This window comes from Chiloscyllium plagiosum, chromosome 9, assembly GCF_004010195.1.
Source record: "Chiloscyllium plagiosum isolate BGI_BamShark_2017 chromosome 9, ASM401019v2, whole genome shotgun sequence".
Classification (NCBI taxonomy): Eukaryota; Metazoa; Chordata; class Chondrichthyes; order Orectolobiformes; family Hemiscylliidae; genus Chiloscyllium; species Chiloscyllium plagiosum.
In genome coordinates this window covers 48,255,551-48,327,639 of record NC_057718.1, presented here as the reverse complement: position 1 = coordinate 48,327,639, position 72,089 = coordinate 48,255,551, and the positions used below count along the sequence as shown (strand labels likewise).

Below are 72,089 nucleotides of genomic sequence, written 5' to 3'. Positions count from 1 at the left end.
CTCCAGACTCTGGCCTACACTCAGAGCATTTCCATTCTGTCAATGGATTGGTGTCCACTTGGGTTGGATATCCTGAGGCACTTTCCAGGAAGCACAACAATATTTTCCAGATCTTCAGTTAAGTTCTCAACACCATAGTATAAACTTCAAAACTATCCCAGTGCATATTAAAACCATTCTAAAATAAAAGCAAATGAAAACCAAGAAAGTAATCATAATCATGCTTTTGAAATACTAGCAGAAGTCCTTCAAAGATTCTTAACTGAGATGAACAATTCAGGCTCCTGTGTAAATCAGCTCAGTATGCTGCTTAATCAGCCATTGTGAAATATAATTGTATTCATGCTTAATGTACTCACTGGAATTATTTTGATCTGTTCTAGGCCTTTTTTTGTTAGTAAAATCTGTGATTGTCTGGTTTATTATGGAGAGAAGGATAGACAGTGACAGAAGGAAAATTAAGAATCCCAGCACATCTTCAGAAGAACACAAAACAAGAGACAGAGGTACTGATTGTTTTTAATAATTCTGCTATCTGCCATTACTCTCGAACATCAAAATTACAACAGCCCTCTGCCACGAGCCACTACTGGCACTTCCTCAATGCTCTGAAGTTGTGTTTTTGAAGCATTGTCTCTATTTTAGTCACAGGAACCTCTCTGTTTCATTTGTTCTACAATCTGGCATGCATAACTATTGCTCCTAAGTCGGCCTTCAGATTAGAAACATCTCCAGTTGCCCTACCTGTTTTATCATTCAAATGCCTCTAATTTGTTAATTAATTCTAAGTTAATTCTAAATGCCTCTGTGAAATGGGGGTTCTGGTTAGTGAGTGAAAGACAAAAAAAAATTGCTTTCAGTTATAAATTGATTTATGTTTGTTGGGGTCAAGACTGTGGGGTTCAAGTAAGCAAAGATTTTTATTCAAGCATATATACAAGTGAACAGGTCTCTTAAGTCTGAGACCCTGTCTCAACTATACAGTGGAGAAAGTGAGGACTGCAGATGCTGGAGATCAGAGCTTAAAAATGTGTTGCTGGAAAAGCGCAGCAGGTCAGGCAGCATCCAAGGAGAAGGAGAATTCAGGAATTCCTGAAGAAGGGCTTATGCCCGAAACGTCAATTCTCCTCCTTGGATGCTGCCTGACCTGCTGCGCTTTTCCAGCAAAACATTTTTAAGCTCAACTATACGGTGTGTGACACATATTAAAAGCACTCAAGTCCCTGTTTCCTCCGTAACATATTTTCACAATTTCAGGACACATCAACTATCTGGTCACCTATTCTGGGAAATTCTGTTCTGTAAAATACCACTGAACAGACTTGTGAGGAAAGTTATGGATCATGGAAAGGACAGTAACAATGTGGATACAAAATTAGCTGAGTAGTAGGAAACAGAGAGTAATCATCAATGGGTATTTTTGGGCAGGAGTAGGGTTTGTAATCAAGTTCCCCAGGAGTCTGGATTGGGACCTTTGCTTTTCCTGTTCATGATTATGAATTGCTATTAATTATCTAGATCTTGGTGAGCAGGGGACAATTTGCAGATGACACAAAACTTGAAAGAATTGTAAATTGTGAGGAAAAATGTCGGAAACTCCAAATGACATTGGCAAGTTGGTGTGGAGGGCGGATAGGTGACATGTGAAGTTCAGTGCAGAGAAGTATGAGGTAGTACACTTTGGTATGAAGAACATTGAAAGACAATGTAAAGTAGGAGGGAGAATTCTAACATGATACAGGCACAGAGGAACCTCTGTGTATTTGTGCACAGATCATTGAAGATGGCAGGACAAATCTGCAGTTAATAAAACATGCAGTATCCATGGTTTTATTAAGAGTGGAGAGTACAAGAGCAAGATGATGTTGAACTTGTTCAAGACATTTGCTATTCCTCAGCTGGACCATTGTACACAGTTTTAGGTGCCACTTTATAGAACAGACGTGAATGTGTTGGAGAGAGCACAGAAGTGACTTAGAAGAATGGTTTCCAGGAATGAGAAGCTTCAGTTATGCAGATAGATTGAAGAAGTTGGGCCTGTTCCCCACAGACAGAACAAAGCTGAGATGAGATTTGATAGAGGTTTTCAAAATCATGAATGGACTGGCTAGAATAAATAGAGAGAAGTTGTTCGCGCTCATAAAAGGAACAAGGATGAGAGTGCATGGATTTAAAGTGATGTGCAGAAGAAGCAAGAAAAGCTTCTTCACACAGCGAGTAATTAGATTGTGGAATTCACTGCCTGGAAATGTGGTAGAGAAAAATTCGATTGAGACAATCAAGAGGGCATTGGATGATTATTTGGATAGAAATCATGTGCAATGGTGTGTGAGAGAAGATGTTCATGATGCTCATTTGAGGCGCTGATGCAGCACAATGGGCTGAGTGACCTCCTGCTGAACTGTAACAATTCTGTGATTCAGTATGACCTAACAAACAAACATGACCTAATTTTACCTTCCCCCGTTGTCCCCTGACGTTTCTGCGTTTGGATCCCTTTTCCAACCAACCTATTTTAGGTAGAACGTTTGCTGAAATCCTTCATCCACCATTACCCCTCTGGAATCCTACTGGAGGTTGGCTGACTTCGCATCTGATACAAATTTGGAGTTCACTTATGGCCTTACCGCAGTCATAATCACCTCGTCTAAGACTGCAATCTTTTCTCATTCCAATCTTAAACACTAATATGAATTTGCCCCTGTTTTTTTTCTGGGAATACTTTAACCACAATGGATACATATACCCCCCTTATTGGCTATTAGCACCATCTGCATTATCTGAGATATCATCAGCCTTTAGTTAAGGGCTGCTGCCATTCTTCCAACATCCCACTGGTTATACTGCTTTCTTGCCAATTTGCTTTAGTCACTAGCAGTGCCCCGTTACACCTTGCCATGTCTTTGGCCAAGTTTGCTTCTTCAAAAACCTTTTATAGTTGCAACAGCCCTTTCCACTGCCTCCCAGAACGATACCATTTCTGTGTTTAACATACCATTCCATGGGCTGAATGCATAACCAGCAAGGGCTCTGCCCACAGAGGTTAGTCTCCTACAGTAAAATGAGTAAGTGCTGTGTAAGCAGAAGGTGTGGTTGTGGCTGTGTTCCAATCCTGCATAAAGGAATCTCACCTTGTGGAATAAAAGGGACAGTAGAAACTTGGATATGACATTAGTTGAGCAACATGAAACCGACAAGTGAATTTTGTTTTGGATAGGCGGAAGACACTAGAACTGCTTTTTTTTATCTATGTTAATGACTTGGACTTAGTTGGAACAAAGTATTGTTTCAGAATTTGCAAATAATGCAACATTTCAAAATGCCGTGAATATGGAGGGGTCATGAGAGACTTCAAGTGGACATGGACTTGTGGAATGGGCAGGCATTCAGCAGATGAAATTTAATTCAGAGAGATGTGATACATTCAGAGAGATTCCAGATGTGATACATTTTGATATGAAGAATGAGGATAGGCAACATAAAATAAAGTTTACAGTTTTAAAGGGGTGTGGGACAGAGATATTTTACAACTTTGCATGTATCCACAAGTTGTTAGAAGATGGCAGGACTGATTCAGAAAGCAGGTAGCAAAGCATAACCTGGGTAAAGTAAATAGACATAGAGTTATGGCATTACCTAATCGAATTGTACAGCACGATTCAATTCATCCATGCTGACCAGGCATCTCAGTCTGTTTTAGTCCCTCTTGTCAGCATTTGGCCCATATCCCTCTAAACCCTTTCTATTTATATACCCATCCAGATACCTTTTAAATGTTGTAATTGTATCTGCCTCCACCACTCCCTTTGGCAGCTCATTCCATACACTGACCACCCTCTGCATGAAAAAGTTACCCCTCAGGTCCTTTTTAAATCAGTCCCCCTCATCTTAAATCTAAGTCCTCTGGTTTTGAACTACCCTGTCCGAGAAGAAAGCCATTCACCCTATTCATGTCTCTAATGATTTTATAAAATGGGATAGATTTTGAATAAATGTAGCAACTCAAGACCAGATACTGTGTGTCATAAACGGCAGCAGAAGTGATTTCAGCCAGAATCTATCACCTCATGGTTTGGCAAAACCATTCTCTATCTTTGCCATCAAGCTAGGATCAATCCTCGTTCAGTGAACAGTGCAGGGGGGCATGCCAGGCATAGCTAAAATTGAGGTGTCAACACAGGACTGCTTACTTACCAAACAGCATAATCAGCAAGTTGTTCAGAGCTAAGTGATCCCACTATTCATGCTGTTCAGACCCACCACGTTCAGTTGTGCATGATTGTGGACAATTAAATAGCTGATGGACAGGAAGGCTCCAGAAGTTTTCCATCCCTCAGTGATGAGGGTGCCCAGCACATCAGTGCAAAAAATAAGGGTGAAGCATTTGTAAGCATCTTGGATGGATGATCATTTCGAGGGCTTATGCTTAAAACGTTGATTCTCCTGCTCCTTGGATGCTGGTTGACTAGCTGTGCTTTTTCAGCACCACACTTTTCAACTCTGATCTCCAGCATCTGCATTCCTTACTTTCTCCTGGATGATTATTTCAGCCTCCTTCAGAGATCCCCAGCCAGTCTTCAGACATTTGAATTCAAACCACCTGACATCAAGACAGGTCTGCAGGCATTGGATACTGCAAAGGCAATGAGACCTGACAATATTCTGGAAATAGTACTGAAGACTTGTGCTCCAGAACTTGCTGCACCCCAAGTCAAGCAGATCCAGTACAACTAACACTGACGTCTACCTGACAATGTGGAAATTTGCCCAGGTATGTCCTGTGCACAAAAAGCAGGGCAAATCCAACTCAGCCAGTTACCACCCTATCAGTGTATCCTTGATCATCAAGTTAGTAATGAAAGATGTCATTAACAATACTATCAAGAGACACTTGGTTAGCAATAAACTGTTCACTGATGCTTAGTTTGGCTTATGCCAGGCCCACTCAACAGCTGAGCTCGTTACATTCTTGGCTTGCAAGTAGTCATAAGAGTTGAACTCCAGAGATGAGGTACAAGTGACTGCTCTTGATGTCAAAGTCATACTTTACAGTATGTGGCATCAAGCAGCCCTAGGAAACCTAGAGTCAACATGAATCAGGGGAAGAACTCTCTGCTGATTGGAGTTATACCGAGTGCAAATGACAATCGTAATTGTTGGAGGACAATCATCACAGCACCAGGGCATTCAGCAGGTGTTTCTCAGTGTGATGTTCTGGGCCCAGCTAACTTCAGCTGCTTCATCCCTCCATCATAATATCAGAAGTTAGGATGTTCGCTGATGATGACACTACATTCAGCACTATTCGCAAATACTGAAGCAGTCTGTGTCCAAATGTAGCAAGACCTAGACAATATTCAAGCTTGGGTAAAAAGTGGGAATTAACATTCACACCACACAGTGCCAGGCAATGACAATCTCCAACATGAGAAAAGGTAAGCACCACCCCTTAATATTCAGTGGCGTTATCTGGCATTTTGCCATTGACCAGAAACTAAATAGAGTAAACATTATAAATATCATGGCTACAAGAGCAGATCAGAGGCTAGCAATCTAGCAGTGACTGTCCACACCTACAAGGCATAAGTCAGGTGTGTGAGGGAATACTCCCTTCTTACCTAGTTGAGTCCTGCTCTAACAACATCCAAGAAACTTGGGACCATCCAGCACAAAGCAGTCCATTTGAATGGCACACCTTCATTCCTTCCACCACAGGCAGACAGTGACAGCACTGTGTGTGATCTACAGGTTGCACTGCAGAAATTTAAACACCTTTGAAACCCACAATCACTATCATCTAGAAGGACAAGGGCAGTGGGTACAATAGAACACCATCACTTCCAAGTCCCCCTCTAAACCACACACCAATCTGATTTGGAAATATTTCACTGTTCCCTCACTTGCTGAGTCAAAATCCTGCAACTCCCTTCCCAATCACATAATGGGTGTCCTTGCACCCCATGGATTGCAGCAGTTCACAAAGGCAGTTTGCCATCACCTTCTCCAAGGCAACTAGGGGTGGATAATAAATATTGGCCTAATTAGTGGAAACCACATCCCATGACCAAATTTAAAACAAAATGTGCGACAGCAAGGAAATTTGGTGGACCTGTACAAAACCTGATTAGTCCTCAATGGGAGTACTGTATCCAATTCTAGGTACCACAACCTCGTAATTGACTTTTTAAATTTTTAGCTGGGAAATTGTGTTTAATGAAAATGTGAGGAAGCTGTGTGCTGAAAAGAATTAGACATTGTTGTTTTGGTTAAGCAAGAGGGTTAAAACGAAGGGAGCTGATTCACTCCTGCTCGTCTCGTCATAACACATTATCAGAATTAATTGTTTGAGAAACATAAAGTGCAAACTAAATGGTGTTACAAGTAGATCCCCAGAATTGTTCCATATTGGAGGATAGCGTATGCCTGTCTTGCATATGTATCAGCTGTGACTCAATACTGGCACTCTTCCCTTCAACTCTGAAGGGTTGAATGGGTTTGCATCCCACTCCAGAGATTTGACACAACCAGGCTGGCACTGAGGGCTGTGCATACTGAGTAGTTGTTATGTTTCCTACAATACAACAGTAACTGCAATTCAGAAGTACTTAAACTGCTGTAAAGTACATTGGGATGTTCTCCAATTGTGAGTGGTGCAACATGAATGCAAATATTTGTTTTCTAACTGGTCAATGTAAGTTTCTGCTTGTTTTCAGCCTGTCTTCTCACATGCTTCTGTGTCTCTCTCCCTTTCTCATTTCTGAATGTCACTTCTTTCTTGTTTCTTCCTCTGCTATTTTTTTCCTCATGGGTGCTGGGAAAGAGTTAGTAAGAACTGCAGGTTACATTTCATGGTGGTAGAATACAGCACTATAAGAATGTTAAAAATCAATTTGTTAAATTGATTCTAGGCTTGTGAGGGGAGGCTACAAAGTGTGGCAATTAAATGGACAGAGATGGACATTGGTGCTTGAAACGCAATATGGATGAACGTCAGGTAGATGTAGGACGATCAGGGAGAACCTGGCAAAATACCATGAAACAAGACTGGTGTTGTTGAGAATGGATGTGAAAATCAAAATTGACACTAAGTCAGATAATGGAACAAGTGTGGGAGATTAACCATCCAGAATCATGAGGCAATGCAACGCTATTAACCTGTGAAGACAACTGACACATGAATCACAACAAGCAATGTAAAAATAATTTTCAAATCATATAATTTTACAGCATTAAAAAGGCTGTTCAGGCTTGTGTGCCTGTGTGGAATCTCTGAAGGAATGATTTCTGCTGCTTCATGCCTATTGAAAGAAAGATTGTGCAATAATAATAATAATGGCAAAACACATTTGCTGTTATCACTCCTCTGAAACTGACAGCAACATTCAATGTTTGTAAATGTGTACTTATACGCAGAAAACCAGAAGTTACTATTAGTGATTTTAGACTTCTCCATTGGGTTCCTATCCCAGACTTACAGCAATTGAGAATCATTGAACTGACGAGAGCTTGTCCTTTACAGTGTGGGTCTGACTGTTAAAAGCCTTGCAAAGGTTGTTGAATTAATTTTAATTGCTGTTGAAAAACCACTCTGACCTTGAAAAGCTGATTTTATATTTGTGGAATGTCTGATTTCCCCCTTTTAAAATAGCATTTTCGTATTTTTAAAATTATGAAATGTTTGACATTTCAGTTTCTACTTTAATCACCTGTATATGGCCAGTGACTTAATTCATACTCAATAAGGTGTAATTAAGTGTAACTAGTTGCTTATGATGAAATAACTGGAAGCCCCATGACTTTGCAGAAGATTCAAAATGGGAAACCTATGCTACAGCGGTTGTTAAATCTTTGTGGGCAATGACAAGCATCATCATTTCATCGCTAATCGTAAAATACGGACATTAATCAGTAAACTTAAATAAATGTACTTAACTGTTGGAAAACAAAACTACAGTAAGAAGACGAAACTTGGAAGAGCAAAGTAACAGCAAACCTAGGAGTTGTGGTAAAGACAGCATGGAAGCTTAGACGTGCCTTAAAATTCAAAACTGTTCTTATTTTTAAACAACTGTAAGTATTGCATAGTGTGGGTCTCAGATACTACTTTAAAAAATCTTACAAATAGGAATGTAAACGATAAAGGTAAAGTTGCCATTGTTCTAGTGGATCGTAGGGTTGCTCTCTCATTAGTGAGTGACGATTTAACCTCGGGATTAACCGTATTTCAGGCAAGGGGCAAGGTTGATGAGGAGGGTCCTTCATAGTAACCTCAACTGGTGCAGGAATTGAAAATGCACTGTTGGTGTCACTCTCCACTAACCCTAAACCTAACCCTTTTGTAAAGCAGAACTCCAGCCAACAAAGCTAACCAAGCCTCAGATAAGGATATAGTGTATGTAACTTAGAAATGTTAATAAACTAGCCAGTCTCTTGTGGAGTTGCGTGCAAGGAATTGAGATCAAACAGAATATTTAGGGATGAACGTAAGACCAAATGAATAATAATGGCTACAAAATGGCAGCAGTGATGTAGGAGCATCTTTTGTGCATACAACAAAGTGTATTTAGTGAACAAAATAGTACATTGTTAGATATTTGCATTTGAGCCAACTAGAGAGCAAAGGTTAACCATTAAATGAACAGAGATTGCTGCTTGGGATACAATATGCTAGACCTAGTATTGTACAATGAGATAAGATTAACTAAAACTTCATGTGAAGGTACCCCTCGGTAGCAATGATCATAATATGATTAAAGTTTACATTCACTTTAATGGAGAGAAGAGTGAGTTCAAGATTTGTATTTTAAAATTGAATGAGGGCAATTATGAGGGCATAAAAGCAGAGCTAGCAAAAGTGAACTGGCAAATTAATAGAGATAGAGAGTTCAAGAGAGATGCAGTGGCAGACATTTTAAGATGTTATTTCAGAAAACACAGAATACATTTCAACAGGATGAAAAATTCCAAGGAGATCTGTGACTAGCTATGAAAGTTAAAGATCATTTTAAACTTATAACCAAAGCATATCATTGTATTAAGGTGGTTGGTGGATCAGAAAATTTGACAGATTATAAAACACAGCTAAGAAATGGTAAAATTACTAGACTGAAAAGTAGCTGGAAACGTTAGATATTTTTTACAGAAGTTAACCAAGTGAGCATTGGTCCTAAGAATATGATTCTGGAGAAATAATGATGGAAAATAAGAAGACTGATAAATGGAACAGGTACTTTGCATCAGTCTTCACTTACAGAAGATACAGGTAACATCCCAGAAATAACTAAAACAGAAAATGAAAAGGGGTCTCAAAATTACAAGCATTGGGGAAGTGATACTGAGCATATTGTTTGAGCTATGGGCTGATAATTGCCCAGATTCTGACGGACTTCAATGCAAGATCTTAAAATAAATTGCTAGTTGGCTTATTGGTTTTACTTTTTCAAACTCCCGAGATTCAGGAAAAGTTCTATTCGATTGGAAGATTGTGCATGTGACTCTTTTATTCAAAAAGCGATGGAAATGGGAAGCAGGAAGTTGCAGGCTAGTTAGTTTAACATCTGTCACAGGGAAGATTTAGAACTTATTTTTAAAGTATTATAGCAAGACAATCATGTAGAGTCACTCGATTTTGTGAAAAGGAAATTATGATTAACCAATAGTTATTTGAGGAAGTAATGTGCAATGGACAAAGGAATCAGTGGATGTACTATGCTTAGATTTTCAGAGTCATTTGGTAATGTTATTGTGAAAAAAGAAGCATATCATGCAGGGGGTAACATGTTGACATGGTTAGAAGATGTTCTAGGTAAGCGGGTATTGATAGGGTGGATGTAGAAAGTATGTTTTCTCTTATGGTAGAATCTAGAACTGGTTTTATCATTTAAAAATAAGGGGTCAACCATTTAAGACAGAGGTGATGAGAATTTTTTCTCATAGAGGGTCATGCACCTTTGAAACTATTTTCCTTATGAGATGGTGGAAGAACTTGACTATTTTTGAGGCAGATGTAGATAAATTCTTGATAAAAAAGGAATGATTATCAGGGCAGCCATGAAAGTGGACTAATCAGACCAGCCTTGACCTTATAAAACTGATTGGCTTACTCCTGCCCTTAATTCATATGTTGGCATTGCAAAGTAGGTAGGGAACAGTTTCATTAGGAGAAAGTGAGGACTGCGGAAGATTCCTGAAGAAGGGCTTATGCCCGAAACGTCAATTCTCCTGCTTCTCGGATGCTGCCTGGCCTGCTGTATTTTTCCAGCACCACATTTTTCAAACCAGGGAGCAGTTTCATCCCAAATTTCGTGGTGCTGTGGACAGGGAAGAATGTTTCTTCACAGTACAACAGGATCTTGATCATATGGTCAAATTGGCCAAGGAGTGATATATAGAATTTAAATAAATGTGAGATGCTGCATTTTGGAAAGGCAAATCAAGGCAGGACTGATACACTTAATGGTAAGGTCCTGGGTAGTGTTGCCGAAAAAAAGAGACCTTGGGGTGTAGGTTTATAGTTCATTGAAAGTGGAGTCACAGATTGACGGGGTAGTGAAGAAGGCATTTGATACGCTTGCCTTTATTGGTCGGTGCATTTAGTATAGGTGATTGTGTTGCCGCTGTATAGGACATTGGCTAGGCCACTTTTAGAATATTGCATTCAGTGCTGGTCACCTAGCTATAGGAAGGATGTTGTGAAAGCTGAAAGGGTTCAGAAAAGACTTACAAGGATGTTGCTGGGATTGGAAGATTTGAGCTATAGGGAGAGGCTGAATAAGCTGGGTCTATTTTCCTTGGACCATCAGAGGCTGTCAAGTGACCTTACAGAGATTTATAAAATCATGAGGAGCCTGGATAAGATGAATAGCCAACGTCTTTTCCTTAGAGTAGGGGAGTCCAAAAGTAGAGGGCGTAGGTTAAGTTGAGAGGGGTGTGGGATCATGTTCAAATAATGACCGAAATCAGTGAGTGGCAAAAATAGCCTCTTTATTCAGCAATCACAGCACAAGTTTGAGGTGGCAATAGAATTCCGAAACACAGTTCTTATAAGAGCCCCTTTAGACACAGTTCTTACATATATTAAAAATTCCATTTCTCTGGTGTTACATTTTTATCTATAGTACACAAAGGTTTGAAGGGCTTCTGTCCTGGGAGACAGGAGATGGGTTAAAACATGCTAATTGCTGGCTGCTACTTCTGACGGGATGTCTGTCTGGTCTGGTTGCGTAATTAAGAGGTGTTAGCCCTTTTGTCTTTTAAATTAATAAATGTTAGCAAAAATACTAGGCCTATAAACTCTAAATAGAAATTGTAATAAAAGAATAAAGGATATTAAACTAATTACTGTAGCCGGCTTGTGAGATTTACTTACTATTTGCCGGTATGAGTTTCATTCATTCATGCAATTTCATGCAAGCGCAGTTTTGTTAGTTAGTTTCTTAAAGGGATAATGCCCAATTAAAAGGTATTTAATAGGTACTTAATCTATTTAGGTCCAGAAGATGGTTAATATGGACTGATTAATATAATATTGTTTCTTGGAGATTTGATATGCATGTTATTGTTCTGTATACTGATAAGGTGTGAAAATGCAGTAATGGGTTTGAAACGATTGTTTTTAAATTTGGCTACCTCAGAACCATTAGGAGAAAGTGAGGGCTGCAGATGCTGGAGATCAGAGTCGAGATTGTGGTGCTTGAAAAGCACAGCAAGTCAGGCAGCATCCGAGGAGCAGGAGAATCAACGGTTCGGGCATAAGCCCTTCATCAGGAATGAATGACGGTTTTATGAATGAATGGATGAAACCATGTTATCGTAAATAACAGGTTAGTAAAGGGTTAAGGATGAACGAACGGGAACCTGGTATAAATAAATATAGTGAGCTGGTAGGTAAGTTAATAAAGATAGCCTGTAACACAATATTTCATGGATAGATTTAGATTAGATTAGATTAGATTCCCTTCAGTGCAAAAACAAGCCCTTAGGCCCAACCAGTCCACACTAAGGGACTGAGACCCGGGTTCAACTCCCGCCTCAGGCGACTCTCTGTGTGGAGTTTGCACATTCTCCCCGTGGCTGTGTGGGTTTCCTCCGGGTGCTCCGGTTTCCTCCCACAATCCAAAAATGTGCAGGTTAGGTGAATTGGCCATGCTAAATTGCTCGTAGTTTTAGGTGAAGGGGTAAACGTAGGAGTATGGGTCTGGGTGGTATACGCTTCGGCGGGTCGGTGTGGACTTGTTGGGCCGAAGGGCCTGTTTCCACACTGTAAGTAATCTAATCTAATCTAATGTTGCCAGGGTTGGAGGATTTGAGCTGCAGGGAGAGGTTGAACAGGCTGGGGCTGTTTTCCCTGGAGTGTCGGAGCCTGAGGGCTGACCTTATAGAGGTTCATAAAATCATGAGGGGCATGGATAGGGTAAATAGACAAGATCTTTTCACTGGGGTGGGAGAACTAGAGGGCATAGGTTTAGGGTGAGAAGGGAAAGATATTAAAGAGACCTAAGAGGCAACCTTTTTATGCAGGGTGTTGTGCGTGTGTGGAATGAGCTGCCAGAGGCTTGGTGGAGGCTAGTACAATTGCAACATTTAAAAGGCATCTGGATGGGTATATGAATAGGGAGGGGTTTGGAGGCTGGGCTGGGTGCTGGCAGGTGGGACTAGATTGTGATGGGATATCTGGTCGGCATGGATGAGTTGGACGGAAGGGTCTGTTTCCGTGCTGTGCATCTCTATGACTAATACAATGCATAAATCTGTAAAGTTTCACACTGAGGGTAGTTCTTGCCTATATTAGAACTTTCTTGGCTGATCATTCAATTTGCTCCCATTGTAAACTTGAGCTCACCCAAAGCTTCACTGCCCATATCTTAACTCGAACCAAGTTTTATTTATCCATCAGACTTGTGCTTACTGATGTACACTGGGCTCTGGTCAAACAACAACTCAGCCATGTTTCAGTCCCTCCATGGCCTTTCTCCAACCTTCTTCTCCAGCTCTATAACTGATTGAGTTCATTACTCTTCAATTGGGCGGCACGGTGGCACAGTGGTTAGCACTGCTGCCTCACAGCGCTAGAGACCCGGGTTCAATTCCCGCCTCAGGCGACTGACTGACTGTGTGGAGTTTGCACATTCTCCCTGTGTCTGCGTGGGTTTCCTCCGGGTGCTCCGGTTTCCTCCCACAGTCCAAAGATGTGCAGGTCAGGTGAATTGGCCATGCTAAATTGCCCGTAGTGTTAGGTAAGGGGCATGGGTGGGTTGCGCTTCGGCGGGTTAGTGTGGACTTGTTTGGCCGAAGGGCCTGTTTCCACGCTGTAATGTAATCTAAAAAAAAAATTCTGGCCTCTTGTGCGTTTCTGATTTTTTTTAAGCATTTCGCCATTAACAGTTGTGCTTTCAGTCATACCAGCCTAAAGCTCTTTAATTTTCTTTGTTTCACTGTCGTCTTTTTTTTAGGGCATTCTTTAAAACATATCTTTTTTCCCCAAATTTTCAATCACCTACTGTAATGCATCTTGAGGTGGCTCACACAGCTGATAGTTTTCCAATGCTTTAGAAAGTTTTATGACTTTAAAGGTGCTATATAAATGCAAATGATATTTCAGAAATAAGAGCAATATAAAAAATTGACTTTGATCATGCAGCGGCTAATTGGGCAACTGTAATCTGTATGGTGTGAAATTGAACCAAAGATAAAGGCATGTCCTGAGTTAGCTGGTCCCAAGTAGTCAGGTGTTGTGCTAAGAGCTAACTTTGCAGTTGGTGTCACTATCCACTTTAGAATTTGTGGAAGTTTAAATATAAAACCTGTAACTGCACTGGAAAAGAATTTTAATAGTTCAGTTTCGGTTTACTTACTGGAGAAGTATAATGATTTGTGTAAGAAACTTTGCAGGTTGGTGGTAATGAGGACTGCAGATGCTGGAAAGTCAGTTGATAAAATATGGAGCTGGAAAAAGCAGGACTGATGAAGGGTCCTGCCCGAAATGTCGACTCTCCTGCTGTTGTGATGCTGCTTAACCTGCTGTGCTTTTTCCAGCTCCACATTTTACCGACTAACTTTATCGATAAACTATTAATACATTGTTCCAAATGTGCAAATATTCTTTTATATAGGAAAAACAAAAAGAGAAAGAAAACGAAGCAGAAGTAGGTCCTCCTCCACGACATCATCATCATCAAGTTCATCCTCTTCAAGTTTGTCGTCATCCTCAAGAAGCAGAAGCAGGTCTAGTAGTAGAGGTAAGTGCATAAAGCACGGAGTAGCTGAAACTCACTTTGAATTTGAAGAGTGAAGTACTTAAAACATGTCATGTTACTTATCTGTTGATTTACAAGATTTGTTTTATCTGTGAAAGGTGGGGAGCTGGAGTACCATTTTTACCACAAGTTAAAGGCTTTCATTGTTTTACCAAATAATTCTGAACTTTTCATGGGAATTGAGATGGTGAATATTATAGCTGTCCCTATCGTTGGAATTAGAACTTCAGGTTGAGGGCTGCTTATATTACAATTTCATGATATTTCTGAAGCAAATTGTTTGACAATGTGGGCTTCTTACACTAATATTACAATCAGAGAATGGAATTTTGATGGTATATAACAAATACCATTTCATCTTGGGCCAGAGTTTATATTCCTTTCTGTTTCGGAGCATTGTAGGAATCTTTTTCCTGTGTGATGTAGAATAATCCAAAACTGTTGGGAATGATTGATTAATGCCACGGGGTGACAGTTCAGGTATTGTCAATTGATCAATAGTTAAGAGCAACAGATACATGGGAATACAACTACCTGCAAGTTCTTCTCCAAGTCACACCCCACCCTGACCTGGAAGTATATTACTGTTCCATTGCTGTTAATGGGTCGCAATCCTGGAACTCCCTTCCTAACAGCATTATAGCTTTACTTGTATCACAGGGACTGCAGCTGTTCAAAAACATGTCTCACCACTACTTTCACAAGGATAATTAGGAATGGACAATAAGTACTGACCTTGCCAACAAGGTCCACATCCCATGAATAACCTCGAACATGGAATAGTACAGCACAGGAACGGGCCCTTCAGTCCATGATGTTGTGATAACATGATACCAGATTAAACTAAGCCCTTCTGCATGCCCTTGGTCTATATCCCTCCATTCTTTGCATATTCATGTGCTTATCTAAAAGTCCCTAAAATGCCCCTCTCATATCTACGTCCACCATTTGCCCTAGCAATGCATTGCAGCCTCCTACCACTCTGTTAAAAAAAAACTTGCACCCCCCCACATCTTCTTTGAACACCCCCACCCCCCCTTACCTTAAATGCATGCCCCCCACCCTCTCAATATTAAACACTTCAACTCTGGGAAAAGGTTCTGACCATCAATCCTATCTGTGCATCTCATAATATTTCTATCAAATTTCTCCTCCGTCTCTGCTGCTGCAGATAAACAACCCAAGTCTTTAAAAATTTCCTCTTGTATCTCATACCCTCTAATCCAGGTAGCGTCCTGGTAAACCTCTTCTTCACCCTCTCCGAAGCCTCCACATACTTCCTCTAATGTGGCAAACAGAATTGATTGCAATACTCTATGGTTTAGATTAGATTAGATTAGATTAGATTAGATTACTTACAGTGTAGAAACAGGCCCTTCGGCCCAATAAGTTCACACCGACCCTCCGAAGAGCAACACACCCAGACCCATTCCCCTACATTTACCCCTTCACCTAACACTACGGGCAATTTGGCATGGCCAATTCACCTAACCTGCACATTTTTGGACTGTGGGAGGAAACCGGAACACCCGGAGAAAACCCACGCAGACACGGGGAGAATGTGCAAACTCCACACAGGCAGTTGCCTGAGGTGGGAATTGAAGCTGGGTCTCTGGCTCTGTGAGGCAACAGGGCTAACCACTGTGCCACCGTGCTGCTAAACATAAACTAAACATTTAACTAAAGTCTAATGTCCTGACTCTTGTACTCAATGCCCTGACCAATAAAGGCAAGCAAGCCGTATGCGACCTTTACCACCCCATCTACTTGTGTGGCCATTTTGATGGAGTTATGGACCTGAATCCCAAGGTCCCTCTGTACATTAACACTGTTCAGGATCCTGCTGTTAACTGTTAATAAGTCTTCAAAAAAAATTCTTAAACCAGAGGGCATGAACACTGTCCTGGAGTGCAGGGATTGGCATAGGAAATGATCTAAATCATATTTATTTTCTTTAGTTTGCCTGAATTATATTAGCACTTTAGTGACAATTGCAATGATTCCTGCCAAATGGTCCCATTGTCTCACATCAATCTTACGGTTTCATGGCCCACTCTTATTCCACTTGCTCAGCCCTCTCACCATTACTGTTGTTCCATAATAGGATAGTAGATGACACAGTGTTGTAAAGCTAACAGAAGCTGTGTAAATGAAGGATAAAATCTAAGTGAAAAAGAGAGATGCAAGTGAAGAAGCATAAAGTACAAGAGAGGAAAATGAGGGAAAGTTGAGCAAATTTGAAGGAGTGGAGAATTTTTGTGCACTCCTTGGAAAGAAGAAAGCAAGAACTGAAATTACTTTGGAAATTATTACAACAACTTTGAAATGTTGAATCTAGCCTGAAGAAAAGCTTTGAAAACCACTGTAGCAGATTATCTCTATCATAAAATAATATGGAAAAGAAGAACTCCTCAAACTGTCTTTCACAGAAAATGCATACCTAATCACTTAATTAAAATCCTGAGAGAATCCAGTAAAATGAAACAAAGAATCTCCAAATATAATTTTTTACAAGACATCTCACCATCATTCTGCAATTACAGCTGGATGTTTGTTTTCCACACCTTCAGCAAGTACGTGTAAATGTTCTAAGGTGCTTTTGATCAGAAGCAAGTATGTTCTGTGCAGAATTTTATAATGTGTGTCCATTTTTATACCAGTAATGTACTCTTGAGAAGAATCGAGGTTGTGTTATGGATCAATATTTTTCTTGGTTACTATATAGGTGAAAAATAAAGCAACATAGGAAATCAATTGAAAATGAATGAACATTCTTTAGCAATAACTAGGCAACTGATCTTTTATGATTATATTTTCTTTAAGTATGGCATGTTAAAATATTTAGGGAATCCTACTGGGGATTTCATGCACAAGGCTGATTTTGTAGTTGTTTTGGCAGATTCCCAGAAACGATCAAAAATAAAGAAAAGGAAGAAAGAAAAACAACACAAAAAGGTAAGAATTTCTGCATACTTGGGATACTTATTTTAAAGTTTCTTCTCATGTTACAGTATTTTTAGAATAAATGTATTATGTGCAAAATCATTTTGAAACAGAACTGATGCCCATTTCCTATTCAATCCAGGGAAAGACTTTCTTCTGGTGTTTAAACAATTTGCTTCCTTTTAGGGGGGGAAGAAAGAGAAAATAAAGAAGCACAAGAAGAAAAAGAGTGTGTGTTCTGGGCCTGTTCAGATTTCTAAGGTAATTTAACCTTCAGTTGCTCATTTAAAAACAAAAAATTAAAAGAAACCAGAAAATTAGTTTACTTTTATTTTTATTTCATAAGGAAATGCTGATAATCTGAATTAACAATCACAAGTTAACCACATCGCATCTGATCTTAAAAATTATCTATATTTTGAAAACAACCCCACCTTATTGTTTCTCCTAATATATTGCCTGCAATGTGTCAGAGAACACTTTGCTTTGTAGCCATAGGGATGTTTGTGCTGTTTTGGCATCGCATCTGTGCTGCAGATTTACAGTGACTGAATATTTTAAGTTCAATTTGCATTAAATGCTCCTCTGACCTTTTTGCTGGTATTTTGTGGATTAAATTTGATATCTCTGATCCCTTTTCTGTACAAACTGTAAATGAATGAACATTATTTTTAAATAAATAATACTTTTGTTTCCTGAGGCATCGGAGAGTTAAAATAAAGTTTAATTTTAAGAGACTAGAGGTTAATTGGAATGGGATGTGCTATCCTCATTTTAAAATCAAGTGTTCTGTCCTTAGTTTTATGTTACGAATTTCTAAGTATTTATATTAGATGCTGTGTTTATAATAAAACCCATCGCACTCTAATTGCACACTCCTGTGGTATGGTTGTAGGTAACAGGATTGAGGTAGATTCACAACCTTCTATTATTGGGATGGCCAGTGGATACAGTAGGACTAGTGAGAAATGGAAACTATAAAACAACATTATAGTTATAAATCTGAAGAGCTGGTGCTTTTTTTCATTTTATTTATGGAAGATAAAAATATTATCAAACTAAATCTTTTCATGTATGTTTTCAACACCTGAGATTTCTTGTTCACAAGTTCTCGTTTTGAGATCTTGCAGCGTTGAAGTTCACACTATAGAGGCAAGTGCATCTTTTTCAGCTATGTTTTACAATTATCATTGCCTACACTATATATTTTTGGAATTTCTGTTTAAAGCAGCTATTGCAACCAATAGCAATAACTAGCTTTAGAATGCCAAATATATTTTCTTAATGCAAGGGTCTCAGTAAAATATTGGCCTGTTCTGCATTATTGACTGATCACACTTCCTTATCCTGATCCCAGCCAGATCCTTCAATGTCTACGTTTAATGAATCATCCAAATGAAATTGATGTTAGTTGTGCCAAACTTGTAAAAAAGCATTGTGGTGTGGTTATGCTGGCAACTTGAACTGAGACTGTCTTCTTTTTCCGGGCTCTTAGAAATTAGCAAAAAGGAGACTTGTGTTTTCTTTGTGTGCGTTAAGTGTGAGCTTGGGTCCTAGAGGGATTTTCAGAAGATATATTATTCATTATAAATATCACTCAGATGAATATTATTGCAGTTCTTCTCGATCTTGCTGCCTAATATGCTGATATCATACATTGCTACAGTATTGTAAACATGCTCCTCCATCCTGCCTTTCAGAAAACAAGGCAAAAACTGTAGCCGCCTTCACATCCAATGTTAATATACCTTGACTTTTGATCATGTGACATTTACAAATCTCACAGTGATTATAATGGTGATTTCCTTATTAGTTGAGTACCTTGTTAGTGGTTTCAGTTCAGCAATTATTCAGGAGAACCATGAAGCCAACCACAAACAGGTGCAGACAGGCAATTGAAAACCCAGAAACATGGAGTTATTGTAAGAGAGGAAAATCAGAGATGGAGAAAGTTTGATTCCACCAATAAATCATTCCAAGCGTGATTCAATGAAATTGCAGCAAATACTCATAGTAAAAATGGCAACCTTCAGGTGATCTTTTTATGCTGAATTTTAACACCCAGAAATATGTGAGTTAGGACTGGTTCGCATGTTAAAATTTTTAAAAATCTGCATTTTAACCTAATCCACTTATTGCTAAGTTTAAGGATGGGGGAATTAGTGGCAGTGACAAGGAGTGGGCAACCAACCTGCTTCCATAAGAGAGGTTGGCAATATAAATATTTAAATGAAACAGAAACCTTTCACTTAAACAATATTGCAGTTTACAGCGTTTCACTTGATTTCCTCAACTTTGGGCAAACCTGCAGCAAAAAGGAAATGAGAACAGTTTCTTGGAGCAGGTCAGAGTCATTACAGCATTGCTTGTAGCCATCAGCACCTCCCTGCCCCCATGCTTCCTCATCCTCATACAAAGACCCCAGGACAAGGGGACTTTAGACAAGGTACTGGATATTTATTACTGCAATGAGGAGAATTTGTTCAGTCAGAGGGTTATAAATATTTGGAATTCTCTACACTGGGGACTATAGACATGCAGACATTGAGTATATTCAAGATTAACATTGATAGATTTTTTTAGATGCTAAAGAAATCTAGGGATGGAGGAATGGAAATTGGAACAGAAGGTCAGCCATGAAAGTATTGCATGATGTTCAGACTGGTCCCCTCTTTTATTTCATATTTTTTTCCAATCAATATACATTGCATATAGCAGACAATTATACCTATAGGCTAGGCAAAAATATGTTGAGCATCAGTATCTGATCCATCAGAGGTGAGGTTACTTTGCTCTTGTCTTTCGTAGAAGTGTTCCTCATCTGCTGAGAGTATGTCAGGAAATAGCTTACTTATAACAGAGAAAAGGATGGTACCTTAAGGATTGGCTTCATGATCTATAATCTTGATCTATGAGAGCAAAGGAAGCAGAGCTATCAGGAAATCATCTTTTTCACAGGCAAGTCATTTACTCACATGCTTTGCCTTCTTTCTAGAGAACAAAGTATTATTATTATTGCACTGTATCTAAAATACAAAGGTTAGTAACTCAAATCAGAAAGAGTGAGAAGCAGGAAGAGCACAGCTTTCAACATTTTTGGATTTATTAGTGTGTAATTGTTCTTATTACTTTAATAAATTAAAATTGCATTGTAAAGATTAACAAAACATGTGGATAGTCAAACTAATTGATGTTTGTTGTTTTTAAACACTTGACAGGTTCTGTGTGGTATTTCAAAAGCATATTCTTGTTAAGATCTCCACTTCGGGTTTTTCTCTTAAAATGTATATTTTGACAAATTTAAGTCTTTCTGACGATGCTGGGTGTTATAAAAGCCTGGCAACATCTATACACTGTGAAACAAATGTGTTCTAACAGCAGTTCAGTGCATAGAATGCTTAATAGGTTTTGCTTGTTGCTTACGCGTCCACAGCTTTATAACTGAGTCATATGATGTTGTGAGCTGTGACAAATGCCTCACTCTTGTTACAAAAATAAAGACTTATCTCACCACTTCATGTCCTTCAGAAAGTGTTTCAGAAGTTCAGGAAATCCTTTTCCTTCCAGCTAGAAAAAAAATGTTTAAATCTCTGTTTAGAATTTATTCAGTGTCTCATTCAAAAAGGAAGAATTCTATCAGTTAGCAGTTCCATCTTTGATCACAAGGTGGTGATCAGTACATTGTGTTTTATTTGTTCTGTGCATTTGTATTAACAAAATATCATTCTAATTGCAGTTTCTGAAAGACAGGGGCAAAAGTGATGCATACAGCATGATTACAGGAAAGAGAATAAAAATGAAAGTTAAGAAGACCAAAGGTGATAAAGAGGTATGTGAACTTGTTTATTTTTAAGAGCACATGAACTTAATAGGGAAATATTATATATGTGCACTGTTATAATTTCTGTGATGTATCAAATTGAAAGATGAAAGTAAAATAAAAAGTACTGACTGACTGCAAAATCATGATTTACACCTCAGCCCTGAGGAGGTTGTGCATTTTCAGCACTGAATCATGGTCCTCTGTCATCTCACAACACTTTAAAAATTGCACAATTGAACCCACTTCCAAAATTTCTACTATACCCCAACTTGAAATAGTTTCTGTTACCTATAAAGATTTTGCAAGGCTTTAAACTGTTGACTTTCCAACAGTTTGCACATCAACTTAACTTATTTAATTTAAATTTCTTCAGCACTTCTTCTGAAGGTGACATTTTTGCTGCGGTTAGGTTCAAAAGCGCTTGTAGCCCTCTGATACAGTACCAGAATTAAGTAGCATCCTTTATTTGATCTATCTGAAAATTATGCAATAAGGAGATTTCAATTATTGCATAAAACTTTGTTCTTATCACCTGATTGCCTCATATGCACACTTTCTAGCAGTGACTAAGGGAGGGAGCTCTGGCTGACTTTTGTACCCTGTCCTTACACAACACTGCAATTAAAGTTCATGACTTGTGTGATTTCACAGCCTTTTTAATCTTTCCCTGCCACCCAGGTTGCAACACATAATGGTATGGTATAATTGCAACGAATGTAAAAGAAATCTCTTGAGGTTATTGATCCAATGGTCAATTATTAATGTCAAAAATTAATATTACTCGTCACATTATGAGCAAAAGAGTTGAATTGCTCAGCTGACAGTTTTAGTTACTGAAATTTTGTGTAATATTTGTTACATATATTCTGTGTTGGAGGCTGCTAAATTTCTAATAAAATAATCTTAAAAATTGGGAATAGAATGAAAGAAAACTGAATCTTTTTTGAACTTTGCAAATGTGTAGAATGTATCTGGGCACATTGTATGGCTGAGTAAATGTCAACTAAAAATAGAAAGTACAAAGCAGTTGGCCTGTATCTGACAAGATAAAATAAGGTTAACATTTCAGAAGTATCAACCATTCGTTCATTCTCAAATATTGATCAACTTTCATTTCCAATATTTTAATGCCTAATTTTCTGAATTTACAACATTTGAGCTTTATTTAAAAATTGATTATTGCAATTTTAAATTTAGTGTTGGAATGAAACTTGCTTTCTGACTGGGAGCCTGTATCCAAGAAAGTGCAACAGAAACTCAGGCACTCAATGCTCAACATTCTCCAGTCTGTGTGAACTCTCTTTTTGTTATGACATGCATTCAATCTATTGAAACCCATAAATTTCTTTAATCCTACAGAGAGACCGAAATCGAGCTGAACTCCTTCAGTTCCTGAACTCTGCAATGTAAGGAAGAAGTACATCAGTGGGATTTCAAAACATGAAACACAGGGTCTGATAATCGCAGGAACTTTGTCATTGAAGCGAAGTATGTTCACTTGGATAGCTCAGGGAAAATCCCTTCAAAAATGGATGCAGGCAATCTTTCAGTTAGAGATATAAAGATATGAATGTATGATTTTGCGAAATTTACATTAAAGAGCAGAAACAAGACCGGCATTTTTCAGGATGTTTCTCAATGTTTTACCACACAGCCCTTGGAAAACCTGTTAAAATAACTCTGATAATTTGATCTCTCAAAAAATTGTCCTGTTGGATAGAATTTCATGTTCTGACAATGTTCACAAAAATTATACATTCCACGGTAATGAGAAAATACAGGGGAAGGCACATCATGACTACATTCTATTAATATAAATAGGGAATAAGGTTTGCAAATGTGTTATCTGACTGTAGAGTTTAAAATGCTGCATCAAAGTGTCTCTGGGGAATCCTCCATAATTAGTAATTATTGTTATAAGTCCATGAATTACCAGGTAAAATTTGTGAAGATTATGGAAGTTATGCTTCAATCTCTTCTTTTTGGAGCAAAGTTATTTTGTAACACAACATAAACCTATAGCATTCAATCTCTATAATGAATTCTTTTAGAAAAAGATGAGCTGAAGCCTAACAGATTTGTCTTTATTTGAATACTGTGTGCTGAAGGAAGAATGAGAAAAGGGAAACTATGTGTCCTAACCAAATACAGATCATTGATGGAAATGTAACACTAAATAAATCAAAGAAGGCATTCAATTCCGACAATTGCAGCCTTCACACCATGTTTTTATGTATGTGCTCACAAGAATTATGCTTGATTATACTTTGAATCTGTGCTTTAACTTTTCATGTCCATTAAATTGAACAATTTTTTTTCATCTCATTTGCATTGTATGCTGTGAAAGGTCGATGAAAACAAGTGATTCAAACTCATACAGGCAAACCTTTGAGTCTTGATAAACTTGACAATTAAATTTCAAAAAAAAAATTGAGAACGTGATTGACTGCAAATGAATCTGGAATAAATGTCTTTGACTAAGAAGTGCTGCTCCATGGTATCTTAAGTTAACTTGCATTTTTACTTGAACTTTTAGAATATTTGTTCATATTTTGTATGACATTCTGCAATTTTCAGATTTTTTTGTGAAAGCTGAAACCCATGGTTTATCTAGACATGAAGTACACCTATTACAGTGAATAAAAAATAATGTATAGAAAAGGGAAATTGTGTTGGTGGAGTTTGACATTTTTCTGCGCAAATTTATTTTAAAAAATTTTAATCATTTACACTTTTTGATGCATCTTCAAGCTTTCTATTGGTATTTTCTTCTCCATGCTCCTGACATTTGTTTCCTTGTAGGTATGACCAGAATTTACCTGGTGATGTAAACTGTGGCATTTAAATGTATGATTTTTTTTATATATTAGTCTCTGTAAATTTCGATTTCAGGTTTTGAGTTGGTGACGTGGGTTTTTCAAGTTAATTAACTTGTACAGTATTTCTGTAACCATGGCAACTGAGAAACTATTTTGAAGCCTGGCTATAGAGCGAATGAAAACCAAAAATACTGAATAAACTTATCAGATCTCCCAGCATTGTAGAGAGAGAAACAGAGTTAACGTTTCAAGTCAAGTATGACTGTTCTTGATGTCAAAGAAGAGTCATAGTGAACTTGAAATGTTAATACTGTTTGTCTCTCCAAAATTCTGCCAGATCTGCTGAGATTCTTCAGCATTTTCTGTCTTCTTTTCAGGCTTTCAGCATCTATAGTATTTTGCTTTTATTGTAATGTACACACGTTTAATCCACTAATGAACTTTTGATTAGTGTTTGCGACCAAGTGTGGTAAGTAATGGAGTCTCGAATGTTTGTTAGTGTTGTGGAGTCTTGGTTTATTTAGCTCAAGTGAGACACCCACAACTGGCTATACAGAGCTGGACTCCTGAAAAAGGAATAATAGATTTAATAAATTAGATTACCTCAGTGAAAAGTTAGTGTTGGTCCTAGGCTAGAAGTGGTTTTCAAAGCTGAGTACAGTGAAGCTCCAATGTGTGGTAACTTCCAGAAGATGCTGTTGTATCTCCAGTGTAAAAGTTGAAATCACAAGTGTCTTAAATATACCGAGGTGTTAAAGTTAGTGACTATGGCATGAGTGTTACAAAAGTCATGTTTTAGGAACTGTGCCAGGAGTGTTGTGTTGAGAACCGTGCAGAAGCATTTTGTTTCTTTTCAATTTATAAAAGAATGTTTTAGGTTTAATTTTTACTGTACATTTAAAACTATTTGAATTTATAAGTAGAAAGTTTGGATTATTCCATTTTATCTACATTCTTTTTATAATAAATTTCAATTTTGTTGTTTTTAAAGCAAAATCTGCAGCATTGCATGCTTATGTTTCAAAGAGAGCAACTACTTTGTTAAACCATAACAAATAGCATAATGATCTATTAAACTGGATTCCTGTGTTGGATCTGACTTATCCTAGAATAACAGCAGCTCAGTAGATAACGACCTATATAATGGTCAGATGGTAAACTATGCAATCTATCCCGGCTAAAAGTGAATAAAAAATACAGCACATCTTGATCACTACTGCGTCTCTAAGTTGATATGCCTCAATAATATTACGCACATGGAAACTAAATTATAAAGACTATTGGAATGCCTGTCCAATGCCTGCTACTTTTTTGCCTTTCTATAACCATCAGGGACAGGTGTTATACATTCATCCTTGATCACACTAAGTAATGCCCCACTTAGAGTGACTAGCAAATTCTGCTACTTGGTTGCACAGTGACAGGCAATCTGTGTCTTGATGTAGCACAGAATACAAGTAAAGGGAAATCAGTTACTGGCATTGACTGAATCAAGCAACGTGCATGGAACCATAGCAAATTGATTCTTAGGACGAGGATGCCATTTTTGAGGCCTGTGTTCTCAGCACATTGTTTTATGGTTGTGAAAAATGGACAAATTACAGACATCAGAAAAGGAAGATCAACAATTTTTACCTTGACTATCTTCCATGCATTCTGACAGCTCATGGAAGGACAAAATCATAAATGAGGCTGTCCTCTGAAGGTTCAATTTCCCAATATGTTGACAGTGTTCAAGCAATTGCAACTTCTCTGGCTCAGACACATTCACAGGATTGAAGATGGATGCATATACAAAGATGTATTGCATGACAAAGTAAGTGGAACCAGAGGCCAGTGAGACACCTGTATCAAGAATGTATACAAGCGTGACATGAAGACTCCAGACATTGATTTTTTGCACCTGGTAGATATGGGCTAATGATCGGCAAATAACATCTCCTGTTGTGGGCTGGCAAATGCCACAATGATGATCTGTGGATACAGCAGCTTGGCAACAGGTGCCAACAGCAGCCCACAATGTCACCTGACTTCTGATCTATCAGCCAAGAATGCATTATAAGGCTGACAGCCTCTAGTATTTGATGCCAGTAAGTTTGAAACTCAAGGAATCACGGGGGCATTTGTAGCATAGATATAAAGTTGGCTGAATGACAGTAAACTGAGAGTAATGGAACACAGTAATATTTCAGCCTGGGCAAAGATATGCAGTAAAGCTAAAACCATGGCTTTGGAATATAATAAACTTGATTTCAGTGCACACGGGCTTATTTCAAAATCTGCAGATGACACCAAACATGGGAATATTGTGGTAGACTTCCAAAGAACACAAATAAGCAAGTAGAATGGGCAAACATGAGGCAGATTAACTGTAATGCCGAAAGGTATGGTGATACAATTAGAAAGAATAAGGAGAGCTATATAAACTAATGGGTAACATCTTAAAGGGGGATGCAAGAATAGAGAAATCTGAGTTGGAAATGCAAAATTGTTGGAAGTGATAGGACAGATTGAGGAAGTGATTAAAAAAGGCACATGAGATCCTGAGCTTAATAAGTGCAAGCATAGTGTTTAAAAGTAAGGAGAAGGGGAAGTGGGAAGGGAAGAAGGGCTGTTTTTCGTTTGGGGGTTTGACTATTTTTATAATGTAATTTTTGCATAATGATTATCTAATTTATGTACATATGCATTGTCTTTATTAAATGTTTGTTTTGAAAATCAAATGTGTTATTTAGTCCAATTATACTACTTAAAAGTGAAGTTGACCAACTGAGTAAGCTTAACACTGACAATTTAAAGTGAGGTGATCAACTCTGGATCCTGAAATATTCTATTTATTTATTTATTTGTAATTATAATAGCAGAACATTGTGTAACTTTTTTTAACAGGACCTATTGAAAATTTCTTAACCATGTTGAACTGAATAAGTATCCTGATAGAAATGTGTGCATATTTGTCATACTTTCACCGAAGGCTTTTTTATTAATTGATTCAAGATGAGGCTTTTTTTGTCTTCAAGAATTTCTAGGCTTTGATGTGAATCTACAAAGTTTGAATATGTTGTCTTTTTAACCCTTAAAAAGGAGCATTCCCTCTGTATTTATATATATGTGAATGGTTGTTTCATTCTCCTCCAGTCCTACACAAGGTAAAAAACCATGCTTGTCATCTCATTGCCAATGGTCTCTTTACCCTTCAGTCTTTATTCCCCTCACTCGACGTTGTTAATGCTATCCTGACAGTTTTCTGTGGAAACACTCTTTTCCAAATTCCAGTTCTACAGTCTCTTGCACTTCTTACTACAGGTACCTACATTACCTCTGCTTCACTGAATGCTCACAGCACAGTCTTTTGCGCTAATCCTTTCACATTAGGAAGTCGGTAAGGTCAGTTTGCCAGAGAGTTAGTTAGCTCAGTTTGCTGGATTGCTACTTTGCAATGCTGAGTGATGCGAAGTGTGAGTTCAATTCCTGCATCAGCTGAGGTTACCATGAAGGACTGTCCTTCTCAACTCCACCCCCTGCCTGAGGGGTGGTGACCCTCAGATTAAACCACTACCAATTGTCTCTCTTTAATGAGACACCAGCCGTATAGCCCGGTAAGACTATAGTGACTTTACTTTAAAACTAAAAACTCATTTCGTCACTCAGTATTTTCATCTTCATGGAATACTTAGCCATTTCTTAATCCAAGCTCAGGGAACTTGATCATTGTTTTCTTATTGATGTTACCTTATTGTTGGCTCTTCACTTTATTTTAGATTTTCTGTATAATGACCATCATGGTTGTGCATTTTCAACCTTTTTTATTTGGATCGGTAGATGGTAGTGAATCAAAGTGGCAAATGTTCCCAACTGGAATATGGCCCCTGAAATATTAATTGGATCATACCTGTAGCATTTTAAGTAAGTAAAGATATTTGCTAAGGAATGTATGAATTCTGACAGATTACTAATTAATAGGACAATATGATATAACCTTACAGTTTAATTTGAACAATTTGGTTGGCATAATAAGCTTCAGGAAGTGTGAAAATTAAACTTAGTTTCTTTGGACAGGCTATTTTTTGTAAATTTATTTTCATACAGATACCTCTCTGATAGTATCCACAGCTGCATATAAAAAAACAAAAATGTCAACCTTGTTGGCTCGTAGCCCAGTGAATTTCAATACATGGGTTGACTCAAAAATCATGCTTCAAAAACAAATTGTCCTTTATAGCTGATTAAAGCAAGTTTGTATAATATCAAATACATTATGGTCATCAACCACGTTCAATGGCAACACTGCAGAGACTTCAACATTTATAATCTAGACTGACACTTCAGTATAGTACTGAAGGGAGTGCTATACTATTAGAAGTGTTGTTTTTCATATGAGACATTGAATCAAGGTGGGATGCAAGTGAGTTATCCTGGTTAATAGTTAAACATCAACCAGCATAGCTAAAGCAGGCTTTGTCATTTATATTGTTGCTTTCTCTAACATTTCTCTGTGCACAAATTAGCTATGGTATTTCCCAACACTAAAAAAAATTGTAACACTTCAAAAGAATCCCTTTAGCTATGAACTACTTTGAGATTTCTCAAGTCATGTAATGTGCTACATAAGTACAAGTTCTTTCTTTGCTTTCATTATTAAAATCCTCAAGAAAACGCTTGTCTACAAAAGTGTGGAGCAATGTAAAAGGAGAATTTATGGATCCACAATGAAGGAAGTTCCTCATGCTTTACACTTGCATTTTGAACTATCTTAAAGAGCCATGCAGTTCTCCTGTTTTATTGACTTTGTTTTGCTTGAATGTTGCAATGTGCATTCCATCATTTTAACCCAATATTTCTTCCAAAAATATGATAAGAATCTCTTTTGTGAAAGGTTATTTGGCCCAGAACTTTTGATAAGACAGTGGTTGTGGTTGTAACAGCATAGACGGAAGTTCCATGTTGAGACCATGTGTAATCTCCAGCTGATTCCTTGGGAATAGTGCCCCCACCTCCCTCTGAGGAAAGAAGAAGTAAACATTACAATAATACTTGGAAACGAATCCACTGGTCCTACTGGAGCTCCATTGGGAGTACATAAGATGGGTCGAACCAGTATGAGTCATTCACACGTTTTACTGGTTTTTCCTTCTGGACTGGAAGGTGAAACCATCTAGAACCTTCTGTAAAAGTCCTCAACTCAGAGACTTCAGAAGGTTCCAATTAACTTAGCTTAGTAATTAAATAGGAAAGGTTGAAAACCTCCTCTAACTCCTGGATAGCTACAAAACTGACCACTTCACTGACTCACCATTTATCCCTACAACCACCACAGGATCAAATCCTTCACCCTGACACAACCCTTGACTCCATCTTATCCACATGGATCCCTGACAGTGTCCAGCTGACCCGACTCCCAACCCTCTACCTAGATGGGACCCCAAATCCCAACACCACGATACTGGACCCCTGCCACTCTCCCAATTGAATGTCTCTTATGAAGCTTTTTCAGCCTTAACCTGGTGGATTGTGCTCCTTCATTCCAATGTGAATAGGCAACAGCAATGACAATATCTTCTAACCCAATTATGGGCCATCCCTTTCAGTGCCAGCAATCTGTTACAGTGAGGGCTCACCTGACTGTGGATTGACATCTCCTTCAAACAACAGAAACACGTGCAGCCACCTCCTGCTTCTCTGTTGAAACTGCTCACTGGCTCTCCTTTTAAATGCTGCCAGAGTCTCACTACTCACAACTGGCCTCCCTTCCATATCGAGAGCTGACTGACAGGGCCAGTGGGCACTCCTCCAACACACCCCTCACCCTTCATAGTGAGATTTCAACCACTTGGAGAAGTTTCTCCTGCGTCAAGCTTGGAAAGTCGGGAATTTTCTTGATTCTGCGCCCCAGAGTTTGGAGATTAAATTCTGAGTCCTCTAAAACTTCCTTTATCCCAACTCCAATTTTCCTTCTGAATTTGAACTACTGACTCGGGCAGTGTTGAACTGAACAAAACTGGATTAGAGTCATAGAGATGTACAGCACGGAAACTGACCCTTTGGTCTAACTTGTCAATGCTGACCAGATATCCTAAATTAAGCTAGTCCCATTTGCCAGCACTTGGTCCATATCCCTCTAAACCCTTCCTATTCATATACCCATCCAGGTGCCTTTTAAATGCTGTAATTGCAGCAGCCTCCATCACTTCCTCTGGCAACTTATTCCGTACATTAGACGTGATCACAACATTTTGATATTGGCTTGATATCATACATTAAAACATATGTAAATAATCTAGGACATTATGTGGTTTCATAGTTTTATGACACAGCTGTTATGTTCCAGGACATATGTTAATTTTGTTCTTCAACAATTAGATCTGAGTAATTTCTCAAATTCTCCCATGGGCACTTGAAAGACTTCCATTCCTGGTCTCAACATCCTTACTCTTCCAAACTCAATCTGACCCTACAACCCAACCTTGTTGCCAGTGCCAACCTAACCCAAATCTTCAATCACCCCACTGATTCCCATGACCAGCCCACCCTGACCAAACCTTAAGCACTCATTGACCTATCTGCCCCCTTAACTCAGACTCAGCTACCTTGCATCTGTACCCTTGACTGATCTTTACATGGAGAATACCCACCTATCAGGATCCTAACCTAGCTGGCATCCTACCCCTCCCACTTGCCTGCCAACTACCCCTTCATCCAGTTGGCATCATCTACACCCATATTCCCACCCTTACGCCCTTACCTTCTTACAGCACCTGTAATGTGTCTTCATAACCTTTCATCCTTAAAATACAGCAGCTAGTGGAAAAAAACAGAATGTAGATTCAGCATCAATTAATTGTGCTGCTGGCTGCATTGATTCTTGGCCTGGTTTAGATTATTTCAGTTGAGAAGGCCCATGCCAAGAAATTCATACAGAAAACTCCTCCAAAGGTAAACTTATAGTCTTTTTTCCAATCAGGGTCAGGAATAGCATTTCTGACTCTGTTGTTGTGGTTCTGTTTGCCAAGCTGGGAATTTGTGTTGCAGACGTTTCGTCCCCTGTCTAGGTGACATCCTCAGTGCTTGGGAGCCTCCTGTGAAGTGCTTCTGTGATCTTTCCTCCGGCATTTATAGTGGTTTTAATCTGTCGCTTCCAGTTGTCAGTTCCAGCTGTCGGTTGCAGTGGTCGGTATATTGGGTCCAGGTCGATGTGCGTCTTGATTGAATCTGTGGATGAGTGCCATGCCTCTAGGAATTCCCTGGCTGTTCCCTGGCTTGTCCTATAATAGTAGTGTTGTCCCAGTCGAATTCATGTCGTTTGTCATCTGCGTGTGTGGCTACTAAGGATAGCTGGTCATGTCATTTCGTGGCTAGTTGGTGTTCATGGATGCGGATTGTCAGCTGTCTTCCTGTTTGTCCTATGTAGTGTTTTAGGCATCTTTTGATGAAATTGCGCGGGTATCCCTTTTTGGCTAATACATTGTATAGGTGTTCTTCTTCCTCTTTTTGCAGTTCTGGTGTACTGCAGGGTGTTGTGGCCCTTTTGAATAGTGTCTTGATGCAACTTCTTTTGTGTTGCTTTCGAAAGCAACTACCCCAACACACACAAAAGAAGTTGCATCAAGACACTATTCAAAAGGGCCACAACACCCTGCAGTACACCAGAACCGCAAAAAGAGGAAGAAGAACACCTATACAATGTATTCGCCAAAAATGGATACCCCCGCAATTTCATCAACAGATGCCTAAGGGAAAGACAACGGAACGAGGACATGCCGCAACCCCAAAGGACTAGCCACACTACCATACATCAAGAGCATTTCCAAACTGCCAGCCACACTACTGCGACCACTAGGACTCATAACAGCACACAAACCAACAGCCACTCTCAGACAACAACTCACCAAAACGAAGGACCCGATACACAGCATGAGCAAAACCAATGTAGTGTACAAAATTCCATGCAAGGACTGCACAACACACTACATAGGACAAACAGGAAGACCGCTAACGATCCACTTCCATGAACACCAACTAGCCACTAGCCAGCTATTCCTAGTAGCCACACACGCAGATGACAAGCGAAATGAATTCGACTGGGACAACACCACTATTATAGGACAAGCCAAACAGAGAACAGCCAGGGAATTCCTAGAGGCATGGCACTCATCCACAGATTCAATCAAGAAGCACATCGACCTGGACCCAATGTACCGACCACTGCAACGGACAGCTGGAACTGACAACTGGAAGTGGCAGATTCAAACCACTACAAATGCCGGAGGAAAGATCACAGAAGCGCTTCAAGGAGGCTCCAAAGCACTGAGGATGTCACCTAGAGAGGGGATGAAACATCTGCAACACAAATTCCCAGCTCAGCGAACAGCACCACAACAACGAGCACCCAAGCTATAAATCTTCTCACAAACTTTGAATTTCTGACTCTAATTAGAAACTCTGGGCCAGTATGTTTGTGAAGTGGATGAATCATTTGTGTAGTTGTCACAAAATTCCTTCTTCATGTGTGACGTGGGACCTTAGTGCTCTATATATCTTTTAACAACATTTTACGACTCTATTACACTCATACCTAAAATATCAGCTAATAGTACATTGTGTTTAATACAGGAGACATTCCTTAAATTCATGAGGACAATTCTAGACTAGAATAGTTGATAACCAAACCACTTGGTTCTTTAGCTATAATGTTCACTTTTTGGAGCCAAATATAAATATCCTGTTTACTTCACAAAAATAAGTATGCCGGAGAACATAAAGGAAGTTTTCATTGGCTAAGCTAACGTAAATTGCAGAAGGAATCCATTGTCTTCAATATAAGGAAATTGCAAAGTTTTACAAAGGAATCAAATTCGAAGAATTTCATTCAACTTGGACACAATACAAAGTAAAATATCTCTATCCTGTTGATTCAAAGTACGTGTTTGAAGAAACGGTTGTTCTATTTGTCAGCCAACTTCTAAGTTATTGTAGTTTGCCTAAATTTTCTATTATGGTCATGAGTTTAGTATTACATATTTGGGAAATGCAATATAGTGTAATGTAGGTCATTAAGTTCACATTGTAGTTGTCCCTTCTGCTTCTAATAATCTTAGACATTCCCACATTCGCGTCCCAAAAGGTGTTTATATCAATTTCAAAATCCCATTCTTGAAACAGGTGGTCATATAGTTTTCCAGTAAATAAAAATCTTCATGAGCCTTTGTAATGTCTGATTTCTTGTATTATATAATTCTTGATCCCAAGTATAGGATATCCTTTTTTTTCCCCTTTTTCTAGCACCTCAATCTCCATATACTGATCTTCTACCTCTTAATTTCTTGGCTGCTGAACAAAATAAAATCTACGCTTCCAGTGTGCTTTGATTGAAAATGTTGGAAGCTACATATACAAATTGTCAAAGTCCTGTTCTTTGTTGGCAAAAGGAATTCATCTATACACCACATCTTTCTCATTGAATAAAGGATTATGGAGACTGCCAATCCCTGCTGTGTTCTCCATGGCAACACCCTGACTAATCAGAATTTACCGAGTCTGAGTTTTTTTTCCCAGCTAACTAAGATTGCACATTCCTGCTGTGTCTGTATGACAACAATGGTCCAAACAATAAGGACCTTTTTCTCATTTTATTTAAATCGATATGTTTTTTCAAATTTTGTTTCTTGCATCTGATGAATGCATTAGGAGAAATCTTGATTTTGTGTCTTTTTTAGTGGTGTTGAAACAAACTGTTGAAACAAAGTCTCCAACATACATTTATGAATACAGTAAGCAATCTTGATTGCTCATCAAATGGCACTTGCCAGATAACTATTTGCATTGAGTTTCATGAAAACTCTACTTTTAGATTTAACTAAACCATCGTCAACCAAAAGGTTGTGGATCTCTCTTGTCAATGCATCGTTGAGCTATGTAAAATTCCAATAGTGGTTTTAGGCTTGGGTAAAGTAACTCTGCCTCTAATACCACTCTGTTTGTTTCTAACTCAGGGAATGGCTCCTATTAATATAATTTAGTGTGATATAGACTCACCTGGGGAGTATAGAGATGAGGATTTTTGCATCTTTCTTCAATATAATGCTGTACTCAGTATTCAACTTTCCCAACTCTTCAAATAATAAGGTATTCCTGATTAAAGGAACTTCTTAGATTCTGCTGTTTAATGTTTACCCACCTTTTGAACAAGATTGGAAGTTACGGTATAGCTTCTTACTCAAGAGTGCAAATTCCTGACTTTATAATATGTATAGGTTTTTGCTCTTTGACATGCTAAATCATGGTGAATTACTTGTTGCATACCTTTAATCTTAAGTGCTATTGCTCTGGACCATATAGTTGCACTGCATTCTTCTGTAGACAGTGATTGATACTGCCCTAGTCTCTAATTTGAAATTTTAAAAATGACCATAAATATCAGTTTGCCAAAATATAAGATCTAGATCATCTATTTCCTCTAGCAATACTTGAGGTTTTTGTGTCTGTTGTGGATTCTTTTATCTCATTAACCTCTTTATGTGGATAGTGATTGGATGTCTTACTTTTCTGAAACTGGGAGTTACTTCTGCACATTTTCTGGAAGTGACCTACAAAATAACATTCACTTTTAACAGCTGGGCAATGTTTGTACCTTGAGGATTTTTTACTCTGCAATAATGACAAGGGCTTCAGTGTCTGCTGCATATTCTGCTCACTGTACTGGTTTCTCATGTATGTTATTCGTGGTTTTATACCTTGAGAAGTGAATGGATGCTGCTAATCTCCTATGCTGAGGTTGCTCTCATTCTAGGATTAATCTGTAATGCTTTTGCTTCATTTGCTATCAGAACGGCTGTCTGTAAATTTATGTCTTTGGACTGCAAAGAATTTGTCAAAGACTTAAGAGCATTTCCGACAACAATTCTGATCAATATGCATTTTGACTTGAAGTCACAATAGCCACATTTCTCCACTGGTTTGTGGAGATCATCTAAGTATTCCCCTTGAAACTGAATGCTTCTTTAAATCTTGTGTTTTCAAAATTCTGAGCATGTAGTAAACCTGTATCAAGGAGTATCTCTTCAAAAGTATATCTTGTTTCTTTTAACTCTTGGCAACCTATAAGACCATAACCTATATTCTTAATTGTGCATAGAAATGCATTACTTGTTCAGCTTCTGATTTAGTTTATAATTTGTATCTCTGAAATTGTTTTCTCTAGCATTACCGGTTTATTATTCTATTTGGCCCATATATGAAATAAACAATATTAAAACTGATGCTACATCTTTCCAATGTGATTAAATATTTAGCTTGCTATGAATCATAGAATCCCAACAGTGTGGAAGCAGGCTATTCAGTTCATCGTGTCCACACTAATCCCCCAGAAAGACCCAGCCCCACCCTGTCTCCATAACTCTGTGTTTCCCATGACTAATCCATCTAACCTCCACATCTCTGGAAACAATGGGCAATTTAGCATGGCCAATCCACCCAACCTGCACATCTTTGGATTGTGAGAGGAAACCAGGGAATCCAGAGGAAACACACAGTTAACAAGATGTATTTACTGCTTGTTAGCAACATTGAAATGATGGACATTGATAGAGACTTTGAGGAGGAGTAAATCTTTGGTCTCACCCCTTCAAGGTTCCCAGCTGTTTTGCCCTTAAATCCATGATAGCATCATAATGGATGTTGCTTCTGACATTTCTTCAGTACTAACTCTTTCAGACCCATCTAGAATATATTGTCCTCCTCTGGCAACTCACCTTATATAATTTCATTTAAATTTCACTTATTCTCTTCTGCTTTACATCTCTCATGTTTGCTTCTGCAACATCACTTGCCTCACTGGTGCCTGCAATTGTCATAAGGACTGTAGATGATAGGAAAAGCATATACATATTGAGAGCAACTCGTGGGGAATATTGCTATGAATTATTGGTGTGAGTTTCAGGGCAATAAACAGATAAAAATAGCCTCCAAACAGATTACCTCCACACACATTGGGGGTGGGGGGTGTTGCTGTTTGGTTGTGATTACTGAAACACTTTCTCAAACTTCCTCTAAGCACAGAGGCAAATTTTAATGAAGGCAAGTATATGGCTAAGTTTGCATATGTTTTGTGATATTTTGTGTTTGAATAAAATAGGGTAAGTAGCAAGCCAACAGTAGTATTTCTTGATATGTTATTTGTTTAATTCTTTTGGCAGAATATCCGTGCTCTCAGTGATCAGTTAGCCAGTTTGGAAAGATAGTGGAGCTGGACTCTGGATTACACACTAAACTATGTTTCAACAGCTATTTCAAGAAGCAGGGAAAAGGAAATACTGAATTATGACAACCAGAGCTGGAATTCTCTTTCTTCCTGCATGTTTCTCTCATCATCTCGGAATACAGCCTCTGATGAAAAATCAAATTAGGAAAATGGCTATTCACTGTAAACTAAAAGAGATCTACAGATTCTGCTAATGATACAGGTCAACCACTAAAAAACTGTGGCCTCAAGTTAAGAATCTAACACCTCAAGGATTGGAAGGACTGTTGATCAGCAAACCTTTACTCTTCCTGTCTTACCCAGACATTCTCCCTTTTAAATTTATTACCTACACTTATATGTGTTGATATCGTGTTAGCTGATTTTTGGTAAAGTTCAGCCCAAATTTCTACCAAAAGAAAGAGAGAATATTTTAACAGACAACATTTGGGCTACTCTCCTACAACTAATTGTCGTTTTGTTGAATGGCTTTGTCAGGACATTGGAACTGATTTCATGGTTAACCTGAGGGGAAGTGATGTATGACACAAGAAATGCCATACAATACAAGGTAAGAAATGCTTAACAACAAGAATTGAAATAAAGCTTATTTAAATGAGTTTAAATCCCTTCTTTTCCCCAGTTTTAGTCTCAAATGCCTCACTTAATCTGAAGACTTCATAGACTTCCCCGTTCTTTGGAAAAAATCATTCTGCTTCAAGAAGTGCAATCCTGATGGGTACAATGCAAAACTGATGGGTACAAAGCATTCCCTTGTCTTCATTTCCTGAAAATGAATGCAACTCTTATTTGAAACCTTATGTTGAATGAAAGAGGGTTGGGATGCCTTCAGTACAAAAGTCACATTGTTGCTTATTCTTGACTATTATTAGCTAATGATATCTAATGACAATGAAAGTGAAATGATTTCTAACTGGTCAAACTGTTTAACAAGGTGCACTGCGTGAAGCATTAAAAATACAGCTGAGAATGATCAGCATATGATTCTGGATTTTTTCACTACCTGTGCTGCAGAGAGATTCATCTATGGAAAGGATTGAAGTGAGATCACTTACATTACTGATAGAATTTTTATTAGTCCTCAAAAAACTGATAACATACCAATATCATATTCCGATAAATCATAATTATCCATTGTAAGTGCAGTTGGTATTCAATTGTGATGATAATCAGTTGCAGTTTAAAAGCAACTATCCTCCATTTCATAGTTTAGCCAGAAACAAATTCCATCTACATTCCCAAGAATAAGTCACTCAGCTTTGTATCTGTGAGTTCACAGTAAGCAAGCCATGCACATTCATAGCAGTCACATTGCTGAAAGACAAGTATCAATCTAAGATTCAATGATTAAATATGATAACTAATCATCTCTACAGCAGAATGTCTGTTAGAAAAGTAGAAATAGTGCAAGCCATCAGAAGTCTTTAGCAGTTTTGAACTCTGGCATACTCCATACTCGTCTGGCTGACTCAAAGCCTTGCTCCACATCTTCTGACACTGTCTTGATATTACTGCTGAAAGGATAGATCCTTACTCGTGATTTAAATATTGTCGTGGAGAGACTCATTGTCTGTTTCTTGTTCCACTGCCTGGTTAGTTTATTAGTATCTTGATCTTCCTTCATTTGCTCAAAAGCATCCTGAAGAACAGCCCGGAATAATTGTAACACTTCGTGAACCTCGGGCTCGTATTCAGCAATTACCTGTCGAAACCTGATATCAAATGGAAATCTTTATTAAAATATATAATTTTGTTCTTTGACTTAAGTTGCCTAAAGTGAACCTACACTTTTTCACCAGAAACCATGCTCCATGGCAGCAAAGATTAGAGAGTCAGCACACCTAGATTCACCTGAGGTTCCCCACTGGGCTTAACAAACTTACTCTGATTTGTTAATAGCAAATATATTAAACCAGGCTGCATTACTAAATAGATTATAAATCAGACTTAACACTACTGATCACTATTAAATGATCCTTGTGAAAGTGAGCTTGTCTGGATACTGGGGGCAGATAAGAGTGCTCAGCTGTGAGTCTCTGTGCTCTGGGGATGATGCTTCTTGCAGTCAAATAGCTTGGCAGCATTCAGTATTGAGGTTCAGTTAAGAATAATAACCGTGTGGACAAGGTACCAGGGAGTGATTTGCACTTGAAAAACCATAGCTCAATATAGAATTAAGACCATAAGGATTAAGGAGGACACCATTCAGAAAAAAGAAAATTAAAATAAACTGAATTGCTTAGTAACATAACTTAGTTATGTTAAATATATTGCAAACTCAAGATCAGAAAATAATGACATGAAATATTTTGTGTTTGTTCCCTGCCCAAGTGGAGAAATTGAATTGGGTAAATGGCCAGAGTGTGTTGGAGAAAGTACTTGGTCAAATCAACATTCATTGAAATGAAAGGCAGACAAGCGCTAAGTACTAAACAAGATGAAAAAAAAATATAGGCAACAAATCGTGTTGTTGGGTATTGTCAGGACAAGAAGAAAACCATCTTCACAGACTTGACACTAAACCAAAGCAACACACAACCAATGTTGAATAGCTAAAACAGTTACATACAAGTCAATGTTTTCATAAGTCATAAACTAACAGTACACTGCTATGGTGGGATCACATCTTGAGCACTGCATCCAGACTCAGTTGACAAAACCAAAAGAGAAAATGCTAGAAAATCTCAGCAGGTCTGGCAGCATCTGTAAGGAGAGAAAACAGCTGACATTTCAAGTCTAACTGACCCTTTGTCAAAAAGCTGACAAGGTTAATTTCTTAAAGTTCTTAGGACTGCATGCATTTCCTGTCATCATTTTTTTAATATGGTGATATTTATTAAGGAGTGAAATAGTATAAGCATTATATTTATTGAGATATTCTACATGTTGATCAGCTGAGTCGGAGGATCACAATGGAGCCAATATCAGTGAAATATGATGAGAAGCAATGTTTCAATTTCCTAAAGGATCAGAGACTCTCAGTGTAAGCCAATTGGGAGTGCAGCTTCACCTCAAAGGAATTGGGGAGAAGACAGGATATCTAGTTTCATCTCTGTGTACAACTTCTCAAATTGAGTCTGTGGAGAGCGAAACTCCAAAACAGAGGCCAATACTGAAAGTGTTCAGGACCAAGGAGAGACAGTCCTCAAACTAAAGGCTCCTGCAGCCTTCGCCTCCCTGCTACCCAGCAGCTGGTCTTTTCATAAGTGCATGGGTCCCATGTAGTCACTCAGTGATTCTTTGGCTTGCATAGAACATAGAACATAGAACAGTACGGCACATTACAAGCCATTCAGCACTCAATGTTGTGCCAACCTTTTATCCTACTCTAAGATTAAACTAACCTACACACCTTACATTTTACATCATCCATGTGCCTCTCCGAGAGTCACTTAAATGTCCGTAATATATCTGATTTTACTACCACTGCTGGCAGTATATTCCACCAACCCATCACTCTCTATGTAAAGAACCTACCTCTGACATCTCCCCTAAACCTTCCTCCAATCACCTTAAAATTATGCGCCCTCGTAATAACCATTTCCACCCTGGGAAAATGTTTCTGGCTATCCACTTTATGTATGCCTCTTATCATCTTGTACACCTCAATCTAGTCACCTCTCATCCTTCTTCACTCCAATGAGAAAAGCCCTAGGTCTCTCAACATTTCTTCATACAACATGCCCTCCAGTCCAGGCAGCATCCTGGTAAATCTCCTCTGCACCCTCTCTAAACCCTCCACATCCTTCCTATGATGAGGCGACCAGAACTGAACACAATATTCCAAGTATGGTCTAACCAGAGGTCTATAGAGCTGCAGCATTACCTCACAGCTCTTAAACTCAATCCCCTTGCTAATGAAAGCCAACATACAATGCGCCTCCTTAACAACGCTATCAACTTGGGTGGCAACTTTGAGGGATCTATGAACACCAAACCCCTTGGTTCCTCCACACTGCCAAGAATCCTGCCTTTAACCCTGTAATCTGCATTTAAATTCAACTTTCCAAAATGAATCACTTCACACTTTTCTAAGTTGAACTACATCTTCTCATCCCAGCTCCACATCCTGTCAAATGTCTTGTTGCAACCTATAATAGCCCTCTACACTATCCATAGTTCCACCAACCTTCATGTCATTGCAAACTTACTAACCCACCCTTCCACCTCCTCATCCAAGTCATTTATAAAAATCACAAAGAGTGGAGATCCCAGAACAGATTCTTGTGGAATACCATTGGTCACCAAGCTCCAGGCTGAATATTTTCCATCAACTACCACCCCTGTCTTCTATGGGCCACTCAATTCTATATCCAGACAGCCAAATTTCCCTGTATCCCATGCCCCCTTACTTTCTGAATGACCCTCCCATGGGGAAACTTATCAAACGTCTTGCTAAAATCCATGTACACCACATCCATTGCTCTACCTTCATCAGTGTGTTTTGTCACATCCTCAAAAGAATTCAACAAGGCTTGCAAGGCATGATCTGCTCCTCACAAAGCCATGTTGACAATCTCTAATCAAGTTATGCTTTTCCAAATAATTATAAATTCATCTCTCAAAATTCTCTCCAAAGATTTGACCACCACCGATGTAAGACTGACTGTTCTGTAATTCCTAAGGTTGCCCTTATTCCCTTTCTTGAACAAGGGAATAGCATTTGCCACCCTCCAATCATCTGGTACTACTCCAGTGAACAGTGAGGATGCAAAGATCATCACCAAAGGCACAGTAATCTCTTTCCTCACTTCCCATAATAGCCTTGGGTATATCCCGTCTCCTCTACATTGGGGAGACTGGGCGCCTCCTAGCAGAGCGCTTTAGGGAACATCTCCGGGACACCCGCACCAATCAACCACACCGCCCTGTGGCCCAACATTTCAACTCCCCCTCCCATTCTGCCGAGGATATGGAGGTCCTGGGCCTCCTTCATCGCCGCTTCTTCACCACCAGACGCCTGGAGGAAGAATGCCTCATCTTCCGCCTCACTCCTTGGATGCTGCCTGAACTGCTGTGCTCTTCCAACACCACTAATCCAGAATCTGGTTTCCAGCATCTGCATTCATTGTTTTTACCACCTTGGGTATATGCCATCTGGCCCAGGAGACTTATCTATCCTCGTGTTTTTCAAACTTTCCAGCTTGGATGCTGCCTGAACTGCTGTGCTCTTCCAACACCACTAATCCAGAATCTGGTTTCCAGCATCTGCAGTCATTGTTTTTACCACCTTGGGTATATGCCATCTGGTCCAGGAGACTTATCTATCCTCGTGTTTTTCAAACTTTCCAGCACATCCTCCTTCTTAACATCAACCGGTTTGAGCATATCAAAAGACAAGTCCTTCTTACGAGTGAATACCGAAGCAAAGTATTCATTAAGAACCTCCCCTAACTCCTCCACCTCCAGGCACAAGTTTCCTCCACAATCCCTGATCAGCCCTACCCTCACTCAGGCTTGCAAGACCCCAGAAATACTTCAGCGGCCTTCTCAGAATAGCCCCCCAATCGGAGGTCTGATAGATCTGTCTTCCAGAAAAGGCATCCCAGACACTCTCCCAAACAACGCTGCATCCTTCTCTGGTCAAGATGCATGCACCTTGCAGCAGGCACCATCTACTTCCAAAAAAATAACATGATCCCACCTTGGCCCTTGCCACTCTAATGTGATCTAAAGTGGAGATTACAAGCATTTATCTCCTCCTCACACAGAGATCCACAGTGCTCTGTCTTCCAGACCACAAACTGTGAGATATTGCTGATATCAGTTGAATGTGTCTTGGATCATTGCTGATATCACTTGGATGCCAGCACTGCAGTAATCTCAACAACCACAGACATTGGTGTCCAGGTCCTAATTTGAGACTTGCATTGTGGCTGCAGTACCTAGCAAATCTTAGTAACAGTCTCCTTTATGAATTACAGGCATCTAAGGCTACAGACTACTCATGACTTCAGGATAATTAGTTTTTAATGACAAACAAAATCTCCCTGTCAGAACTCTGAAATGAGTTTCCACAATGATAAAAAGACCAAGAAATACCCAGTAAGTTTGCTCAATTGCCAAACAAACTAATCTGTTTGTAGTGGATGAACCCTTGAAATAGCTGAACAGTTCCTTTTGCCTATTAATATTTGAGTTGTTCGGTGGGTCAGCCCAATATCATAAACAATTCACCAGATTAATTCCAGAGCTGAAAGGTTTGACTTATGAGGAGAGATTGAGAAGTCTAGGCCCTGTAATCTCTGGAGTTCAGAAAGATGAGAGGAGATCTAATTGAGGGGTATAAAATGATAAAGGGAATTGAATAAGTAGGTGTAGGAAGGTCATGCAGGATAAGGGGTGGAGGTGGTGTAGTCCAGGTAGTTATAGGAGTCTGTGGGTTTGTAGTAAATGTGAATCCGTAAACTGTCACCAAAGATGGAAATCAAGAGGTCAAGGAAGTGGAGGGAGATGCCTGAGATGGGCCAAGTGAATTTAAGGGCAGGCTGGAAATTGTTGGCAAAGTCAATGAGCTGCTCCAGTTCAGCCTGGGTGCAGGATGCAGCACCGATTCAGTCATCAATATAACAGCAGAAGAGTTGGGGAAGAGTATCTGTGTACCTACTGAAAAGTAGGCATAGAGCAGATGTTTGCCCCCACAAGGGAAATCTAGAACAAGAGGTCATAGTTTTAGACCATGGGGTGATAGATTTAAATCCGAGATGAGTAGGAATATCTTCTCTCAAAGAGTTGTGAACCTGTAGAATTCACTGGCAGTGGACTCCAGGATGCTGAATAAATTTGAGGAGATAGACATATTTTTAATCAATAATGTGTTTAAGAGTTATGAAGAACAGACAGCTAAGTGGAGATGAGGCGACATAAAGTCATCCATGATTGTATTAAATGGTGGAACAGGCCTGAGCGGTTGAATTGCCGACACCTGTTTCTTGATCATATATTTTAATAAAAAGGTTCAGAGTATAGCACCTTTCAATAAACACTTTAACTCAGCAGGTAACACCTTCTGTCATGCACCCTGGATGTCCAGCACACTTAAGACATACAATGTCAGACCCATATGTCATACTGGGTACACCCACTTGCTTTTGAATCTAAGGGGCATAGAGAGGCATTCGTCAAGATTCCACATGGTTAACAAGGTTAGATCATATGGAATACAGGGAGAACTAGCCATTTGTATACAAAATTGACTCAAAGATAAGAGACAGAGGGGGGTGGCAGACGGTTGATTTTCGGACTGAAGGTCTATGACCAGTGGTGTGCCGCAAAGATCGGTGCTGAGTCCACTGCTTTTTGTCATTTATATAAATGATTTAGGAGTTACGGTCAGTAAGTCTGTAGATGACACTAAAATTGGTGGTGCAGTGGACAGTAAAGGCTACCTCAGATTACAATCAGACAGGCCAATGACTGAGGAGTGGCAGATGGAGTTTAATCTAGGTAAGTGTGAGGTGCTGCATTTTGGTGAGGCAAATCAGGGCAGAACTTATACGCTAAATGATAAGTTATTGGGGAGTGTTGCCAAACAGAGACTGGAGAGCTGATTAAGGAGTTACACGATCTTGGCTTGCCGCGGAGACCAGGCCTCCAGTCCTCGGCCTCATCCGGTGCTGGTGGCCGGGTGTTGAGTCATCGGTGTGCGAGGAGGCAGAAGCACGGTAAGTGTGCAGGAGTTCATGCCAAGCTAAAAATAAACCGCAGCCGGCCCAGCCCTACTGTCCATTCTGCTCTCCAACATCTGTTCCCTGGACAATAAACTGGAATTCATCAGAAGCTGCTGAGTCCTTGTTTTTGTGGAAATATAGCTCAACGACAGAGTTCCACACATCACCATCAAGCTAGACAGGCTCGGCTTGTTTCATGCCAACAGAAATGCAGCTCTGTGCGGAAATGCTCGGGGTGGGGCAGTCTGTGTGTCTGCACCAACATGAAATGGTGCAAAGACTCCATGCTAGTCTCCAGTTATTGCTCATCATTGGTAGAGTTTGTGACTGTTAGGTGCAGACTATTTTATTTGCCGTAGGAATTTAAAGCTATCCTTATAATCAGGGTGTATATTCCTCCCAATGCTAATGCTAAGGAGATACTCTGTGAAATATATGAGCTGTTAGTGGACTGCAGAATGCACACCTTGATGGGCTCTTTATTATTGCTGGAGACTTCAACCATGCAAATCTCAAGACTGTGCTCCCTAAATTCCGCCAGCATGTGGACACGGCGACAATGGGGGGGGGAACACGCTCAATCTGGTTTATACAAACATCTCCAACACATACAGGGCAGAGCCCCAGCCCCACCTCGGATCCTCAGATCACATCTCTGTTATGCTAATCTCAGCATAGAGACCGCTTGTTAGATGTGTCAAACCAGTTCTGAGCGCACTGACTGGCGTGTGTTCAGGGAGGCGGCAACCAATGGCTATTCCATCAACGTCGAGGAGTACACCGTGTCAGTGATTTGCTACATTAGCAAGTGTATTGATGATGTCACTGTGTCCAAGACCATCATGTCTCACCCCAACCAGAAGCTGCAGATGGTTGCAAAGGTGCGTGTGTGTGTGCGTGTGTGTGTGTGTGTGTTGATGAGGCTCCGGAATTCCACCTTCAGAGCAGATGACAAGGCGGCCCTAACAACAGCGAGGGTCAACCTGACCCGGGTCATCAGAGGCAAAGCGTGCACACGCACAGAGAAAACACAGCCACTTTCAGGTCAGCGGCGATACACGGAGCATGTGGAAGGGCATCCAGCCATTAGCAACCACAGAACAGCACTACCTCCTTGTGCTAGTGATGCCTCCCGACTGAATGAGTTGAACAACCTTTATGCAAATGTTTGAGGCACGACATGACATGGCAGTGAGGAAGTCTACGCCCCCTCCCAATGACCAGGTGCAGTGTTTTACCACAGCCGACATGAGGAGAACTCTATGCAGAGTCAACCCATGTAAGGCTGCTGGAACAGATAACATCCCTGGCAGAGTGCTCAGAGGATATTCTGACATACTGTGGATGTTCTCATGGGCATCTTCAACATCTCCCTGAGCTGCACCATAGTTCCAACGTGTTTCAAGGCCACTACCATCGTTCCCGTGCCGAAGAGGTCTTCAGCGTTCCGTCTCAACAACTATCACCTCTTTGCACTAACACCCATCGAGAGACTCGTATTAAGACGCTACTGCCCCCTTCACTGGACACCCTGCAGTTTGTGTATTGTCCCAACCACTCAATTGATGATGCCAATTCCACTACCCGCCATCTGGCCATTAGCCATCTGGAGAAGAAGGACACCTATGACAGACTACTATTCATAGACTTCAATTCTGCATTAACACTATCATTCATCAGCACCTGATTGGAAAGCCTAGTCTGCTGTGCCTAAATACAACTAGGCAAAAGTGAGGACTGCAGATACTGGAGATTAGAGTCGAGAGTATGGTGTGGAAAAGCACAGCAGGTCAGGCAGCATCTGAGGAGCAGGAAAATCGATGTTTCATGCAAAAACTCTTCATCAGGCATGAGGCTGGAAGCCTCGGGGCTGAGGGATAAATAGGAAGGGGGTGGGACTGAGGGAAGGTAGCAGAGAGTGTGACATGTAGATGGAGATAGGGATAATGGTGATAGGTTGGAAGGGAGGGTAGAGCAGATAGGTTGGAAGGAAGATGGACAAGTAGGACAGGTCATGAGTGCGGTGCTGAGCTGGAAAGTTGGAACTGGGATAAGATGAGGGGAGGTGAAATGAGGAAACTGGTGCAATCCACATTGATGCCAAGGAGATGGAGGGTTTCAATGTAGAAGATGAGTTGTCCTTCATCCAAGCATCAGGTGGTTAGACAGTGGTGATGCAGGAGGCCCAGGACCTGCATGTACTCAGTGGAGTGGGAGGGAGAGAGGAAGTGTTCAGCCATGGGGCAGTGGGGTTGGTAGGTGCAGGTATCCCAGAGATGTTCTATGAAGCACTCTGCGAGTAGGCATCTTGTCTTCCCACTGTACAGGAAACTGCATTGGGAGCAACAGATATAGTAAATGACATGTGTGGAGGTGCAGGTGAAACTTTGATGGATGTGGAAGGCTCCTTTGAGGCCTTAGACGGAGGTGTGGGCGCAGGTTTTGCAATTCCTGCAGTGGCAGGGGAAGTCCTTGTTGCGGTTGGAGGGGTGGGGTTTGAGAGTGGAGGTGCAGGAGGTGGATGGGCTGTGCTGGTGGGCATCATCGACCACGTGGAAGGGGAAATTGTGGTCTTTAAAGAAGGAGGCCATCTGGTGTGTTCTGTAGTGGAACTGGTCCTCCTGGGAGCAGATATGGCGGAGGCGGAGGAATTGGGAATAAGGGATAGTGTTTTTGCAGGAGGCAGGGTGGAAGGAGGTGTAATCCAGGTAGCTGTGGGAGTCGGTGGGTTTATGGAAAATGTCAGTGTTGAGTCAGTCATCGTTAATGGAGATGGAGAGGAGGGAGGGGGTTGTCCGAGAAAGTCTAGATGAATTTAAGGTCAGGGTGGAATGTGTTGGTGAAGTTGATGAACTGTTCAAACTCCTCACGGGAGCATGAGGTGGCGCTGATGCTGTCATCAATGTAGCGGAGGAAAAGGTGTGGAGTGGTGCCAGTATAACTACAGAAGATGGACTGTTCTATGAATCCAACAAAGAGACAGGCACAGCCATGCGCTGCCCATGGCTACCCCTTTCATTTGGAGGAAGTGGGAAGATTCGAGTCAGCCAAACGAATGAAAGTGTCAGTGGAAGGGTACTGCTGGAGACATCGGGAGAGAAAGAAATGGAGGGCTTGGAGACCCTGATCATGGAAGATGGAGGTATCGAGGGACTGGATGTCCATGGTGAAGATAAGGCATTCGGGACCAGGGAAATGGAAGTCTTGGAGGAGGTGGAGGGCGTGGATAGTGTCCCAAACGTATGTGGGGTGTTCCTGGACTGTGGGGATAGGACAGTGTCAAGGTAGGTGGAGATGATTCAGTGGGGCAGAAGCAGCCTGAGACGATCGGTTGGCCGGGTTGATCAGGCTTGTGGATCTTGGGTAGGAGGTAGATCCGGGTGGTGTGAGGATCCCAAACTATGAGGTCAGAAGCTATGGCTGGGAGATCTCCTGAGGTGATGAGGTTGTGTACGGTCTGGGAGATGATGGTTTCGTGATGGGAGGTTAGGTTGTGGTCAAGGAGGCTGTAGGAGGAGGTGTCTTCGAGTTGGCACCTGGCTTCAGCGGTGCAGAGGTTGGTGCGCCAAACTATCACTGCACCCCCTTTGTCTGCTGGTTTGATGGTGAGGTTGGGGTTGGAGCAGAGGGAATGGGGTGGTGGTGGAATGTGAGGGTGAGAGGTTGGAGTGGGTGAGGGGGGGTGGACATGTTGAGGCGGTCAATGCCCTGGTGGCAGTTGGAAATAAAGAGGTCGAAGGCGGGTAACAGACTGGCACAGGGTGTCCAGTTGGATGGGGTGTGTTGGACGCAAGCGTAGGGGTCCTCAGAAGGTGGGCAGGACTCTTGATGGAATAAGTAAGCTTGGAGGTGGAGGCGGCAGAAGAAGTGTTCGATGTCACAACTCATATTGAATTTGTTGATCTGGGAGTGGAGGGGATTGAAGGTAAGGCCTTTGCTGAGGACTGATCGTTCATCCTCAGTGAGGGGGAGGTCTGGGGTGAAAATTCAGCAGGGCTAGGAGCTAGGATCTGGTATAAGGCTGGAGCTGGGAGTGGGGGGGGTGGAGACTGTAATTAGAGAGGGTGTGGTAGAGGAGGGACCGGGGAGGTTACGTCATTTATGGAAGTGACGCTTACCCCAGGCATCGGTGGGGGGGCGAGAGATAGTAATTGTGGGACCCGCGGGGGGCGTGTTGGTGGCGTTCATGTGAGTGGCATCAGTGGGGGTGGAAGTGGTGGAACACGTAGTGTAGGTGATGACATAAGGGGTGGAAGTCGTGAAACGCACAGCATAGGTGATGTCGTTGGACGCTGGAATGGCTGCAGCAGTGGCAGAGGGAGCAGACATGTTGTTCTGATTGGGTCTTGCGTTGGTCTCGGCGGCAGTGCATCTCGGCGGCGGTTGTCTGGTCAGCAGTCGCGGAAGCGGCATGATCAACCAAGGCTGCGGCCCTAAATACAGCCCTTTGTAACTGGGACACTGGGAGACCTCAGTCAGTCTGGATTGGGAACAGTATTTCCAACACCATCGCACTGAGCACAGGGGGCCCCCCAAGGCTGTGTGCTCAGTCCACTGCTGTTCACCTTGCTGACACACGACTGTGTAGCGATGTACAGGTGGAATCACATCATCAAGTTTGCTGATGATACGACTGTAGTGGGTCTTCATCAGCAGAAACAATAAACCAGCATACAGAGAGGATGCGCAGAAGCTAATGGACTGGTGCAGAGCCAATAACTGGTCTCTGAACGTGGACAAGAAGAAAGAGATGGTTGTTGACTTCAGGAGGACACAGAGTGACTACTCTCCGCTGGACATCGATGGCCTCCCCATTGGAGATCGTGAAAAGCACCAAATTTCTTGGCATACATTTGGCAGAGAATCTTACTTGATGCCTCAACACCAGCTCCATAGCCAAGAAAGCCCAGTGGCGTCTCTACTTTCAGCGCAGGGTGAGAAAAGCCCACCTCCCAACCCCCATCCTCACCACATTCTACAGAGGGTTCATCAAGAGTACCCTGAGCTGCTGCATTACTGCCTGGATCCCTACACGGACAGTGAGGACAGCTGAGAAGATCGTCGGGGTCTCTGTTCCTTCCATTACAGACATTAACACCACACACTGTGGTATGGTGTGCATCCAAAAGACTAAGAGCATTGTGGAAGACCCCACGCACCCCTCACTCAAACTCTTCTCCCTCCTGCCATCTGGCAGAAGATACCAGAGCATTCAGTCTCTCACAACCAGACTATGCAACAGTTCCTCCCCCCAAGCTATCAGGCTCCTGAACACTGTATGGTTGGACTCTTTTTCACCTGAAATTCTTTGCACGACTTCAAATCACTGCTAGAACAATGTCTATTAATTATCATTCTTTTATTACACTGTAATTTGTGTTTTCCACTTCTTATGCACCTTATGCCATCCTGTGTATGATCGTGTAGTATGTGCTGTCCATGTAGCATCTTGATCCTGGAGGTACACTGTCTCATTTTTTAAGTTAACAGTTGTATATGGTAGAAATGAAAAATAAAATCTACTCTATTCTACTCTGGAGTGCGATTTATAATTCCTTGAAAGTGGAGTGGCAGATAGACAAGGTAGTGAAGGCAGTATTTGGTACGCTTGCCTTTATTGGTCAATGCATTGAGTATAAGAGTTAGGAAGTCATATTGCAGCTGTACAAGACATTGGTTAGGCCACTGTTTGAATAATGCATTCAATTCTGGTCTCCCTGCTATAAGAAAGATATTATGAAACTTGAAAGGGTTCAAAGAAGATTTACAAGGTTGTTGCCAGGGTTGGAGGATTTGAGCAATAGGGAGAGGCTGATTAGGCTGGGGCTATTTTCCCTGAAACTTTCGAATCATTACTACACTTTGTTAGTGCAATTCAATCAGTTTAGTAATATAGAGCGATTGGAGTATGCAATTCATGCTAATCACAGCAAATCTGAGCCTTTACATTTGCTACTTTGCATTTACTTCTAATGTTGGTCATTCAAAAGATTTAATTCTTCAGTTTGGTGCTACTATTGAAGTTAGGGATTGTGTTTGGAAGCAGTATAGAAAACTGTGCTGCATTATTTTATCATAATGCTGTATACTATATTTCTGAGAATGCTGCCTGATCAGAGGAGGTGATCAGCACACTAATCAATGAGGGATTTAGAACATACTTCATTTTCAGTAAGATTGTAGGTTGTTATTGCAATATAGAAAGAAATCCAGCAGGTTTTGGCATAATGGGTCATAGGGATACAGCAGCAGGCAAAAATTAAAGCAATGGTATAGTGTTTGATACCCTTTATCTAAAATATAAGCCTATGTTCTAAAGGGATCAAAGGGTATGGGGTGAAAACAGGAAGAAGGTACTCAGTTGGATGACCAGCCATGATCATAATGAAGGGCAGACTGAGCTCAATGGGCTGAATGCTCCTATTTTCTATGTTTCTCTTTCCACAATTTTGTTCTGCAGGATTCATTCTGTAACGATGTCATTATTTTTATACTAATGCAAAACAGACGAAACAGCAGTTGTTTCAATTATGGATAAACTACTTGGATAGATTAAAATTAGTTAGACGTGTATGGTGCAAATCTCATCTTTTGATGAAATTTCAGGATAAAAGTTAAAGTTTGGGAAGAGCAAACAATGGAAACAAATGTTGTTGCTGGATAATCATCAAAGAGTAGCAGAATATCAACCAGAATAGAAGGCCTCTGTCATTGTATGTGTAATGATTGAGATTAATACACTCCAAAGGAAGTTCATCTTGGCATAAATTAAACACTGAATGCTTTCTTTCTTTGAATTGCATAAAAAGGAGATACAAACCCAGTATGTTCTTTGACTGCCTCCATTTTGGATAAGTATTGTTGCTAATTTTGGAGCAAGTTGTATATATGTGGAGTACTACTTGAAATTTGTAAAATCTTAATTTATTATTGTTATTTATACATGTAATTGTCAAACACATTACTATACCTATCTTTTCAAGCCTATCATTAAAAATAAAGGAATTATTCTTCTACCTCTACCACTTCTTAGTCTACATTGTCCCCCAATTACCTCTCTATCAAACTGATGCCACTGTTTTTGATCTCAAACTGGGAAACCTATGAGCACAATAAACAAACTATGGTATTAAAAGTGCTTTAAGGAACAAATCACCAGTTTCAGGCTTAGTGCTGTGAAACCACTAAAGAAATAATATAAAAACTGAAAGATATGAAGAGAGGATTAGCCCTAGCAATCAGCTGGGCACTAAGATAAATTGACAGCTGCTTACAGTGTTGTAGCTCAAAGGTGAAAATATATTGTGAAAAAGATAGATGGATAGTCAGATGTAGAAGGTCTAAGCACAGAGGTGAAAATGCAGAAGTGAGTCTCTGATCCTGTAATGTGAAGGATGAAAGGTAGGATTTATGAGGAGGGATAAATTGTCATGTGGTCCTCTGAGATGTGTACTTAATATATAATGAATACTCCAGAGAATATAGTGTTCGAGCTCGTGACCAAATTCAGTATTTGCATTGGATCAAAGTTTAGCAGATCTTGAGGACCTAATTGACAAACATTTTGTAGTTAAATGATGATTAGAAAGACCTGGAATTAAAATGAATTAGTGTTTTATCTCAACTCACAATAGTGGAGAGAATAGGACAATAAGAAGGAAACAGCAGTGATACAGGTGAGATAGAAAGGGATATACGCCTATCTGGTACATAACTGAAATTATCATCTCACAAAGATGTGTCACAATTTTAAATCTGGGGAGGTTTGGTCTAACCAAGTAGCAAATAGACTTGGTAAGTCACCTACATTTCTAGAAATCATACTCTATTAGTATTCAGACTACATTTCAATTCTGTTGGCTGACCTCCCACCAGAATGGATGAAGGGGTCAATAGCAAACAATATAAAATTAAGCAGCCTAAAACACCCACTGATTCACAGTAGCTGGTGAGATTGGATTCCAAATCTCAATTAGGTCTTCGCAGAGATATTATATTCCAGGAGGGGGATGGGGAAGAGAGACAGCAGATACTTGAGATTTCTTTGTGGCCAGGTACTCTCCAGAAAGGAGGGAAACAAAAAGCTCAGAGCAGAACCTTCCAAATATCTGAAAAAAGTGAACTATGGTGAGTCTAGAATCAGACAAAAAGTCCAACGAGGGCAATCTCGATGTTGGGAGCATCTTGTCCTATCTTTTATGTGTTTCACAACTGGTGTGGTGAGTTTCTCACTGGGCAGTGAGAAGTTGTCAGTTAATGGGGATTATTGCTGGGCAAACACTTTGTTAACCAAACTCATTGTTAAGAAAACCCAACATGGAAATCATACCAGGTACCTAACAGATTCAGTTCACTACTTGCTCTGAACAACCGCCATGTGGGACGCTGGTCAACAACATTTCAGTGCACAGTCCATAGGCAACTGCTCACATGCATCCCATTCCCATCGACATCAGACGTGTGCCAGCTCCTAAAAGCCCATCTCTAATCCACTTATGAGATGTTTCAGCACTTCAAGGCTGTACTGACAATTATCATTGTACTGCTACTGCAAGGACACTGTGCGCTCCGGGGAAGATACCTAGCACATGGACTGGTCCAGTCTGCACCTCCAGCCTCTCCACTCACTGTCATTATACTCATTCGATCTAGATGTTCACAGCATCCCTGCCTTGACTTGTTTTGCCTAGCCTTTGCCCCCTCAGGCAAAGACACCAGACTCATTTGACTTCTGTTTTGAGTTACCATTGCCACTAACATAAAGAAAGGAAGATTGTCTTGGCTGTCAAGCAGGCAAGACAGGAGGATAGTCTTTGTTCAGGGTGCCCTTGCACATCAGGTCAAGGGCAGACTTTGATATATGTCTCAAGGCTTGGAAATACTGTTAGCTGCTTGGGGGTTAATCACAGTCAGGATGGTCTCCACAGAAGGGATGAGGAGCTGAAGGTTGCGCAGCTCGCCACCTGTCTTGACTTTCTCTGTCCTTTTGGGTTGTTGTCCTCCTGGAATGATAGAGAGGCAGGTATTAAAGGAGATGATAGTGTGTGGTATGACTATATACTTTGAATGCAGGTGGTCAGGTGTCCCAGACAAGAAAATAGGTGGCACAAAGGACATACAAGGTTAGTGCAAGTAACAGAAGAGTGAGAGCAGTAAAGCATTAGCCTTGATGGGAGGTGGAGCAGTAGCCAAGACAGAGTGAGAGTGAGGTATCAGAGAGAAGATTACACTGGTAGACTAGACAAGGGTCAGAAAACCTTCCTACGAAGTTGTGGATTCCTCCAGATAATTGAGAGTTCTCGAACCAGGATGGTACGCTCAGACAAGGTTGCCATGACCTGTTGTCTTGGACCCCATGGGGGCTAATGAAGAGGTACTGCCTCTGCATAACCCCATCCATCAAGACCTCCAGGTTCCTGGCCACAAAGCAAGGTGCTGGCTTTCCCCTGTTTGTCATGTCTGAGGCAAATGTCAGGAACTGTGCAGGGCAGCTCTGAACTGACAGGGCTTGACTGGGTGCCCAGTGAATTTTTAACAGATAGAGTGGGCACAAAGGATGTTGATGAATTCCAGAGTATCCACGGAGGGGTGAGTTGCTCTGGGACCAGTGTGTGGTAAAATGGGGCTGGAATTGAATGGAAAGGACATCATTGGGGTGGGGTAGGTGGTTAATGAAGCGTGTTTTTAAGAAACAGTGAGCAATCTTGGTTGGCCTCAATTCAGATAACTCAATAACATTCAGAATTAGCCAAAAAAAAATAAGGTTCAATCCCTTGTGTTTCTTGACCCCTACATCGTCACAGATTCTGGCTGTCTCTTAACTAGCAGGAAAGCTATAACAGTTCATTCAGTCTGTTTCTGATGTATTTAACCTTTTAAGATCCTCTAATTAGCTTAGATTTTGCACAAATCTGTTGGTAGAGAGATCCACGCAATTTGTATAAATATCAGATTTCAGAGGCATTACCTGAGTACCAGAGGCCCACAGTAAGTAGGGTGGATTTTGGAACAAGCTTCTTCAAGTTCTAGCCTCTCTCTTGGAGACACTTCATAGCTCTGTTTGGGATGACTGATTAGCCAGCTATAGTCAACACCTGTTTTTATCCTCCTGTACTCATTCTCTCGCTCTCTCTGCATCTTCTCAGCTTGTTTCAGCTGCCAGCTGAGTTCCATCATGAGGGTTTCAATGATCACATCAGCAGGGTTCCTCTGAGAGTAACTTTGATTAGGCTTGCTCCATTTAAACCAGGACATTATCGGCATTGTTCACTGATATAGTGTTCTGAAAGTACAAAGAGAGGATTTAGTGATCTGAACAGTTAACTCTTAAAGACATGTTGCAAATCTTTACTGTTTGCCATGATTGATTGCAAATCAAGCCCATTATTCCCATAGTCATTACAAATGTGAAAGATTTAATCAAACTCTCCAAACACTCCAGTTTTTGTAACTGACAAACTCAGGTTAAAAGAAAGTACTCACCTATACATAAACGGGAACAGAACTGTTTATTACAAACTAATACTCTTTAACCAATGGCAATTAAGAAACATCAGTTGCTAACTTACAATCCTGCAACTCATGCCTTCTTAAATTCCCCTTCACAAACAGAGATATACAAATACAGGCAGGACATGAATAATTGTGCGTGTGTATACAAAAAAAATCAGAATCTCTGTTCAATAGCACTAAGCTGCATCACAGGATTCGATCAATTGCTTTTTCTCTCTCTTCGTTTCAACTTCTTTTGAGTTGTTTGCTGTTGACACAAGATTGTTCACATATCAAATGATGATTCATTCTCTAGTTGAGAATAATCTAGAAATAGTATGTTATTCCTCGTTCAACGAGGGAATTTACATAGAGAAGTAAATGAAAAAAGCTAACACTTACTGGAGATTTTCTAGTATTGTGAGTGAGTGAGTGATTATAATTCACAATGTGCTCCAGAGAACAATTTTAAAAACTGCATCTATTTGCACAGTCACCTTGCTTTAAAGTAATAGCTTCCTTTTCCAGTGTACTGTCCAAAAACAAAGGAAATAAAAAGATGTGGCCTTTTGCCCGAACATCGATTTTCCTGCTCCTCAGATGCTGCCTGACCTCCAACTCACTATCCTGTTCCCATTTTTACCCCAAACCCTTTGATCCCTTCAGCCATAAGGACTACATTTAATTCCTTCCTGAAAACATTCAATCATTTTGCCTCAGCTACTTTCTGTAACAGTGAATTCCAAAGACTGAACTCTCTGGGGGAAGAGATTTCCCTTTATCTCAGTCTTAAGTGACCTACCATGTATCTTTAGACTATGACCTCTGGTTCTAGACTCCTTGATGATCAAGAATATCCACCGAGCTGGGAAATTTTGTGTTACAGACATTTCGCCCCCTGTCTAGGTGACATCCTCTGTGCTTGGGAGCCTCCTGTGAAGCGCTTCTGTGATCTTTCCTCCAGCATTTGTAGTGGCTTGAATCTGCTGCTTCCGGTTGTCAGTTCCAGCTGTCCATTGCAGTGGTTGGTATATTGGTCCAGGTCGATATGCTTATTGATTGAATCTGTGGATGAGTGCCATGCCTCTAGGAATTTCCTGGCTGTTCTCTGTTTGGCTTGTCCTATAATATTAGTGTTGTCCCAGTCAAATTCATGTTGCTTATCATCTGCGTGTGTGGCTACTACAACTCAAACCTACTCAATACATTTTCAAAGGGAAGCAGATATTGGCACAATCTGCTCCGCAGAAATATACTTGCCACTACCCAACCATGTGCTAAAACAGCAAGATTAAAAAGATTCAGAATCACAAGGCACTTACAGCACTGCAGGAGGTCATTCACTCCTGAGTCTGCAAAAATCACTCAAGAACAACACGCTTAGTCCCACATCCCCACCTTCTCCCTGCAGGCCTGCAAATTATATTGCTTTACATAATGATCTCTTTTCAAAGCCACATTCGAAATCTGCCTCCACTGCACTCTTGACAGTGCATTTCAGATCTTGACCACTTATCACTGAAATACATTAGCCATATCACCATTCTTTGCCAAATATACTTGTTATCAATCTTTCCATCATCTCCACCTAAATGCCTCATGATTTTGAACACCTTGATCAAATCTCCTCTCAACTTCTCATATCCAAGGTGAATACGCCCAGTGCCCGGACCTATTCTGTGGATTTTTTCTGCATCATCTATAATGTCTCCCCAAAGCGTGCTGTCAGAACAGGATTCCAGTTTAGGCCAAACAAGAACTTTATAAAAAGGCTAATCATAACTTCTTGGCTTTCTACTTAGTCAGGACCCATAATGCTTTCTTAACTGACCTCTCAGCTCGCCCTACCAACTTCACTGTTTGCATATCCCCAAGCCAAACAGAGCACAGCCAGGGAATTCCTAGAGGCATGGCACTCATCCACAGATTCAATCAATAAGCACATCGACCTGGACCCAATATACCGACCACTGCAACGGACAGCTGGAACTGACAACCGGAAGCGGCAGATTCAAACCACTACAAATGCCGGAGGATAGATCACAGAAGCGCTTCACAGGAGGCTCACAAGCACTGAGGATGTCATCTAAACAGGGGACGAAACGTCTGCAACACAAATTCCCAGCTCGGCGAACAGAACCACAACAACGAGCACCCGAGCTACAAATCTTCTCACAAACTTTGATCAAGAATATCCTTCCTGCATTTACCAATGTTTACTCCTGTTAGAATTTTTATCAGTCTCTATGAGTACCCCCACATTCTTCTAAACTCTAGTGAAGATCATCCTGACTGTCCCTGTCTCTCTTCATACATCAGTCCTGCCAACCAGGAATCTGTCTAGTAAGCCTTTGTTGCGTTTTCTGCATAGCCAGAACATCCTTCCTCAGGTAAGCAGCCCAAAATTACACACAGTGCTCCAGATGTGATCTTAGCAAGGCCCCATACAATTGCAGCAAGTTATCCATGCTCCTGAATTCAAATCCTTTTCACTTTGAAGGCCAACATAACGCTTACCCTCTTCACCACCTGCTGAATCTGCATACTTACTTTCAGCAACTGATGTGCAAGGACACCCAGGTCTCATTGCATCTTTCCCTTTGTAAATCTATTGCCATTCATAAAATGAACTGCCTTAACAAGAATAACCTCATTAATTGGCTACTCTCTGCTGCTAAGTGAGAAACGTCTTCAATGCATCTTTTATGCTTTTGCCAAGCAATGAGAAGTTCCAAACATCAAGATAACCTCACTGGACTTGTCCAATTCTGCCAGAAATCTTGCCATCGCCCAAGTCATTCAGACTCCTGTAAGATTGTGCCCATAATCTTGTATCACTAGAGTGCACACCACTCAATCCCACTTGATCTTCAGGTTGCAGATAATACAACTCCTGTACTTTTAAGCCAAATAGCAATGTCAAATTTCTGTTCTCTAGTTCATAATTCAGAAAGGAAAAATAAATGTGGTTCCTTACAGTATTAAAATTAATTTCATGTTCGCTTCCAATTTTCACCTTCCTTTTTCCAGAAGTTAGGAGTCAAGTAGCAGGACGATGCCAGTAATCCATCAATAACTTTCAAATGTTCATTCTTCACACATAAATTCAGACAGTGAAAATAAATAGACATCATGACTGTCAAATGTAATGGGCAAAATCCTGTTGGATATTGTTATGGGCCTGACCAAACCCCTATAGTAATTGAGAAGATGGGTCTAGACCTTCACTTTTCTTCTCTCAAGAAAGGTAAATATGAAGTGCTGCTGATTCAATTCAATTTGCTAAACTATCAGATTTAAAGCAAAACACATTTTATTCATCTACTTTAGTTAAAATATAAACAACAGAAAGGAAGGGCTTGGAATAATGTAACTCAAATGGAAAATGCAATAGAACAACAGATGCAGTAACTATTACTAATTAACAGTTCCAGTATAGCTATATCCCATGATTACTCCCTTGGCAAAAGGCAAATTCAGAAAACAATCCAGGAAGAAAGAACATCAAAAGACATTTCTGAGAGAGAATCCTCTTTGCCACAGCTGAAAGCTGGAGAAGGGACAGCTCTTCACAACCCAGCAGCACATGCTGAAAGTTAAACTAAAGATCCTGGTTCTGTGGGAATTTAACAGAATTCACACACATTGATTCTATTGTTCCAACTTTAAAAATAAACAATGAGGCCTATCAAGCTGTTTAGTCTAGTGGCTCTGGTAGACTGCTCGGTACCTCTGCCTTAAAAGCACTCTTCAAAAAAAGAACCTCTCAAAGCCACAGCATCATCACAATATCCACACAAACACATTAACAAGTGATTGAGCAGCGGACAACAATGGCCAGATTGCGACCATCCAAACTGCTCGTCTGAATAATTAGCTGCCTGAAGCACATTTGCCACTTCATCACCAATTGCATCAAAGCACACATTGCCCAGGCACCAGAACAAAGGCAACCACTTTGGGGGGAAGAATAGTTTATACATGTGAAGCACCATCAGGGAGCAAAACACTGAGCACTCATAACAACAAAGACCAAAATGTTAAAGGCAGGAAAAGTACCACCCTTAACCCCACCACAGAAGGTACAAGAAATAACCAATATTAGCCAAGAAGCCCAGGGGCGACCCTTTGAAACAACATTCTTAGTTTTTATTTTAGACTTCCAGTAGCTCTAATATTTTGCTTTGATTTTAATTGTAAAGAGGTGTGTAGATACATTTTGAAAGAAACAAACAAGTGGCTAGTATTTACTACTAGGATCTGCAACACCATGCAGAGGACGTCCCACAACTCCATCAACATGCTAGAACCTATAACAGCCTAAAATACTTCTGCAGCATTAAAGAGCTGCTTTTCTGACACTGGTGGCTTCTGACATTGAAAATGCCACTGTTTCAATAGAAGACTTTTGAACTAGTTGGTTTTCTGCTAAACTCTAGCATTCCTTCTCTAAACCCTTCTAACATTCCTCCTTTTAAAATGCTTCTTAGACCCTGCCTGTTTGACCAGATTTTGACCGTTTATCCTGATGCCTCTTTCTGTGCGTTCATTCCTAGTTATCAACAATGATCTTATTCTTTTACTATGTTAAAGGTACAATATAAAAGCAGAATTTTGTCACCTCTCAGCCCTGAGGTAGATGTTTTGGAATGTACTAAAACTGACCAGTATCTTTACTATATCTGTTCCTGGCGCCAGTGGGTTGCAAGGGGATTACACAGATACCAATGATTCTCTAGAGAGCAGCATAAAATATTCATCCTTTGCACCCTTTTCAGTGCTTCCACAGGATGGACTTCAGACCTAGGCTCTGAATCTCATGTCTTGGCAAGAGAAGAGTGTCAAGAGCTAATATATTGGGTGCCACAATTCCGGTCACTCACTTCTCAGTGCCATCTCACAGAGAGCACTTCATGGATATAGTAGATCAAAAACATTGACTAATAGCTGGTTCAAAGGGTGGATATGGTGTTAAGAAAATTGTTATAGATGGGAGTGATTGAGATTTTTGAAAACTATCTTGTGTGAAGCGAAAGTGGGTTGAGCATAGATCATTGAAATAGTTTTTCTGGATGCTTTCAGCTTTTGGGAGTTAGAATAATAGGAGGGAAGTGGAAAGATCTGCTTTATGTAGAAAAGTAGCAGACTTCTACAATAGTGAGTAATTTTTTGAGAATCTGGGAGAACAGGTGAAAGAATTTTATAAATTGCAGTAAATATTTCAGAGAATGTCCAATTAAAATTAGGATGCAAAACATAACTGTGACTGTTCGGTCATTATTTGAAATCCTCTGTTAATCTCATGACAATACAATTTGACAACAATTGGGTTTGTTCAAGTCAGTATCTCATTCTTCTGTATAATATTCCAACATTGTTTTTCAAATTGTTTTAATTCTAGCCAATGGCTGTTCCAGCAGCTTGGTTTATGTGTGAGGCATCTGTTGTTTAAACAAAAGCTTATAGTGTTGAGTTTTGACTAATAAAGGCATTTGGCATAGTTTTATTCCATAAATACAAACGATTAATAAAGATTTAATAAATAAGAGTACAATATAACTGTATCTATATCAATTATAAAAAATGTAACTTAAGATAGTTTGTCCCCATAATGCCCAACAATGCAAAATTAGATAATTACATTTTTCTCACTCTTAATAAATGTATACATGTGAGCATATAGATAAGGTCGTGGCCGATATGACTTTCTTGCAAGACAATTTGTTCATGCTATTGTGGATGGGTTGAGGTTACTTGGTAGTGATGCGGGAATCAAGAGGAAATATTAGGGAGGAAGACTTTGTTTATTCTTTCATGGGATGCAGGCACCACTGGCTGGGTCAGCATTTATTGCCCATCCTTAATTGGCCACAGGACAGTTAAAGAATCAATCACATTGCTGTCGGTCTGGAGTCACATGTAGGCCAGACCAGGTAAGGACAGCGGTTTTCTTTCCTAAAGTATTAGTGTATTAGTGATTAGTGAACCAGATGGGTTTTTCCTGACAATCAATGACAGTTTCATAATCATCCTCAAGACAAAGCCATACAGAACATTGAGAGATTTACAGTACTAGAATAGAGTAACAATAAAATAACAATAGAATAAAATAGAATAAGTTGTGGGGCATCATTGGATGGAAGTGAGTGATAGTCTAAGTTGGGTTAATGTCCATGTATGTACAGGAACTTGTGGTAAGATTGGTGAGTTGCATATGTACATAGACATGTGCAAATATGATGTTGATGTTGTGGCTATAACAGTGACCTGGTTCCATGAAGGACAGGGCTAGGTATTAAATATTCCTGAATATACATATTGTCAATGATTGATTATGTTTTAGCACATAATTTTTTAGTTTTGAGGATAAATGTTTAATAGTAGAAAGTGGGATAATTACAATTGAAGCACATTGATGTTTGGTATATTTCAAACATTGGCTCATGTTACTTTAAGAGGCTACACATGTTTGCTTGATACAATCAGAATAGAAGGATTTGTTGGGGTTGAGCATTAGAACAAAACTTGCTTAAAAACAGAAAACTTTGAAAGGGTGTAAAACTTCCAAATTCATTGAAAAAGAAATTGCAAGTAGGAATAGTCAACTTTAAAGGTCAAGTTGAAAGGCATCGTGCAGTGTCATCATGGAGACAGATGGAGCTTAAGACAACCCTATAGTTTCAACGAATCTGGGTGTGTGTTTGCTAGAAGAAGGTCATGATAGGTTAAAGCTGCAGGACTGCTGAAGTAAAGAACTGGCTTCAGGTCACTCAAGTGTAGCAGACTCCAGGCAGTTAAGGGAAGAAGTCCCTGAAAGCCATTGATAGTTCAATGCAGCTGAGAATGGGGACGAAGGAAGCCCATACGCAATAACAGCTTGGCACAACTGAGAAATATTTGAACTCAAAGACATCCCAGGGATAGTGCTAGCTTAGTGAAGCTAGCTGTTTAATAACAGTGCCCATGAGTGGCATGCAGCCTCAAAATTCGAATGCAACACAGTCACAGGTGAAAAGACTGAACATGTGTAATCATTGAAGTAGCATTTGGGGGAGTTCCCAATCTAGGTCTTCTAAAGTGAAGAATTTGAATCCTTTGTAAAGGAGGCAATGTTTCATTAGATTTGGTTACCCACAGTGTGTCTAACACTGGGGGACTGCTGAGAAATGGGTAGGATCTGTCTTGAGGACATCAGCCATTTAATGTACTCCTGGTAACCCAGTCAATTCTGAATGTTAGAGCACATATGCTCTTTAAACTGATAATATACATAAAATATATTATATATATATATAAATAATGTTTTTAGGTTGATATGCTGTTCTTACTTTGTATTGTTAAGTTTATTTTTGTTCAGAGCTATAGAATCTTGTGACTTTATTACTTCAGCAATTGCCCGCAATCTCAATGTTTATTTTTGTAGACGAAGTACTGATCTCCATCCAAACTGGAACATAAATTTGGCTTCTCAACAGAGATCATAATACAATTTGAGTGGCTCTTGCAGGAACTGAAGTCTGCAAAAAGGTGCCAGGACCTGCTGAGATTTCATAGTGAATTTTGTACGCCTACCGTAATGGCTTTGCCAGCTGTTCCAACTTTTCTGGAGAAGCAAGGTAGATTTATCCCTGAAAGAATTGCAGAAAATAAAAAGGTCTGGTTTGCTAGTATCAGCAGAAACGTTTCAACCGGAATTTAAAGCAGAAACAAAAAACAGACATAATTGGTGTTAAAACATTTGCAAATGGAAGGATGAAAATAAATCTAAATAGTAATTAATCTGAATAAGCTAAAATTCAATCGCAGTGGAAGCAGCAAGAAAAATAAATGAAATAGTTCAAACAAGAAAGAGATAAATAAGAGCAAAAGATTTGAATTTGGAATGAAAAGGCTTCATAAAAAAAAACAGAAATAAGGTTTCAAACTGACCTTGAGAGAGAGGGTCAAGATAAGGGATAAGAAAATAAACAGCTTCACAGAGAATTAACTCAAAGCAATTACTTGCATAGAGACACTTGTGTTATTGGGTGGAGGAGTCTAATGGTTTGGACGAGGAGCAAGTTCTCATGTCGCAGTTTGATGTTTTACTGACATATGAATTCTGCTTCACTGTTTTGATGGATATTGTATTTGCAGAGACCACAACTACAGACAGGTGTCTTTAAGGGTCAGAGGCTTTTCCCTTGTAACCTGGAAAGGGTCATGTTGATATTGTCAGAAGACGCTGAATGATGCAATGCTGACTCCTAAACTAACCTCTGTTCGAAAACTGTCTGGTTAAAAAGGCAACTGGAACCATGAGACCGAGAAACTATTACTAGAAGGGGAGAAGCATTGAGATAAATGTTGACATTGCAGGTGAACCCGGAATGAACCACAGACTGTTGGCTACATGGAAAGTCATGAACATATTCTGTAGGATATGTGTAGCTTGCAATTCTATCTGTTGAAAGGTTTCTTTTCCCTTTGAAATTAATGCCACTGTCAGATTATACCATAATATTTAATATTCCAGACCCACCAGGACCTGCATGAAATGGTGATTTTCTGACATTGACACCTGAGAAATTTGTGGTAGATTATTGCTCAGTCCAGTTACATGATTGCTGTGAGTCTAAAACAGTCACTGAATATATATATACATAGCTATGTATTAAAATTGTTTTTCACCCTATACATGGCACATTTGTTAAATTCATAAGGGAAAAATATATGTTGGAAGTAGTTGAAGGCTAAAAGGAGAGTTGAATGGAATTATTTTTCAGAGGGTGATGAGAGTCTGGAGCTCACTGCTGAAAGAGCGGTTGAGTCAGACACACTCATAAACATTTAAGCAATACTTAGTTATTCAATTCTGTTGCCATAGCCTCCAGAACTACAAACCAAAAACTGGAAAGTGGAGTTAGTGTAGTCAAAACTTTGTTGATCATCACAGTTCACTGTTGTAAACATCGATGAATCCATGATTTTGTGGAATAGGCAGGCAAATAGCATTAATTTCAATGCATATAAGAGGTGTAGTTAGTAAGTTTGCAAATGACACCAAAATTGGAGGTATGGTGGACAACGAAGAAGGTTACCCCAGATTACAGCGGAATCTTGATCAGATGGGCCAATGGGCTGAGGAGTGGCAGATGGAGTTTAATTTAGATAAATGCAAGGTGCTGTATTTTAGGAAAGCAAATTTTAGCAGGACTTTTACACTTAATGGTAAGGTCCTGGGGAGTGTTGCTGAACAAAGGGGCCTTGGAGTGCAGGTTCATAGCTCCTTGAAAGTACAGTTGCAGGTAGATAGGATAGTGAAGAAGATGTTGGTATGCTTTCCTTTATTGGTCAGAGTATTGAGTACAGGAATTGGGAAGTCATGTTGCGGCCATACAGGACATTGGTTAGGCCACCTTTGGAATATTGCATGCAATTCTGGTCTCTTTCCTACAGGAAGGATGTTGTATAACTTGAAAGGGTTCAGAAAAGATTTACAAGAATGTTGCCAGGGTTGGAGGATTTGAGCCATAGGGAGAGGTTGAATAGTCTAGGGTTGTTTTCCCTACAGCATCGGAGGCTGAGGGATGACCTTATAGAGGTTTATAAAATCATGAGATGCGTGGATACGTCTTTTCCCTGGGGTGGTGTAGTCCAGAAGTAGAGGGCAAAGGTTTAGGGTGAGAGAGGAAAGATATAAAAGAGCCCTAAGGGGCAACTTTTTCACACAGAGTAAGTGGTGGAGGCTGGTACAATTGCAATATTTAAAAGGCATCCGATTGGGTATATGAATAGAAAGGGTTTGGATGGATATGGGCCGGGTGCTGGCAAGTGGGACTAGATTGGGTTGGGATATCTGGTTGGCATGGAGATGTTGGACCAAAGGGTCTTTTTCCATGCTATATATCTCTATGACTCTATATAAACGTAGGATGATTTGTTTTGGTAGGAAGTACATGGAGAGACAATATAAATACATGGCATACCTCCAGGTGTTCATTGCTATTAATTTGAATGTTCACTTTGGTGAGTCCCTAATCTATATAATGACTTTAGGACGTCCAACACACTTTCCTCTCCTTTTCCTGTAAGTCGTGATGCAAAGTAATTATTCAGCATGTCCGTATTTCTTTTCATAAGCTGATCAATGATTTTGTGAATGAGGCCTAAATTACTCTTGACCTGTCTATTTTCCTAATTCATTTATAAATAATCAGAATGCTTTTGAAATCTCATGCCATTTTCTTTCCACGACCCCTTTTTGTAACGCTTAATATCGATATTTGTCTTTTTTTTAACCTTGGGATCTGTTTTAGTTTTCAGTTTTATATAATTTTTCCCCCAATTTGATATTGTCTAATGTGACTTTAGCTACCCACGATTACGTCATTGGCAAATTGAATTCTTAACCCTAACCAGTTTAAATTTCTTCTGTAATACGTTAAAATCTATTTGAACAGCTCCCACTGATCCAATGTCATTTTATTCATTTACAGATTTTCCCATTCCACCCGGGCAGCCTTATTCTGATGAAGCCAGCCTTCCCTCAATATGGAATCTGAATCGCTATTCAGATAAATGTCCACACACCTTTTAAACTGGCTCATCACTGAGTAGTCTGCCTTCAGTCGCAGAACACAAGATATTCACCGACCCTATGCTGATTGGCATTAGTTAATATAGAGTCGTTATTAGGCAAATTATATTATGGAGATGGAATTTTACTTTATCATATTGTGGGTTTCATTTTACTACTTTTTCTCTCTCCTTTGGGTAATAATACCAAAAGGTAAACCTCAATTTCAAATGGAAACAAATCAAAAGGAACAATAGTTTACAATTGACTGCACCACAGTTTGGAAAGTATTTCTATAAACAGAGCGGATGAGTTCGCAAACACTAACATTACAGATAATAAACAAAGTGCATCACTTACTGTCGTCAAGACCCGAGCCCCCTTATTTAGAAGCCATCTGAAAGTGCGCTGATCTGCCTGGGTTGTGGAATATTCAATCGGATCCCATTGCAGGGATTTCGAGTATTGATGTTCAAATTAAAAGTGTTGGGCAGACCAAGTTAGAAAGAGAACGGCAAGAGTCCTCCTTCTCAGGACTTGTTTGCTTCTGTTTCACCATCACGAAGATGATTCACTGATGAAGCCCTCACTCTTCTGTTATGATTCGCAGTTGCTATAGAGACTGTCTAAGCCGATTTCCACAATGAGCTTTGTCTGTTGCACAACCTTGGATAGAAAGGGACTGGCTGATTTTGCAGTCATGGTGCGATAAGGTAGGCGAGAATTCATGCACGTCCAAACAAACACGCAATTAGTCATCTTTATCTTGTTTCATCAGCATGAAATTAGGACATGGATCATTAAGTAGATATCATCAATTGCTTCCCAGATCGAAAAGTGCGGTTCTTAGAATCAAATTGATGATGGTTGGATTGTTGTCTAATATATTAAACCTTGCTTCTGTTTCTAAACTGGATTATAAATTGTTATGAGAAAATCAAAAAGTCGGGACTCAAGATTTTGAAATAATCCTCATTAGTATTTACAAGAGGCTTTTCATCATCTTCTAGCTACTATAGATTGAATGTGGATGAGCTGGTGTTGGGCTCGGGTGGACAAAGTTAAAAATCACACATCCACCTGATGAAGGATCAGCACTCCGAAAGCTAGTGCTTCCAAATAAACCTGCTAGACTATTAACTGGTGTAGTGTGATTTTTAACTTTGTCTACTATTGATTTTTTTTAAATAGTTGTTTTAACCTTTGTCTCACATTTTCGTTTCCTATTTAATTTCCTTTTTGCCTTTTTTGTTCTTGTTAGGACAAAATGGAAATATTTTCCACTTCAATATACATGAGCCTACTGCCACCCCAATCTAACCCCATCAGAATGTCCTTCTATTCCTTTCTCCCAAATGTGCTCACTAGTTCCCCCATAAATGCATCCGTACAAGTTGTCCCAACCATTCATTACAAATTGCAATCCTAGACACCCCCTGAGAAATGAGGTTTCTTCTGAATTCCCTATTGTATTTTAGTGGGACTATCTTCTTTAATGGCCCCTAATCTGACTTCACTTGCAGGTGAAAAATGCTCTGTATCTACACTCACAAACTGTTTCATAAAATTAAAGATCTCTATTATGTTATCTTCACTCCTTTTTCTTGGGAAATGAGCCGTTTTAGTATTTACTGATGGGTGTAATCTATCAATTTTGGGATCATTAAGGTAAACAATTTTTATACTCTCTCCAGAGCCCCCATGTCTTTTTCTATGTTATGAAGACCAGAAATGATCCCTGCAATCTATGTGCAATCTAATCAAGGATCAACAAAATTTGAACTAACTTCCCTGTTTTACAATCCTATTCAACATTTTCATTTTCTTTTAATAATCCAATAACTTTTGTTACTGTTTTTGGTGTTTGTGTATTTGTTCTATCCTGAGCCCTCTGTTCTTCTTTGTTTAGATTCTAACCTCCAAGAAGTTTTTTTTTCCTGGGGAGGGAAGTCCAGAACTAGAGGGCATAGGTTTAGAGTGAGAGGGGAAAAATTTAAAATGGACCTAAGGGGCAACTTTTTCACACACAGAGGAGTGCATGTATAGAATGTGGTGGAGGAAGTGGTGGAGGCTGATACGATTAAAAAACATTTCAAAAGGCATCTGAATAGGTATATGAATAGGAAGGATTTAGAGGGGTATGGGCCAAGTGCTGGAAAATGGAACTAGATAGATTAGGATATCTGGTCAGCATGGACAGGTTGGACCGAAGAGTCTATTTCCATGCTGCTCATCTCTATGACTCTATGATTCTACAAAAATGCATTCCTTACATTGATCAACATTCAACTTCATTTGCCTATTACACAACTATTCTGCATTTTCAATAGTGCTTCCCCACAGTACTCTTTTGTAATTAACTACACTCTGCCCTATCAATTTGGGGCCATCTGCAAATTTTGAATTAAGTTCAGAAATTGCTGGAGAAACTCAGCAGGCCTAGTGACATTTGTGGAGAGAAAAGAGTTAACGTTTCGAGTTCAATATTACTTCTTCAGGTTCTGAAGAAGAATCATTTGACTTGAAACATTTAACTATTTCTCTCTCTATGGATACTACCTGAATTTCTCTTGCATTTTCAATTTTAATTTCAAATTTTCAGCATGCCAGTATTTGGCCTTTATTGTATGAAAAATTTTGAAGTTGCTCTGCCACTTCTCAAATTCATGTAGACAATGGCAACAGTCATCATAGCACCAATTTTTATGGTCCATCACTTTTCATTATTTGAAAATTTGATAACTACTTTTAACTACATGTTTTGTTGCCAGTTTGTTATCCGTACTGCTACTTGTTCTGGCTTTAGTGATGAATTGACCTTTATCAAAGGTCAATTTGGAAACCAAAATGTATTACATTTACTGTTTAGGTCAGTCTATTTAAATCATATTTCATCTCTATTTGGCGATATGTAATTTAAGGAAACTGCTGTTGCATTACCTTTATCAACCCATTACGTTACTTCAAAGAGTGCAATAAAACTTGTTGGACATAACCTTTCCTTTCAGTATCCATGCTGAATACTCTTCATTACAATTTCAGTTCTGGATATTTTTCTTTTGCATTTCCTTTCCTACTTGTTTTCAGTTCATTGTTGTTTTGTCCAATTACTACTGTGGTTGGAGCAATTGTGGTTAAAAGTAAAATACTCAAACTGACAATGGCAAAAGAAAAACAATTAATTTCCATTAAGGTTGAATTAGAGCTGTTTATAAACTATTGTGTGAGGAGTTCCCACTGCTGTTGACAAGGGAAGAGCAATAATGTTAGTAATCACATTAATCAGAGTGAGTGTACCATCTGGAATCTAATAACTGACTGATAGACTCATTTAAGTTGGTTGAAGAGCTGTATGAAAGCTCTGAATAGCAACACTCAGTGTCAAGTCAATCAGCTGTTTCAGGAGGAATATCAAGCAATGAAAAAAAATTGGTAGGTGCATTATTTTGTTTTGCTTTTTATTTCAGTTTAAACGGTGAACGTATTAGTTCACTTCAGATATTAAAACTGACTAAAATTACAGGACAAATTAAGCAAAAAATAATCATAAGAAGACATATTTCTCTGAAATTTCTATCTTCACCTCTGGGCACACATCTGGCAGAGCGGATTGTCCCTCCACCATGGAACCTGTTTGAAATAACTCCACAGAGGCTGGTACTCCTGTTTCTGTCAGTCAGGACTCCCCGATTGGACCAAATTAAACAACCCAAATCAGGGGACTCATATTCTATGAGGTCTACCTGGCTGACCTCGTGACAATCACCACACTGTTCAGTTTAAGTCTTTAGAGTTAATGGAAGGTATGATGGCATAGTGGCATGCGATTGCTCTAGTAATCCCACATACCTAGACTAATGATCCAAAGCAGAGACTTGAATTTAAATCCTACTTTGGACTGAAATTCAATTAATGAAATACAGGCTACAAAATAACAAAAATATTATGAATGAAACCATCATATTGTAGTGTCATATCTACACACTGGGCATTTTCTCAGAGTGGCCCATGAACTAAAAATTGGTTTAAACTCATTTGCAGCCCACTATTAGTTTTTACATGTTTCAACATACAAAATAATCAGTAGCTATGCTTTATGCTTTAAAGAAAGCAAAATATGCTTTTACATAACTATTGCTAAAAAATACTCAAGTAAAAAATAATAATGGTGCAGATACAAAGACTTAGAGTAAGGATAAAAGTTATCTAAGAAAACAAAACTGAGATTATTTTGTACTATTGTTGCAGGCAGGCTTCTGAAGTTAAGGTGTTGAGAACTTGAAGCCACAATCAACAAATGTGATGGCTTCTGTAGTCAAATATTTGGAGGTTGCATGTTGTAGATCTTGGTGGCCTGGCTCAGTAAAGTAATCCTGGATGCCTCAAAAATGATTATTTTGAACCAGAACAATTAAACAAAATGACAATAATGGTTATTCTTGTTGAATCATTGTTTCACAAAGCAATGCGAATAATGCTTAAATTCCTGCTACATCCCACCCATCTCCTGTTCAACATTTCAAAGTTTGAGATTTCGTACCTTTCCAAAGTTCAATGGACTGTCCTGGAATCCTAGAATTATTTAACAATTTCCGATAATTACCTTTTAAGAATAGGAATATAGTATTAGGAACATAGGAACAGGAGTACTCATTACGCCCTTGAGTAATTCCACCATAAAATGTGATTATAACTGATTTGTGGTTTAAATCCATATACTGCCTTTGGTTATATCCCTTAATATCTTTGCTTCACAAAAAAATTATCTATCACAGATTTAAAATTAACAACTGATCCAGCATCCACTGCCATTTGTGGGAGAGAGTTCCAAATATGTAGCACTCCTTGTTTATAGAAGTGCTTCCTAATATCTCTCCTGAATGACATGGCCCTAATTCTCAGACCATGCCCCTTAGTTCTAGAATCCTCAAACAGTATAAATAGATTATATTTACCCTGTGTTTTCCTGTTAATATCTTAAAAACTTTGATCAGATCACCCTTTAACCTTCTAAAGTCTAGAGAAAATAGGCCTAATTTGTATTATCTCTCCTCATTAGGTTAATACGAATGACACCTGGACTTCAGGGTTTAAGCTATGTTATATCCTCTCCAAGGCCTTCCTTAGGTGTGGTGCCCAGATCTGCTCAGAGTACTCCAAGTTGGGTGTAACCAGTATTTTGTATAACTACAGCATAACATTTGCATCCTTGTATTACAGATTTCTAGATATAAAGGCCAGCACAGCTTGATTGCCTGCTTTTGGCTCCAGTTGAATTCATAAGTGAAGTTAACTTTGCAAGATTCCTTGTGCATGTTATTAAAGTCAGATTAGCTTTGTTTACAAAGTGCACCTTTATATCAGTTGTAAAAGCCTATCCAGTTCAGTAATGATCTTCAACAAAGCAGAAATTTGCCATCCTTACTTTCTTTATACTTAACTGTCTTCTGAAGTGATCTAGCGAGCTACTCAGATATATTCAAGATGTCGGCTGCCCAAGGCCTTCTCGAGGGTGATAGATGTTCAACCTATCAAAGTTTACACCCTATATACATTTATTTTTAAGGAGTATTTCTGGCAATTGGTGGACAGTAAGGGGCAGGAGTAAAAAGCCATCTGAAAGGCTAGATTTTTTTATCTCTTACAAAAAGGTGAAAAAAGGTCAACTAGCAGAAAAATAAGGACACAGATACCAGTAAATCACCTCTCCCACCACCTACCAGTTCAATTGGAGACAATATTTTCTTAGAAAAGTTAATGTTCAAATCACTTACCCATATGCAGGTCAAATTATATTAGGTCTCTATTGAAAATGCCAAAAGTAAATTTGAATTTAAAGCTCTATGGTATAGTTGTCAGATCAAGAGAGTTTTGGAAGTCTGTGGGAACTCCACCAGGAAATAGCAGTTTGGAAACTGTAGAACAAACCTTCTGACAGTAAAGTTCAAATGGCTTTTGGCAACCTTAAATGTCACTTTTAGATGCTGACTGACAGATTAACTGCATGCAGTGATTGATCATTGGTTTTGATCCTGGTAAGGCAACCAGACTGCTGCATTTACAGGATTGTGAAAATGTCGAAATGCATTACAGTGCCTTTACCATTGGAAAATGAAAATGATTTAATACATCCTCCTGCCATAATATAAACAATGAGCTTAATGTCCATGCTATTTTCCATAGAAAAATCATTGGCCAGTTGCATTAACTTAGGGAAAAGATTATTAACTCCTGGACTCCTTTGAATCAGAATTGTAGCAGAGAAAATCCTAACCAACTATTGCTTTAATTTCTAAAGGGCTCATAGTAGTGAGCTATGATGCTATGAATGCTTAGCTGAGTTTCAAAGAATGTTAATAATCCACAGCAAACAGTAATCCAAGAGACTAAGAGGGTTTTGCAATTGATAGTTAGTTTATTATAGGGTTATCTGTCTATTCATAACTTTAGGACCACTTAAGAGGGTTTCTTCAGTACAACTAGATATCTTTTGCTGAAGTATGAATGGGCTTGTGTTTACAAAGCTCATGAGGTCTGTACATATTGGATATTTGATGAGATGCAATTGAGGATATATGGAGGAATATGAAAACGTATCAGAGGGATGAGAACCAGAGAGCATAACATAGGTGCACTTCTCTACATCAATGTTCCAGTGAATTAAGTGAGTTTTCTTTTCATCCACCTTGACATTTGGCACGTTGCTACCTCAGCATGGTTTAGGGAGGTGCTAGACCTAAATTTTTCCCACTTACATCTCTGAAAGCTGAAATTTATGGCAAGCATCGGAACACTGTTACCAAAGTTGAGGTCTGTCTCATTTCCTGAACCCAAAGGGAATGTTCAGACACATGGTTTTCTTAGTTTTGGTAAGAATGTCAGCAATGATGGAAGTGGGACTGCACTCAGAAAAGAGTAGTTTCCCTCCTAGAGGCATGTATCGTAGTCTGGACAGAGCTAGCAGTGAGTAATTCGCAATATCTCAATTTTAGCATATCCACACAAGTTTCCCCATGACTTTTGAAAAGTCAGAAATCAGGTAATCACATGTTGCCCAAACAACAGACTGAAGCAGGCCCATTATAGTGATACAAATGACGGGGCTACATGAAATCCAGGAGCATTTTCTGGAACGTAGGCTTCATGGTGACTTTAGAGACACTAACCACAAGGATTCAAATGCAAAATAAATACCACAATAGTTAGTCCACACAGCATACACCAACTCAGAAAGTCGAAGCACCACGGTAACAGCCACTGGATTTACAGAGACT

The 72,089-nt window shown here is 39.7% G+C and overlaps 2 protein-coding genes across 5 annotated transcripts in view; one reads left to right on the top strand and one right to left on the bottom strand.

The window, feature by feature from the left end:
- Nucleotides 1–23,686, top strand: part of si:ch211-22i13.2 (uncharacterized protein LOC553945 homolog) — a 53,860-nt gene extending 30,174 nt beyond the window's left edge. Inside the window, exons 2-7 of the mRNA XM_043695894.1 lie at nucleotides 384–506; nucleotides 14,112–14,237; nucleotides 17,155–17,210; nucleotides 17,385–17,459; nucleotides 20,935–21,027; nucleotides 22,381–23,686. Coding sequence (XP_043551829.1) covers nucleotides 425–506; nucleotides 14,112–14,237; nucleotides 17,155–17,210; nucleotides 17,385–17,459; nucleotides 20,935–21,027; nucleotides 22,381–22,431 — 483 coding nt within the window. The 5' untranslated portion in view covers nucleotides 384–424 and the 3' untranslated portion in view covers nucleotides 22,432–23,686. The remainder of the gene's footprint in view (nucleotides 1–383; nucleotides 507–14,111; nucleotides 14,238–17,154; nucleotides 17,211–17,384; nucleotides 17,460–20,934; nucleotides 21,028–22,380) is intronic.
- A 13,491-nt stretch (nucleotides 23,687–37,177) lies between these two features.
- Nucleotides 37,178–65,383, bottom strand: rd3 (retinal degeneration 3, GUCY2D regulator). Of its 4 annotated transcripts, XM_043695891.1 has the most exons (4): nucleotides 65,176–65,383; nucleotides 61,830–61,885; nucleotides 53,734–54,048; nucleotides 37,178–37,808 (listed from the first exon to the last, which is right to left on the bottom strand). In XM_043695891.1, the coding sequence occupies exons 3-4, from the start codon at nucleotides 54,027–54,029 to the stop codon at nucleotides 37,511–37,513; spliced, it is 594 nt and encodes a 197-aa protein (XP_043551826.1). In that variant the 5' UTR covers nucleotides 54,030–54,048; nucleotides 61,830–61,885; nucleotides 65,176–65,383; the 3' UTR covers nucleotides 37,178–37,510. The 4 variants fall into 4 exon arrangements, with proteins under 4 accessions (XP_043551826.1, XP_043551825.1, XP_043551828.1 ...); XM_043695890.1 differs by lacking the exon at nucleotides 61,830–61,885; XM_043695893.1 differs by lacking the exons at nucleotides 61,830–61,885; nucleotides 65,176–65,383 and adding an exon at nucleotides 61,586–61,687.
- Between the last annotated feature and the right edge of the window lie 6,706 nt (nucleotides 65,384–72,089).

Excerpts from the sequence above, each read along its gene's own strand:
- rd3 (XM_043695891.1), bottom strand. The coding sequence starts at position 54,029 with ATGCCGATAATGTCCTGGTTTAAATGGAGCAAGCCTAATCAAAGTTAC. Across the intron at positions 37,809-53,733 it reads TGTGGGCCTCTGGTACTCAG|GTTTCGACAGGTAATTGCTG; the intron begins GTAATGCCTCTG and ends ATTTGATATCAG.